The sequence below is a fragment of the Pristiophorus japonicus genome, chromosome 16 (assembly GCF_044704955.1).
Source record: "Pristiophorus japonicus isolate sPriJap1 chromosome 16, sPriJap1.hap1, whole genome shotgun sequence".
NCBI classification, from domain to species: Eukaryota; Metazoa; Chordata; class Chondrichthyes; family Pristiophoridae; genus Pristiophorus; species Pristiophorus japonicus.
In genome coordinates, this window is record NC_091992.1 from 28,809,229 (window position 1) to 28,881,317 (window position 72,089).

Consider the following 72,089-nt stretch of genomic DNA (forward strand, 5'->3'; position numbering starts at 1 on the left):
GGGAATGGAAAAAAAACAGATTAAAAAATTTGTCTTAGACGCCTCTGCTCCAGGTGAAAAGAGACCCAGTTTCTTTTGTCTGTTCTTATAACCTAGCCTCTCATCCCTTGTAAACCTTAGTAAATCTTTTCCGTGCCCTCTCCATGGCATTGACATTTTTCCCAAAGGTGCTCAAAACTTAAAACAACATTTTAATTGCAGTTCAACCAAAGTTTCTATACGTTCAACATTACTTCATTGCTTTTATATTCCATACCCATATTTATAAAATTTAGGATGCTGTTTGTTTTTAAAACTGCTATCCTCTCACTTTTAAGTGGGACCGAAGTTGCCTTAAAACCTGTTACCGCGGCCACGCTGTGGAGTGGAATGGCCACCATTTCAAAAATTCCACTTTTGCGGTATCCCGGCGGTGACCCGCTCTCCCCCCCTCCCCCCCCCAACGCTCCGCTACTGTTGATCCATCCTAAGTGCATCATCAGAGCACGCACCACCGATGTGCCCCCCCGAACGCAAAAATCCGTGCAGAGAATGTTGCTCCTGCCGCTCGGTGCCACCGACAGCTTTTTCTTCCGGTGCACTGTGCTTGGAGTACTTGTAAGATGACGGTGAGGCTGCCATTAAAGGGGAGGATGTACTGTCGCGGCCGCCATCTTATTTCTTTTTGTCAGCCGACTGCCAGGTCGGCCCGACAATTATGCCCCCGGGTTCAGCCGGGTCGACAACAGGCAGCCTGGCACCCCCTCTTGGGTGCCAGGCCACTGGCCCAGCCGAAACCCTCCCTGGTGGCTCATAAAGAATCGCAGCGTCTCCCCCCTTTAAGTGAAGGGGAGAGACATGGTGACGCGCCAGCGTAATGATGTCATCAGCGCTACACTGATGACTGACTGCGGCGGACACTCCGCCCGGCCCTCACTTTCGCTCCTCTACTTACCGAACTTCCGCTCACCGCCGTACTTCCGTCCCCATTATGACCGACTTCTGGGCCGCTTGGAAAAAAAGACCAAAGAGCGGAATTTCGCGTAAGAGGCCACCCCATCCACCGCTGCGGTCAAAACAGTCGAAACGCGGTAGGCGCGCTGCATTTCCGACGGGGGGCAATTTCGGCCCCATGCCCAAGTCTCTCTGCATTTCTACTCCTTTTAAAGTTTTACCAGTTAGTATTTACTGAGGTGTACGAAAGCATGGGCCTTATGCTAAACATCCGTAAGACAAAGGTCCTCCACCAGCCTGTCCTCGCTGCACAGCACTGCCCCCCAGTCATTAAGATCCACGGCCCGGCCCTGGACAACGTGGACCACTTCCCATATCTCGGGAGCCTCCTATCAACAAGAGCAGGCTTTGGCGACGAGATCCAACACCACCTCCAGTGCGCCATTGCAGCCTTCGGCCGCTTGAGGAAAAGAATATTTGAAGACCAGGCCCTCAAAACTGCCACCAAGCTCATGGTCTACAGGGCTGTAGTAATACCCACCCTCCTGTATGGCTCAGAGACATGGACCATGTACAGTAGACACCTCAAGTCGCTGGAGAAATATCACTAACGATGTCTCCGCAAGATCCTACAAATCCCCTAGGAGGACAGGCGCACCAACATCAGCATCCTGTCCAGACTAACATCCCCAGCATTGAAGCACTGACCACACTCGATCAGCTCCGCTGGGCAGGCCACACAGTTCGCATGCCAGACACGAGACTCCCAAAGCAAGTGCTCATCGCGGAGCTCCTTCATGGCAAACAAGCCAAAGGTGGGCAGCGGAAACGTTACAAGGACACCCTCAAAGCCTCCCTGATAAAGTGCGACATCCCCACCGACTCCTGGGAGTCCCTGACCCAAGACTGGCCTAAGTGGAGGAAGTGCATCCGGGTGGACGCTGAGCACCTTGAGTCTCAACCCCGAGAGCGTGCAAAAACCAAATGCGGGCAGCGGAAATAGCGTGCGGCAAACCAGTCCCACCCACCCCTTCCCTCAACGACTATCTGTTCCACCTGTGACAGAGTCTGTGGTTCTCGTATTGGACTGTTCAGCCACCAAAGAACTGACTTCAGGAGTGGAAGCAAGTCTTCCTCAATTCCGAGGGACTGTTGATGATAATGTTGATTTATTTTCCTTATTTTTCATCCCAAAATTAATCCTCTCAAGTGAATGTAAAAGATACCATGGCATGATTCATAGAAGAGCTGGGGAGTTCTCCTGGTATCCTAGCCAATACTTATCCCTCAACCAACATCACAGATTATCTGGTCATTATCTCCCTGTTGTTGGACCTTGCTGTGCGCAAATTGGCTCCACGCTCCCTACAGCAGTGACTACACTTCAAAAGGCATCTCATTGCCTGTAAAGCACTTTGGGCTGTCCTGAGGTTGTGAAACGTGATTTCATTTCATCACCAAGCTTCCTAGCTGACACTTTCTCAAAGGCCTTTTAAAAATCCATATACCCTGTCCACAATATCCACTACGTTTTCTTTGTTAACTCCTCAAAGAACTCTATTGCGTTTATCAGAAACAACTTGTCTTTCACATATCTGTGTTAGCTGTCCTTAATGTCCCTCTAAGTGAGTGCTAATTATTTTTCCTGTAGTATGACCTCTGGATGATTAGCCATTACCACTGTGAGGCAGACTGATCTATAGTTACATGGTTTATTCCTTCTTAAGTAGAGGTGTTACCACATAACCAAAGGATGAAAAAGAAATATTGAGAAATCAGGTGGAGGCTGCTTGGTTCTAATAAACAGGCTGTGAGTGACTATGATATAGCACAGCTAGAACAGAGGAACGATTGTTATTCAGCCCTACTTGAGCAGGGCATCAAAACACCATGAATTTCCTGATTTTACTCACAACTGCTGTGTAATTTGCTGCAGAATTTTTATGACAAATCATTGTCCTTAATTAGAGATGGTCAGTAGCTTTTCACAATGCTGTAATAATATAAGGGTTCATAGCTTACACAAAATAATCATACAGCTGGTTGTGATTCATATGTCACACCAAAAGTAGCAATCCCTAAGTCACTAACACAACATTAGTTTAGTCAAATGTAGATTCCACTGTAGTTTGACATTTAGTGCATTAACCTGCAAAGGGTTAGAACTTATTTTCCTCATTGCAGGATTTTGTGTAACAGTAAAATCCTGTCACTGGAGTTACACAGCCAAAATAAATCAAGCGGGGACAGAAGTGAAGAGGCATAGACCCGGTCCAAAAGTCATTCCTTCACCGCCATATTTAAATACTTCAATTCCTTTTCTTCATTATGTTTTAAAATGACTGACTTATCTTATCACTATTATTAGAGAGTCAGCTGTGACTCAGTGGGTAGCATTTGCCTGAGTCAGAAGGTTGAAGGTTCGAGCCCACTCCAGAGACTTAAGCACAAACATCTAGGCTGATGCTCCAGTGCAGTGCTGAGGGAGCGCTGCATTGTCGGAGGTGCATTATGCCACAATTGGCCTCAGTGCCCCTGAGCTATGTCGGGAGAAAGTTAGCTGTGCTCCCGATCGCTGGCTAGAGCTCTCTGCTGGAATACACGAACATTGGGCATTGGGCAAGGAAAAGAGCATTCATTCCTAAATTTGGAAGGTTCCACAAGGACGTCAAAATAATTGAAATGTTTTGAAAGTGACAGAGATATGAATTTCTGCCTGTTATAAGTTGTCTTCAGCTCTTCTAGATTATTTCAGATGTTTCCTTTCTAGCAATTTACTTTCACTTCAGATTTAAAAATAAATTGGCAACCTGGAAGCCAAGACCACGATGGATTACATGGGGAAGAAAAGGCAACTTCAATTGGATTGCCCTGTCACAGCTGGTCATAATAGGTACAACCCATAAATATTATGTTCTCATGACCCTAATTAGCCCCATCATTAGACGATGGTTGTACTGTACTTTGAGTAGTGAACAATTCTCATGTGTGCTGGAAGCAGCTGTGAAACAATAGCACAACTCAATAGCAAATGCCGTGTGTATCCGTAATTCAGAAGAGCTATTTACTTTCTCAGGAAATGAATTTAATCTCGAGTGTTAACCTGTACCTCATTTGGATAATTATATCAGATTAGCCTTTTTAAAAAAATACTAAAATATTTAACACGGAGCCAGAACGCATCAAAAAATGCACACCAATTCAAATTCCTATATAGTTATGCTTCTGAAGATTAAAAATATACTATAGGATGATGATATGACTTAACCTATCAGTTACAACAGAATTAATGTGTCAAGCTAACACATTTTCAAGGATTAAACCCTCTATGTTAATTAACCATAGGATATGAACAGAGACATGTAATAGTTCCTATAACTTCAATAAAAATAGTCAGATCAAAAGGTATTAATCAAACATACCATAACCATGTTCCTATTAACCAGTTATTATTGTTTTAAATCATCCAATTAACCTTTTCATGCATATTAATGATGTTATGGTAATTGTCTCCTACACACTTAAACGGGCACTCAAACCATAATAAGAGGTTTAGGGACAGTCAAATAAAAGCTGTAAAATCCAACATGTTAACTGCCGAGGCAGCTTATGCATACAAGAGTCTTTGGATTAGAAATTGCGGTCGGAGGCGTACCTCCTACCTCCATTCATCCAGGCTGCGGAGAGTTCCATTCTCAAGACTCCAGGAGGACCACAGCATAAAGGCCCATGGATCACAGGAGCATCCCTGGGATCACGTGGTCGGGTCCTCCAATCACAAAGGAGGATTCCATTGAAGTTTTTTACGAAGGGACTACCCTAATGAAATGTAATGGAATCCCCAAGTAATTAAATAATTTACACAATTCTAATAAATAGAAATGTACTAAATTTCAATTTTATTTGTAAGTCCCTTCATTGCACCAAATACAATAAAATTAAATGTTTTGATAAATCATTTTAAACATCTTAATCTGGGCCAATATTTTCATGAACAAATTTAAAGTATGTGCATTATTTTTGATTTTTAAATGTTTATTTTAAGCCTTACATATACCCTTACACTAATGAAAGCAGGTCCTATGCCTGCTTTTACTGGTGAAAAGAGTTTTGTGGGCAATTGCTGGCCAGTTGTGCAAATAGCCGAACTCTGTGCCAGCGATTTTTATTTATTCATTCGTGGATGTGGGCATCACTGGTAAGGCCAGCATTTATTGCCCATCACTAAATGTCCTTGAGAACATGGTGGTGAGTCACCTTCTTGAACCACTGCAGTCCGTGTGGTGAAGGTACTCCCACAGTGCTGTTAGGGAGGCAGTTCCAAGATTTTGGCCCAGCGACAATGAAGGAACGCCGATATATTTCAAAGTCAGGATGTGGAGGGGAACTTGCAGGTGATGGTGTTCCCATGCACTTGCTGCCCTTGTCCTTCTAGGTGGTAGAGGTTGTGGGTTTGGGAGGTGCTGCCGAAGAAGCCTTGGTAAGTTGCTGCAGTGCATCTTGTAGATGGTACACACTGCAACCACGTTGCATCGGTGGTGGAGGGAGTGAATGTTTAAGGTGGTGGATGGGGTGCCAATCAAGCGGTTGCTTTGTCCTGGATGGTGTCGAGCTTCTTGAGTGTTGTTGGAGCTGCACTCATCCAGGCAAGTGGAGAGTATTCCATCACACTCCTGACTTGTGCTTTGTAGATGGTGGAAAGGCTTTGGGGAGTCAGGAGGTGAGACTCTCACTGCAGAATACCCAACCTCTGACCTGCTCTTGGCGCCACAGTATTTATGTAGTATGCAATATTGATTTTACAGGCGGTTCAGATGATCTGTCAAGGCGTACCTTGAAAGGTCGCAAGTTCCGGGTTTCACGCAAGCGCATGCGGAAACCCGGGAGTTACAGGATCTTTCAGATGGATTACGATGGCATACGCTGTCACGGAGACCACAATTTCTGCCCATTGTGCCTACTGCGGTGAGAATTTCTGCAACATTGTATTCCTTTTGAGCATGTTCTTTTTTTTTCTCTCACCATTAAAATTTAAAACTTACACTGCATTACAATTGGTGACACGGCATAGAATAATGCATTTGTCTTCAAACTCAAGAGTAACTTGCAAGACAGTTTACCCATTGTAGTAACCCTTTGAAGATATTACTGGGAAATAAGCCCTCCTGTAGGAGACAGACTGCTTGATTTTTCTGAAGTCAGTCAACTAAAGTAAGATCCCATAGGGTGTATCCGAGGGTCAGGTTTGATTGACAGCTCTTTGCTGAAACAAAGATAGATTTGGCAGTTTTACGCTAGGTCTTCATGGTTCATTGAGATAACAGTATCAAAGCAACAACTTGTATTTACACAGCACATTTAATGTAGAAAAACATCCCCAAGTATTTATGTAGGTACACCTTGACAGATCATCCGAGCCGCCTGTAAAAGCAGTATTGCATACTATATAAATCCCAAGGCACATCACAGAGAGGTAATCAGTCAAAAACAGAGCCCGAGACAAGGAGTTGATATTAGGAGGAGTGAGCAAAAGTTTGGTCAAAGAATTGAGTTTAAGGGGGGAGGGGGTGGAGAAGCAGAAGGATTTCGGGAAGGATTTCCAGAGCGTGTGGCAAAGGGAAGGAGAAATGTATAAGAAGCCAGAGTTGGTGAAATGGAGAGTTCTGAGAAAGAGGGGTCAGGGGGGGAGGGGGGAGTTACAGAGATGGGGAGGGGCAAGGCCATGAAGGGATTTAAACAAGAGCATTAGAATTTAAAATTTGGAGCATTAAAGGACCAGGAGCTAATGTTGGTCAGCAAGAACAGGGGTAATAGGTAAGTGGGCATTGGTATGGGCATTTAGATGAGCTGAAGTAAATGAAGTGAAGGATGGGACGCTGGTCACGAGAACATTGGAATCGTCAAATCTGGAGGCGAGAAAGGCATGGATGAGAATTTTAGCAGCAGATTTGGCTGAGGCAGGAGTAGGGACGGGCGGCATATCAGAGGTGGTTCGATAAAGTCTTTGTGAAGGAGAGGGAATGGGATCTGAAGTTCAGCGCAGAGTTGAATGGGGCCAAGGTTGCAAAGGATTTGGTTCAACCTGAGGCAGTGGCTGGGGAAGGAGAATTGAATCAGTAATGAGGTAGAGACAAAGGGCTGTAAGTTCATCGGCACCCCGGTTATCAAACGAGAGACTCGTTGTCAGTCGGAAATTGGGCCTAAGGCGCCATCTAAATAACATGGGTGAGCTCTTGCACCGGTCACGCCTCCACAGGTAGCTCTCACTTTTCCAACAACTAATTTCAGGCCGCCTGCCTCAGGAGCAGCAACAAATGCCAAGTGGGCCAATCATGGCTGGCAGGAATGTGTTGGAGTTATGAGGAGCATTTTGTATCTCCTGGCACCACAGGAAGGTTTTGTAAGTTTATTTTTTTAAGAAAAACTTACCTTTAGTTGGCAGCTTCCCTGCTCATAGCAACCCAATTTCTGTGAGGGGATCTAAAACAAGCGTTAGGCCCCTCATTTGCATATGTAAGGCACCGAGCGCCTGCTTTAGGCAGGCACCAAGAACATTTTTCAGGCATCCTTGGTAGGCAAAACATTGGTTCCTGAAATTGGGCCTAGTTGCACCTGTTTTACGCCTGTGAAACGGGCAAAACAAGGTCCAATTTCTACTCCAAATGCCGAAAGACTTCATTGTAGTTTGACAAGATGCCACATATATGTTTTATATTATGGACACTGATCCAGGGTTAGCATTACTAAGAGAGTTTCAAAATGCTACATATTTTCTTATTTGTGTACCTGTATATCAGAGCAGTTGTAAGTTAATCAATCTATTATCAAGTAAAATCTACTGTAATTACTTTATGCTACTGTCAACCTGCTTAGGTTTATAGCACTAAGTCGCACACATGATAGAATGTTTATTCTTCTGCTATCTGAAGACTAGGAAACGCAGCCGTCTTATGCCAATCCCAGAAAGCTACTACAGAAACAAGGGTTTCTCTTCAACACCTGGGCAATGCCTTGTTACCAGATATTGTGCACCTAAAGTCACAATCTGGTTCATAGTGATCAAGGAGTCACATATGGCAGTGGTCTTTGGCATTATGCAGAAGAGCAATTTCTAAATAAAATCTAAATATGTAACAGAGGCCTGATTTTAGCGGGACGGGTGTGGGTGGAGGATTTGCGCTACATTCTCCACTTCTGAATACAGGCATGGTAAGGCCGTCCGCCCCAGAGAAGTGGGGGCATAATTTAAATAGCGAAGTCGCATCTCGATGATGTCGTCAGGACATGCACGCCATTTTAACTGTGGGTCCAACTAAGACCTGTGCAGTCTCAAACCCACCAGCAAAAGCTCACGGCAACCAAAACCTTGGCCCTAGGAGGTCCAAGTATTTTCATTTATTTTTCCTTTTTAAAGGTTCCTTGTGGGATAGGAGAATGCTTCCCCTGCCTCTGCCTTCCTCCCCATCTCTTATTTTAATTTCTCTGCCTATCAACTGCTCAGAAGGCTGTGCTTGACACCAGAGCCAACTGAAGAGTTGTGGCAGATGCTGGATGAAGGCTACAGCCCACTTTCACCAGGAGAACATCATTGTCTGTAGTGGTGAAAGTAGCCACTTCCTTGAATTCTTTTGCCATTGGATCTTTCCAGGCAGCCTCAAGTGACTGCTTGACACATTATCCCGGCAGTAGCACACACTATATAAAGATGATCACTGATACTCTAATTAGGTGGGTCTCATAGTTTATTACCTTCTCCATCAAACCTGGGAAACAGTAAGCAGTCCAAGACTATTTGCAGGGTGCCCACATCTGCAGAAACTTATTGACAGTACACATGTGGCCCTGAAAGCCCCATACACAACCCACTCAATTTGATGAACAGGAAAGACTTTCCTTCTGTCAACAGTCCAGCTTGTGTATAATGACAATTGCCTTAGCATGCATGTTAATGCTTGATATCCAGGAGCAGTCATGGTGCTTTTATCATGCAACAATCCAACATACATACCTTCAAAGCTCAGAACCATTGATTAGGATGGTGTTTGGTGACGAGGGATATCTTCAGCCATCATAGGATCATAGAATGGTTACAGCATTAAATACATCTTTGAGGATGTAAAGAACAGGATGGATAAAGGGGAACCAGTGGATGTGGTGTATTTGGACTTCCAGAAGGCATTTGACAAGGTGTCACATAAAAGGTTACTGCACAAGATAAAAGTTCACGGGGTTGGGGGTAATATATTAGCATGGATAGAGGATTGGCTAACTAACAGAGAACAGAGAGCTGGGATAAATGATTAATTCTCTGGTTGGCAATCAGTAACTAGTGGGGTGCCGCAGGGAACAGTGCTGGGACCCCAACTATTTACAATCTATATTAACGACTTGAAAGAAGGGACTGACTGTAACGTAGCCAAGTTTGCCGATGATACAAAGATGGGAGAAAAAGCAATGTGTGAGGAGGACACAAAAAATCTGCAAAAGAACATAGACAGGCTAAGTGAGTGGGCAAAAATTTGGCAGATGGAGTATAATGTTGGAAAGTGTGAGGTCATGCACTTTGGCAGAAAAAAATCAAAGAGCAAGTTATTATTTCAATGGCGAAAGTGCCACGGTACAGCGGGACCTGGGAGTACTTGTGCATGAAACACAAAAGGATAGTATGCAGGTACAGCGAGTGATCAGGAATCCAATGGTAACTTGGCCTTTATTGCAAAGGGGTGGAGTATAAAAGCAGGAAAGTCTTGATACAGCTATATAAGGTATTGGTGAGGCCACACCTGGAATACTGCGTGTAGTTTTGGTTTCCATATTTACAAAAAGATATACTTGCTTTGGAGGCAGTTCAGAGAAGGTTCACTAGGTTGATTCTGGGAATGAGGGGGTTCACTTATGAGGAAAGGTTGAGTAGGTTGGGCCTCTACTCATTGGAATTTAGAAGAATGAGAGGTGATCTTATTGAAACATATAAGATTATGAGGGGGCTTGACAAGGTGGATGCAGAGAAGATGTTTCCACTGATGGGGGAGACTAGAACTAGAGGGCATGATCTTAGAATAAGGGGACGCCCATTTAAAACAGATGAGAAGAAATTTCTTCTCTCAGAGGATTGTAAATCTGTGGGATTCACTGCCTCAGAGAGCTGTGGAAGCTGGGACATTGAATAAATTTAAGGCAGAAATAAACAGTTTCTTAAACGATAAGGGGTTATGGGGAGCAGGCAGGGAAGTGGAGCTGAGTCCATGATCAAATTAACCATGATTTTATTGAATGGCGGAGCACGCTCGAGGGGCCGTATGGCCTACTCCTGCTCCTATTTCTTATGTTCTTATGGAAGGAGCCCGTGCCGACTCTCTGCAAGAACACCTCAGCTAGTCTCACTCCCCCGCCCCCTTTCCCTGTAACCCCTGCAAAATGTTTTTTTTCAGGTACTTATCCACTCCCATTTGAAAGCAATGATTGAGTCTGCCTCCAGCGACCTTTCAGGCCGTGCATTCCACATTCTAACCATTCGCTGCGTAAAAAAAAAAATTCTTATGGTTTTTTTGCCTTTGGTTCTTTTGCCAATCACCTTAAATCTGTGATCTCTAGTTCTCAACCCTTCTGCCAATGGGAACAGTTTATCTCTATCTACTCTGTCTGGACTCCTCACGATTTTGAAAACCTCTATCAAATCTCCTCTCAATCTTCTCTGCTCTAATGAGAACAACATAAGAATATAAGGACATAACATTTGGCCCCTCAAGCCTGCTCCGCCATTCAATAAGATCATGACTGATCTGATCTTAGCCTCAACTCCACTTCCCTGCACACTCCCCATAACCCTTGACTCTCTTAACATTCAAAAATCTGTCTATCTCCACCTTAAATATATTCAATGACCCAGTCTCCACAGCTCTCTGGGGAAAAGAATTCCAAAGATTCTCAACCCTCTGAGAGAAGAAATTCCTCCTCATCTCCGTTTTATATGGGTGACCCCTTATTCTGAAGTTATGACCCCTAGTTCTAGATTCCCCCACGAGTGGAAACATCCTCTCTGCATCTACCTTGTCAAGCCCCTTCAGAATCTTATATGTTTCAATAAGATCACCTCTCAATCTTCTAAACTCCAATGAGTATAGGCCCAACCTGACCAACCTTTCTTCATAAGACAATCCCTTCATCTCAGGAATCAACCTCATGAATCTTCTCTGAACTGCCTCCAACGCAAGTATATCCCTCCTTAAATAAGGCCAAAATTGTACATAGTACTCAAGGTGTGGTCTCACTGTTAGCGTGAATGTTTTCTCAGAAGAATCACTCAACACTCAGAGTCGGTTCCAACACCAATGCGGCCTTTATTAAGGCTCAGCGGGGAGGAAGTCTCAGGATTGAATCCAGGCTTCTCTCCACTGAACAAAGGGTTTCATGGATCTTTATATGTTTTACAACAGTTTACTACAGTTACATTAGACCAATAGCGTTAGTCTCTAAACGTAAAGTGGCTCATGTGTTGCCAAGAGATGTGTTGCTAAGGGGTGTGTTGCTAGGGATGACTCATGTGTCTTGTAGCATGGCCTGGGCCTCTCTTATCTTACTGTCCTTGGATGCTGGCATTGGGTAGCCTCCTTATTAGAGTTACATATTCGGTTCTTATCAGCTCGGGCTGATTCATGCCCTCGTTATGTGATGTAGGCCCCTCTTATCTCTATTTCTCGGGGCTCTGCTGTGTGGAGTTATAATGGTTTGTTATAGTTATCTTGTATCCAAGGCATTCCTGGCAGTGGGCCTCACAGGGTTATTGCTCGGTCAGTCTCAGTCAATAGTTCACAGCTTGACTACCTGATTTCCCATCATGCCTGGGCAGCCATTTTATGTGTGGCCACTTTAAACTTATATGAGTTTAGATATATTCAGCAGGTGCCTAATGCCTACAACAATTCCTTCCTTTCGGTAAAGGGACTAGTCCTAGTCGCCTTTTAACCTACCTTTATTAGATCTTGTGCACGGCCTGGTACTCCCTGCCTCAACGTGCTGGCCAGTCACGCGGTTTCAGGAGTCCCGGTTGCTTAAACCAAATTGACAAAGGCCAAATCCTTCTGCCCCTTCATTAGACAGGCTTGTTTAGTATTTGGGGACCGGTCATGGGTCCCTCTTCATTGTGCGTGGTGCCTGCATGCCTGGCAGGCCATTATGCCCCATGTTATCGCTAAGATCAATTGTATCCCGACCAGTATGTGTGAAATTATTCGAATCCAAGGATGGATGCTCACATTTATTCCCCAGTCCCAGACCTTTCTCCACCAAATCTGACTTTGTAAGTCTACATCGATATCTTCTTCCAGTACTTTGATTTTAGTTTGCAGTTGGTGGTAGAGCTTTACGGATTGACCCACTCTGAGCCTCAACTCTCGTAATAGTTCGGTTAGATGTGGGATAGGGACCTGATCTGGCTTGTCATCATCCTGTAAATGATCATGGAGCTGATCGGTTACATCAATAACTTCGGATTTCCGGCACCTAACCTGGGTGATATGCGCTTGCCCGATCGTGACAGGTTGTAGCGGCGCAAAGCAAAAGTTTGGCTGTGGTATCGGGCACTGCAGGTCATTATACTGGTATGAACGCTCTGTGGTAGAGACGCAGTATCTTCCTTTTCCTCCACAACCTGACCTCGCGAAGTGCCTGTGTGCGGGCACTATTTCTAGTGCACACCCGTCGGTTCGGTTAAACCCGCACTCGTCTAGCTCACCTCGGCCTACCGGGTGAGGGCATACTGTGATCCCCCCCTTTGCTTGCAATCTGTTAGAGAAATCCCGATAAGTATGTTGTTTCGACGAACGGCGGAGGTGGTGGTCAGATAGTAACGGATGAAGACATTTTCCCGTATTACTCCGATATTCTCTAGTTGGTACAGGGGGAATGGCCCTGAGTCCGGCGTGGCTATAGGGATCATCAGGACTATCCCTATCCCAGTATTCCTCCCCATCTGGCAATCTGGAATTGCTGGGGATACTCGGGTCAGTCCCTTCAGAGTACAATTATCCAGTGTCCCCCTCTGGTTAGCCAACTGAGCCAGATGTGAACTGTCTATCCAATCGGGTACTTCCCCGCGTTGGATCTGGTCGAGATTGTGGCGGATCTGTCCCACCATCCACAGACCATAAGCGTGACAGAGTTGCCCCTGTCTTTGCTTTCCTGTATCTTCTTTTTCTCTATCAATGAGGTGATTGATGGTTTTGGCGTGAGCTTCCAGGACTGAGATGCCATCCAACTGGATTTCAGCACCCTCCTTTCCTTGGTCTTCCTGGTTTTGCTCCACCCTCTCTAATAATCCCTTCATCACGCCTCTAAGCTGTTCCACCCTCTCATTTAACCTTTGTATGTCTATCGAGTTTATTACGGAGGTCCCTGTATTGAAAACGGTGGCAATATCATTTCCCTCTTGACCCTGGGGGCTGACCCCTGTCCCCGGAATCTTCTGGCACCCATTGCATCGGCAGCCTGCTGCATTACAACTTTACTTAATACATTGTACATTTTCCTTGACTGTTCTGTACAGTATTCCTGCATCTGGATGCCTGAAATATTGATCAGGACAGGCACAATTTCATGTTTAACATTATCATACAATAATTCCCCTTCGTTGTACATTACAATCCCATTTTCTGGTCCCTTAGTAGTTATGGGACAAGGCAGTTCCTCGGGCAATGTAGTGGTTCTTATGGGGCGCGGTGTCGGAGGGGGTGAGAAGCATACATACAATGATATTGCAGCCACCCCTACCTCCTCGTAGTACCCACACAGCCCCACTCCCTTTTTGCAGATGACTGATTGCTGGGATTGTCCCGGAGGCGCGCAAATTATGCCGAAAGTACATTCATCAGGCCCTTTGACATCCCTCCGTTTAATGCAGCTGCTCCTTATACCCGTGGAGCACTGTACACATACTCTTATTCTTATTAGGATTCTTATTAGGATTCACTTGTAACCATGCATTAAAATAAGTCCTGTCCTTGCTCCAGTCCTTGACTGCTGGGATACACATTCCATCCGTTAAATTAAACAAGACTCCATAGTTCATGTAGTTGTTTATTTCCTGAGTGCGCTGCAATCCGTCGGTGTCGTCCAGGGTACGTGCCTGTCGCAGGGCTATCCATATTACGAGAAGTGCCATTTGTATTCCCATTCTGGTAGGTATTATCTGTAATTTTAAACAGACGGCCTGGTCATCACCAGGGGTTAGGTTTTGCTCTACGAGTATCCCTGTCACCCTGCGAAATCAGAAGCACAAGGTTATAATCGAACCATTTCGAGTTGAATCTGTGGGTCGTGCGCCCGTGTCTTTACCCACTTAAATATTCCCCAAACTCCTATAATGACCAAGGCCAAAGCTATTCCTCCGAATATCGTTGTCTGCTTTACCGTTAGGTTGGGTTTGTGGACTACACCTACCCACCGTGGGGTACATTGGTTCTATTGCCATAGGTGATGGTGCTATGGCTGCGCACTGCACTATCCGTCTAGTCCCGTTATCTCTTCCAGCCTGTTTATCTTAGCTTTTAACTCTTCAATTTGTTTTATTGAGTATCTATTTCTTTATTGTATCAGGCAAGTATTATTACATAAGCTAGTTCTGTTTTTATTTTTGTTTCCTCTGTTAGGTGAGTCTTTTTTTTTCTGTTAAGAAATCCAAACTAATTAATGTTCAGTATCTTAAACGGCTGTCAATGGAAAGGGTTAACTCCTTTCCAGGTTTGTAAGAAGACCTGATGTCATTACGTGACTTCACGTAATCATCTGAAAAAAAAGTCTTTGTGCCTTCAAAACTTACTTAGAAATTAAGAATCCGTTAAACAGCATAAATAATAAAAAATCTTCTCATCAGGGAAGACGGCATTTTAGAGTAAACTCCAATGTTTTCTTAACTTCTAATTCAAGTACTTGCCAAATAATTTTTTTTTTAATTGATATAAAACGAGACCACACATTTTTAATAGCAATTTTGTTTACTGAAATTCAATTTTTTTTTTTAAATTTCTCTCTCAGCACAAAATCTAAACTTCTGTGCCAGTTCCATTTTCTATAAGAATTTAAGAATTCAGTAAGATTCTCTAATTCCCAGTTTTTTTTTTCTGTGCTGAGTTCGCATAGCTTAGATCTTCAAAACCCTCCTGCTTGTTTAGACTGTTCGGGACTTTTTTTGATAAACACTGTCCATTTTGGAAATATTTTCAAACTGCATTGAAACTTTCTCATAATTTAAAATCATTATCAATGTTGAGTGTTTTTTTAACTCTTCCAAATTTTTTTTTCTTTTTCTAATTAAACCAATATCTTTTTCACAGCAAACATCAACTAGTATTTAGTAAGTATGTCCTTTTCCATCACAAACACATTTTGTTTACTTTCAAAGTGGCGGCTTTATCTTTTTCTTTTCATAACTGGAATGGAGTCCAGCTTTGAGGGTTTGAGGGCTGCTTTTCGTTATCTTCAAAATGCTCCAGTTTCAAAGTCGTTACTAAAGCTTGATGTTTTTAACATTTTCCAAAAGTCCCTTTTACACCTTCGCAGATAGCTCGCCACTCGCCCAGGACTTTGACCTGATCAGATTTAATTTAATCTTTTTCTTTTTTTGAATCCACCTCAGTATTTTCTGTGCCTTCTCTGAATATCTCAAAATCCCAATTCAAACTTTGTAATTTCAATCTTTATTTAAAACCTTTTTTTTGCTAGAAGCTCTTTTTTTTAAAAAAGCATTCTTTATCTCTTTCCGAGACTAAATTTATGTCTTTCAACCCAATCAATCATTGCATGTTTTCTTTCGACAAGTAAATTCTTTTTTTTAACCACCGGGACCATGTATATTTTATCTTTTGCTCAACAAACCTATCCTTTGTACATTTCCTAGCTCCGTAACTTATCATCCGAATCATTCGAATAAATCCACACCTGCGTTTCCAACTTAAAATGTCATAAAACTTCCCACATACAGGACAACACTACAAAGGGTTAGCTAAAATAAACAGTCACTTGCATTCCTCTTCCAACCAGGCTTTCAGAAACATGACAACATAAAAATTAATTCCGCAGTCACAAAATCACACAGGCACTTCTCATTTAAAACAGACGTTCACAAAAGTCTCTCTTCTTTCCTATTGTTTTGGCCGGCTCTATTTCTCTTCCATACTTCACTTAAGACAATCACCGTCAGTTTCTTTTATTGATTAACTTCCTATGCTAATTTACATGGGCTCGCAGTATCAAGACCACAGCCTTTTTTTTTTCTTTTTGGCTTTCCGTTCCTTCTCCCACCATTCCCTTTGCTTTGCTGGTAGTTCCTGAGGATTCCACCCTGAGCTAATCATTTTTTCGATTAGCTTCTTTTGTTTTTCCGCCAGGTGGCGGGTAAGTGACCCTTCTGGTCCCCACTCGAGGTTAGTTGTTTTCATGGCCATTCTGGGTAGGACTAGTACCGTTAGGAATCTACTCTCAGAGGTCTGCTTCCTTCCTTAGCGCAACTTGGAGTAGACCGTCTCCTAGCTACTGTCAGGTCACAAGTTCTGCTGTTACACAAACTTATACAATTCTTAAAACGCGTTTAAGCAATTTCTCGCAGTGCTCTACGCCTCCTTAACGACTACCTACCACCGCTCGGCCCGTTGGTCCGACCCTGTTCACAGGTTTGGATTCCGTTAGCCGCTGTACACCGCTTGGTTCTACCCCGGGGTATTTCAAATTACACTACTGGGTCCGGAATCTCGGTATCACGATCCCACGGTCTAAGTGTGTTCCCTACGCCTACTTGGTTCCTGGCCGTCACGTGGGACAAAAGTCCTCTTAATTCAGGCTCAGGCTAGGCGTTTGAGATATTAGACCGTCTCCTCGTGTCGATCAACCAGCTTCCACCTTCCGCACCCTTTATACTTAAAAATCGTTTTTTTATACTCACCCGGGTTTTTTCCAAGGGCGTCCAGCGACTCCGGGGAATCCTGCCGACTACGCCATTGTTAGCGTGAATGTTTTCTCAGAAGAATCACTCAACACTCAGAGTCGGTTCCAACGCCAATGCGGCCTTTATTAACGCTCTGCGGGGAGGAAGTCTCAGGATTGTATCCAGGCTTCCCTCCACTGAACAAAGGGTTTCATGGATCTTTATATGTTTTACAACAGTTTACTACAGTTACATACAACAGTTTACTACAGTTACATTAGACCAATAGCATTAGTCTCTAAACGTAAAGTGGCTCATGTGTTGCCAAGAGATGTGTTGCTAAGGGGTGTGTTGCTAGGGATGACTCATGTGTCTTGTAACATGGCCTGGGCTTGGATGCTGGCATTGGGTAGCCTCCTTATTAGAGTTACATATTCGGTTCTTGTCAGCTCGGGCTGATTCATGCCCTCGTTATGTGATGTAGGCCCCTCTTATCTCTATTTCTCGGGGCTCTGCTGTGTGGAGTTATAATGGTTTGTTATAGTTATCTTGTATCCAAGTCATTCCTGGCAGTGGGCCTCACAGGGTTATTGCTCGGTCAGCCTCAGTCAATAGTTCACAGCTTGACTACCTGATTTCCCATCATGCCTGGGCAGCCATTTTATGTGTGGCCACTTTAAACTTATATGAGTTTAGATATATTCAGCAGGTGCCTAATGCCTACAACACTCACCAACACCCTATACAGTTGTAGCAGGACTTCCCTACTTTTATACTCCATCCCCCTTGCAATAAATGCCAACATTCCATTTGCCTTCCTAATTACTTGTTGTACCTGCATGCTAACTTTTTGTGTTTCATGTACAAGGACCTCCAGATCACTCTGTACCTCAGCATGTTGTAATCTCTCCCCATTAAATAATAATTTCCTTTTTTATTTTTCCTACCAAATCGGATAATCTTACATGTTCCCACATTATACTCCAGCTGCCAGATTTTTGCCCACTCACTTAGCCTGTCTATATCCCTTTGCAGACGCTTTGCGTCCCCACACATATTGCGTATCCATCTATCTTTGTATCATCAGCAAATCTGACATTACACTCGGTGCCTTCATCCAAGTCATTAATATAGATTGTAAATAGTTGAGGCCCCAGCACTGATCCCTGTGGCACCCCACGAGTTAGTTTGCCAACCTGAAAATGACCCATTTATCCTGACTCTCTGTTTTCTGTTAGTTAGCCAATCCTCTATCCATGCTAATATATTACCCCCAACCCCGTGAGCTCTTATCTTGTGCAGTAACCTTTTATGTGGCACCTTATCAAATATCTTCTGGAAATCTAAATACATGCCATCTACTGGCTCCCCTTTATCCACCCTGCTTGTTACATCCTCAAAGAACTCCAGCAAATTTGTCAAACGTGATTTCCCTTTCATAAAACCATGCTGACTCTGGCTGTATTATGATTTTTTAAATGTCCTGCTACTACTTCCTTAATAATGGATTCCAGCATTTTCCCAATGACAGATGTTAGGCTAACTGGTCTATAATTGTCTGCTTTCTTTCTTGCTCCTTTCTTAAATAGGGACATTACATTTGCGGTTTTCCAATCCGCTGGGACCTCTCCAGAATCCAGGGAATTTTGGTAGATTACAACCAATGCATCCACTATCTCTGCAGCCACTTCTTTTAAGACCCTACGATGCAGGCCATCAGGTCCAGGGGACTTGTCCACCTTTTATCCCATTAGTTTACCTAGTACTTTTTTTCTAGTGAGAGTGATTGTTTCCAGCTTATCCAGTCTCCCCAGGTAACTGAAGTCCCTTTTCCCTGGAATCATTCTCGTACATCTTTTCTGCACACTCTCTAAGGCCTTCACATCATTCCTAAAGTGCGGTGCCCAGAATTGGACACAATACTCCAGTTGGGACCGAACCAGGTTTTATACAGGTTCATCATCATTTCCACGCTTTTGTACTGATGGCTTATGTAAGGTAACCACAGACAGAAGAAGAAAACAAATATAATGAAGCCCAAAGGACTACAAGAATCTTAAAAGAACAAATGAGAGAACAAAAGAACAACTCAGGGATTTTGAAGTCTTATCTTGGATATCTGAATAAATCTGGTGGAGCCCTGTCATAAAATCCAGCAATAGTCTCCAAATCATTGTTGCTTGTCGTGTCCTGCATAATATTGCCATAAAGGATTAGTACATCCTGAAGCTAAAGTGGATGAAGCTGATGATGATAAAGAAGGAGAAAGTCCTTCCTCCCCAGACCACGAGTAGTGTGCACAGCAAGGAGAGGAGGTGGAGCAGGATAAGCATGAACTTATAACTGAGTGGTTTGAGTAAATAAAAAGTTGTGAAGCCAAATAAAATTCCTTTCTGTTTGTACCTCCTCCCATCCCAAGTGCCTCACAAAGAAATGCATTTCCTATGGTTCTGTATCTTGCCTCCATAGCACAAAATTAACACGCTCATGTCATCAGCTAAGTGCACTACGTTGCAAACATCCACAGAAATGGTCCAAAATCTAAGTGGTCAAATTGCTTCTACCTTTTACAACAAAATGCACCCAAGCTTCCAAAAAATTCATACATTCTAACTGTAACTATTTTTTAAGCACTGTGTCTAACCTTTGTGCCAACTACCTTACTTGGTCCAGCTCCCAATGTTGGGTGGTGGATAGTTGGGAAGATTCCTCTGGAGCCTTGCTGGCCTACAATTCACCCAATGCCCAAAATTTAAAATTCTCTTCCTCGTGTTTAAATTCTTTCACAGCCTCACCCTTCCCCATCTCCATAGCCTCCTCCAGCAGGGCAACATCCCCTAAATTTTCTGTTCCTCCGACTCCAACCTCTTTTGCATATCACCAACCTTCCCTTTATAAGAACATAAGAATTAGGAACAGGAGTAGGCCATCTAGCCCCTCGAGCCTGCTCCGCCACTCAACAAAATCATGGCTGATCTGGCCGTGGACTCAGCTCCACTTACCCGTCCGCTCCCCATAACCCTTAATTCCCTTATTGGTTAAAAATCTATCGATCTGTGATTTGAATACATTCAATGAGCTAGCCTCAGTTGCTTCCCTGGGCAGAGAATTCCACAGATTCACAACCCTCTGGGAGAAGAAATTCCTTCTCAACTCGGTTTTAAATTGTCTCCCCCATATTTTGAGGCTGTGCCCCCTAGTTCTAGTCTCCCCGACCAGTGGAAACAACCTCTCTGCCTCTATCTTGTCTATCCCTTTCATTATTTTAAATGTTTCTATAAGATCACCCCTCATCCTTCTGAACTCCAACAAGTAAAGATCCAGTCTACTCAATCTATCATCATAAGGTAACCCCCTCATCTCCGGAATCAGCCGAGTGAATCATCTCTGTACCCCCTCCAAAGCTAGTATATCCTTCCTTAAGTAAGGTGACCAAAACTGCACGCAGTACTCCAGGTGCGGCCTCACCAATACCCTGTACAGTTGCAGCAGGACCTCCCTGCTTTTGTCCTCCATCCCTCTCGCAATGAAGGCCAACATTATCCTTCCTCTGATGGCCATGCTTCCATGTGCTCTGGAATTTCCTACCCAAGTCCCTCCGCCTCTCCACCTCCCTCTCCTGTACTGCGTAACGGTTCTTGGGATGCTGGAGACTTCACTGATTGCTACAGCACTCTCGCTCTATAATGTTTCCACCACGCTCTTATGTGTCTTGCTGTTCTCAGTCCGCAAAAGTCTGTCTCTCTGGCCCTTACTTCTGGCAGTAACACCTTAACAGAAGTCCTCGCTTACTTACTCCTCTCCACATAATGTAGGTCCTTCCTCAATTATTGTTGCTCTTTGCAGCTCTTCCATGCACAAAAGAGCGTGTGCCCCTTTAATCAGCTGCAACGTTTGCATCACAGCACTAGAGCTCAATTTGCCTTCCTCTCAGTGATGACAAACCTCTGAACAGCAGTTTTACCCACTGCCGTCCGGCTCCACTTAATTAGCGAGGCCATTCTTGAGGGGCTGGCGGCAAAGTCATGTGGGTGGGTGGGTGGAAGCCCTGCCTTGCCAAAAAACCATCAACGTGAGGAGAATCCAGCCCCATGCACTCTGGAGATGGGCATCTTAAATGGCAGTGCTCTGCACTGATCAGCCCATTTCTCATCAGGATAAAACACTGAGTCATAACAAATGGATGTTTGGCGCATCACACCTATGCAAGTGTCCCTCTAGAAACCATGTTTGCCTCTACTCGGTGCTTTCTTCACTTGTGGTGGCACTCACTAGATAATTGATGTTGCGCCTTGATTAATGGCACTACCCTCTGTTCAGTAGTTAAACAATGTAGCAATGATGGGGTTAACCACGTCCTGGGTATCTGAGAGAATAAAATCTTTGCAGTCACGACTCACTGAAATATAATCGCAGCAAGAGCTTGAAAAGTACTGAGATAATAAGATTTGATCTGGATGGTAAATATGTATAATCAGCGTCTTTAGTAACGGACTGGCGAAGCACATATTACGCTAGAAATCTATCAAATAAAAAAAATGGAGAAACTTGAAGCGAACAATTCTATTTCCTGAATATAAGCATAAGCTGCTCCAAGGCATAATCTTATAGATTAATAATAGAACATATATAACAATTACACTTAACATTTCTTTATATGCGTAATGGGAGTCCATAGATTAAATCAGGTTATCTCATTTGAAAAATTCTATCTCTATTATGAATAGCCATCTCTGAAATTCATCCATTTCCTTTTGCACCTAACTCACTTTCAATAACACACGCAATTTATTTGATTCACTGAAAGTAAAAATGGTGCATTTTTTTTAAATCAGAGAATAGGTTGGTATTATTTCAAAAGACATTTTTAGAATACTTTCCAGATATTTTTCTAATTCAAAACACAAAGTTGTAACCATACAAACCAGAACAATAAAAGGAAACTAATTATACTTCAACAATTCTTAGAGGTGACACCAGCCATAGAAAGGAATATCAAAACCTTCAGTATGGCCGATGCCATTAGAACCTATAAAATGTAAAAAGAACAAATCCAAAAATCAGGAGAACTCAAAGATCTCTCTCTGTCAAGAGCATAGGAAGAAACGAAATAAAATGGGCCAGATTGACTGGAATATATCTGGCTGAGGACCAGAACATGCAATGGAATAAAGAATAGAACCAAGCCTCAAATGCCTTCAATGAGTTCTGAATAATCAGTACACATCCAACAAGATAATTGGCAAAAGAACCAGAGGGTAGATAAGGAGATTTTTTACACAGAGTTGTTATGATCTGTAATGCACTATCTGAAGGGTGGTGGAAGTAGATTCAATAGTAACTTTCAAAAGGGAATTGGATATATACCATGCCTTCTGTTGCCTAGGCCCTAAGCACTGGAACTCCCTGTCTAAACCTCTCCGCCTCGCTTTCCTCCTTTAAGACGCTCCTTAAAACCTACCTCTTTGACAAAGCTTTTGGTCACCTGCCCTAATTGCACCCTATGCAGCTTGGTGTTAAATTTTTTATCTCATAATACTCCTGTGAAGCGCCTTGGACATTTCACTATGTTAAAGGCGCTATATAAATAGAAGTTGTTGTTGTTGTTGGAAAGGAAAGATTTGCAGGGCTGTGGGGGAAAAAGGTGGGAAGAGGGACTAATTGGATAGCTCTTTCAAAAAGCCGGCACAGACGTAATGGGCCAAATGTTCTCCTTCTGTGCTGTAAGATTTTATGGGGGAGAAATTCGGTAGAGCCCCGATTTACCAATATGGTGTCAGGCGCACTTTGCGTCAGAAGTGTGCACGTGTGCCATGGACGCCATTTTGGAACCTTAAGCACCCAAAAGATGGATGGCGCCGAGCCCAATTTCGCCCCCACAGAGTCTAAACTAGGAAGTATAAACTAGCTTTAATTCATGTACAAAAAGCAAAATAAAGAGAGAGAAAGAAAGATGGGATTAAGAGAGAGATAAAAGATTGAGGGCTAGAAATTGCATTGGCTCACCACCCGGTTTCTGGGCGGTATTGGCCGTTTTGGGGAAAACCGGGTTGGTGAGAAATTCCCCAGCTGAGTTATGCCGACAATTTTGAAGTACCGCGGGGAGTGGACCACCAACGTGCACCATCCTCAGATCGCCCTGGCGCGATATTTGGCTCAGCGGTGACCCGTAGGTAAATATTTTTAAAACCGCCCACGACAATCAGCAGAGCTGGGCGGTAGGTGAGTAGCCCAGCAAAAAAAAGGTAAGTAATTGTTTTTTTACGAATTATTTTAAAATTCTGTTGTGGTGATTTAAGTTAAAAGGATCCTGAGAATGTTTTTATGATTTTTTTATGTTCTGTTTTTTGAAAAAATATTTTTAGTGTTTTTCTCCTCTTAGACCCAACCCGCAGCCTCGGGGTAAATTTTTAGTGAATTTGTAAATTATCGCCCATTTTCTTTAGAAACCGCACTAATTGGCCCTAAATTCCAATTTTTCACCGAGAATCAGGGTGCAACGCCCAATTTTTAACTGGGTGTATTTGTTTCTTTTTTGGGGGGAAGTTTTCGCCGGCGGTAATCTTGGGAATCTTAGCGGTCTTTTGGGCGGCAATCGGGCACTAGTGGGTTGTTAGGAAATTCTAGCCCACAGGAAGAAAAAGTAAAAAAAAATGTTTTTTAATTTGCCAACACTAATTACATTGTGAATGAATGAGACTCCACACTTGTAATATTAAATTTTCAGTGCCAGAGAGGTTGTTTGGCAATAATTAAGACTTATCACGCTGTTAAAATGTTAATTACACCTAAATGACCTAACTTTTCCTGACTTGTTTAGTGGGTAACTAGTGGTAAGCACCATAACTTCAGACCCTTACATGTATTTTAATGCCGAGTCTATCAGCGAGGTATCACTATTGAGCAACCTCTGAGGAGCAGGGCAACTCGGACAGTAACTTCCGACCTCCGGAAGTTGCTGTCCAATTTACTCCAAAATAACAGTAAGTGTCGTTAACCTCACCATTACTCTCAATGCAAAATCCAGGCCAATATCTCTATGTTAGGTACAGAAGAATCATAAACAAAGTTAGAAAGAACAATTCCATAACCTCTGATGCACAGAGGAGATTGTCACCCATGATGAGGTCATATTCTGGTTCGTCACTTTTTTGCGCATTGTCTGGCAACAGAATAATTTAAATAGATCTGACATCAGTATGTATGCATGATAAGGGGCCGTAACTTGCGGCCCCAACGGGCACGTACAAGGTGCGCATGCGCCTGGAGGGGCCACACAAGTTCCGGGATTGGGCACGCTTGAAAACCCAGAACTTACGATCTGTCAAGAATTCTCTCGACAGATCATTTGCATCCCTGGGAAAAGGGCCTCCATGGGCGGAGAGTAGGACTATTTGCCCAACTTCTGCCCAGCGAATGCCAGTGAAATTCTTATGCTTACGGGATGCCTCCAACCGCAAATTCAGCCCCAATATTAAGGCATTCTTTTAAGAAGTCGAATTGTCATTTATGGGAAGCATGACACAGCTAGGGCTAGAATTTCCCCAGCCTGTCGTTTTTTGATAAATAACGTAATTTTTGTGAAGAAATATGAATAAAAATGTCGCCATTTTTTAACAGGGTAAATTTGGCAACAAAATACGTGTCGTTAAAAAATGGCATTGCACGAGGATTCGCGGTGGAAACAGCGATCTCGCCAACTTTAGCCCGAGGCCTATCAATGTCAGAAATACAGGCCCTGAGAGGGGAGAAAAAAATTGCAAAAAACAAAGAATCAAAAATCACAAAACATTTACAAGACCCTTAACTAAGTAATCGCTGCAAAAGAATGAAAAAATAAAAACTTTTAACTTACCTTTTTTGCAGGTCTTCATACTTACCGACGTTTCTGAGGCTGCAGCGCCTGCTTTTTTCGTGCGTTTTTTTTCACCCGAGAACAGGTTCGCCGAACGGCTAAATTTAGGCAGTGCAATATTTTTTCATGTTGGAACTTGGCGATCCGCTTTTTGGAAATATTTTGAAAATGCGATTCTTAAAATTTTGTGTACTTCCTTTTAAGAACAAAAAAGCAGTTTTAACGTGAAAAAATTGCATTAAAACGTTGGTTAAGCTAGCCCTAGATGTGTACTTGGAGCACCAAACAGGAATATCCATCTATCTCATCCCTGCTGTTATTAACTTCACAAAGCTCCCTAACATAGACAAGTGAACACAGACCAAAATCTAATACAAACCGATTTCATTACCACCCACTCCAATTCCACACGAAAAGGAAGCTTCTAAGTGCCACAATTTTTAGTGAAAAAGATTACAAGTGAACTGAAAAAAATAAATAATTCTTAACAAGATTAACATGAGCAGTCTATCCCACTCAATGATTTATTTTCAATTACTCAATGCTTTCCCATGCCTATCCTGCATTTAGCCTCTTGTTAACTGCATGTCACAGATAAGAACATAAGAAGTAGGAGCAGGAGTAGGCCATATGGCCCCTCGAGCCTGCTCCACCATTCAATAAGATCATGGCTGATTATCAACCTCAACTCCACTTTCCCATCCGATCACCATATCCCTTGATTCCCCTAGAGTCGAAAAATCTATCTGTCTCAGCCTTGAATATACTCAAAGACTCAACATCCACAGCCCTCTGGGGTAGAGAATTCCAAAGATTCACAACCCTCTGATTGAAGAAATTCCTCCTCATCTCAGTCTTAAATGGCGTATCCCTTATCCTGAGACTATGCTCCCTAGTTCTAGACTCCCCAGCCAGGGGAATCAACGTCTTAGCATCTACCCTGTCAATCCCCTTCAGAATCTTGTATGTTTCAATGAGATCACCTCTCATTCTTCTAAACTCCAGAGAGTATATGGCCATTCTACACAATCTCGCATCATAGGACAGCCCTCTCATCCCAGGAATTAATCTAGTGGACTGTCGTTGCACCACCTCCAAGGCAAGTATATTCTTCATTAGATAAGGAGACCAACACTGTGCACAGTTCCCCAGGTGTGGTCTTACCAAGGCCCTGTACAATTGTAGAAAGCTTCTTTACTCTTATACTTCAACCCCCCTGCAATAAAGGCTAACGTGCCATTTGCCTTCCTTATTGCTTGTTGTACCTGCATGCTAGCTTTCTGCATCTCTTGCACAAGGACACCCAAATTTCTCTGAACACCAACATTTAAAAGTTTAGCACCATTTAAAAAATATTCAGTTTTTCTATCTTCCTACCAAAGTGAATAACCTCACATTTCCCTAAATTATACTCCATCTGCCACCTTACTGCCCACTCACTTAGTCTATCTATATCCCTTTGCAGACTCTGTGTTCTCCTCACTGCTTACTGTCCCACCTAGCTTTGTATCGTCAGAAAACTTGGATACATTACCACTCAGTCCTTTCATCTCGATCATTAATATAGATTGTAAATAGCTGGGCCGCCCCGACCTGTGAGAGAACACCACCGCAGGTCGGGAGTATAAAGAGCTGGAGCATGCCACTGCAGCTTCCAGCACGAACTAACACAAGTGTGTGACGACTTTGAGGTGGGCGACTGGGTGACGTCATCATGACCCAGGTCGCCATTTGGAGCATGGGCAGGAACATCGGCGAGGCCCTGGTAAAGCAGAGGAGCGGGAAGGTCGTGGCGGACTTGCGACGAGTGATCGGCGGAGGAGTGATGGGGGATCGTGGCGGAGGTGCAGCGAATGTTTGTGGCAGAGGGGCGGCGAGAGATCGTGGTGGAGGTGCGGCGAGAGATCGTGGCGGAGGTGCGGCGAATGCTTGTGGTGGAGGAGCGGCGAGAGATCGTGGCGAAGGTGCGGCGAATGAGGGTGCGGGGCCCAGAAGAGCCGAGGCCCAGGGGCAGCACGGGCCAGCCCACACTGCGACATGTGTGCACACTAGGTCCGTGCAGCAGAGCAGGTCTCCAGTCGTCCTGGTCAACCCTTGCCATTGCATAAAGGCCTAGCTCTGTCAAACCCATGTGGTGGCTGATGTGCAACGGTCACCACACGTTAAAAAACTCCACACACAGGCATCTTCCACCCCTGGAGTTCAGGACTGGAACATCGGGTCCTTCATTGAAATATCTGTGAACTCATGTGGAAGCAAGTCATCCTCGTTCGAGGGACCGCCCATGATGTAATAGCTGAGGCCCCAGCACTGTTCCTTGTGGTACCCCACTAGTTACAGCCTGCCAACCTGAAAAAGACCTGTTTATCCCTACTCTCTGTTTTCTGTCCATTAACCAATCCTCTGTCCATGCCTCCAATCCAGTGATCCCTTACCTTGTGTAATAACCTTTTATGTGGCATCTTAGCGAATGCCTTCTGGAAATCCAAATATACTATATCCACTGGTTCCCCTTTATCTACCTTGCTGGATACATCCTCAAAAAACTCTAATAAATTTGTCAATCATGATTTCCCTTTCATAAAACCATGCTGACACTGCCTAATCATGTTATGATATTCTAAGTATCCTGATACCTTAACAATGGATTCCAGTATTTTCCCGACGACTAATGTCAGGCTAACTGGCCTGTAGTTCCGTTTTCTCTCTCCCTCCTTTCTTGAATGATGATTCATATGTAAAGCAAATTGGCTTCTATTTACTGTGGATCAATGAGTATAATTTAGTGGGTTGTACTAACAATTTGAACATTATTCTTTCTTCTGATGTCAATCACATTTACTGCAGTTGTTTCGGTTATAAAAACATGATGAAGATAACCCTCCCACAAATGTGAACACAAATATAATCCTACTCTAGTTATAGGGACATTTAGTTACAGTATTAGTAATATCTTGCTCATCCTCCAATTATATGTTCATACATATGGCTATATATCTAGCCACCCCCATTCTTTCAAATAACATTTCGTAATTCTATAATTATTAATTACCAATCTGCCTCAGGTGTAATGTGAAATGTTGCCTTCTACGAAACAGTCACTAACATGTTGGATACAAGTGATTGTAAACAAATAGTAAAACAGTACAACTTTTCCAGCTAACAGCACTGACATTGAATATCGACATGAATTGTGCAGTGTACCTGCATCAAAACCCAGTCTTCAACATTCCAGCATTTTGTGTGTCAAAATGAGTTCGGTAATACAGTGTAGGTCCTAAACAATACATAATGGAACATGAAAAGCCATGAGCCAAGGTCCAGTGATCATGCAACAGAGGTACCACACCAACAGACCCAATGTGTCGAAACGGCACATTTCCTCTCATGTGAATGATCATTTTGAAAATCAGTATAAATCAACACATAAGTTTAAATCTTGGAAATCATAACTAAAGACAAGAAAGAGGAAAAAAGTCAAAGTGGATTTGTTGAGTTTTTATAGGTTGCTCACTGGATGACATTCATTGTGCAACTGTTCAGATTATTATATTTGGTCTTTGATACCATTCAGTACTCTTGGTGCTTTAGTTGTAATCAGTATTTTGAGAAGACAAAAAACAGTCTTGTAAAGGTTTATTTTCTGTTCATGCAAATGAAGTCCGATCACATCCAATATATGTCACCACAATCTGAACGAACAGCAAACTAATCTCTTTTTCATAATAGAGTGCCAGAAAAAGGTTACACACAAAAACATGAACTGGTCTTTTTTCTCTACAGATGGTGGCAGACCTGCTGATTCCCAGCATTTTACTTATTTTATCTTTTCATCTAGTTACTTTTGGGTCATATTGCTCCCAATTTAAGACTTATTTGTGTGGTTGTTGAGAACACATTTAATCGGTGTTTATCCCCCTCCTTCTCACCTTATTAAGCAATAGTGTAGCCAATGTTCTGTATTGAATGCACTAGCCTCCGTGCAGTTCATATTAATGTGCTTGTCGGTTGCTGATAGATCTAGGTTTCTCATTAAAAAATTGCTTCCGATCCCATACAAATGCAATGCATTTTGGCCCCGAGTGACCATTTATAGCAGCTGTTAATTAGATCTGAAATGTACAACAGCAGCAAAAGCACAATAGGCCAACATTCTGCTTGGGAGTGACATCTCCCACTGTTGCATTAAAGTTGGAGTGGTGACCTTCTCTTACAAATAAAGCTCATCTCACATCCAGATAACATCTTGACAACCCACGTGTAGAAATGTCTGCAAGTGCCTGGGTGAATCCATTGGTACACATTACTACCTGACAGAATATCCAAGTGCTCAAAAGAACCTTCCACTTGTACAATGTGTTGCAACTCCATTTCCAGTCAGTAACTGGAACATCATTGTTCAGTATAAACAAAAAGACAGGGGAGAAAACTGCAAATGCTGGAAATATGAAACAGAAAATGGCGGAAACACACAGATCAGTCAATATCTGTGTAGAGTAAAGACAGGGTTGCAATTTTGGACAAAAAACTAACCCTCTAAACTTTAACTTGTCTTTTACAGACGCTGACTAATTTACAGTCTATTCCCAACATTTTCTGTTTTGTTTCCATCATTGTCCTGCACATCGATTTAGAAAACAGGAGTATAGGTCATATATTCAGAATTTCCTTTATGCCCTCTGTGGGTGGGAGTAAATAACTAAGCAAATAGGTCAGCACGTGCAGCTTCAAAATGAAAAACAAAACTTCTTAAAAGTATTTAAATGCCAATTTCATCCTTTTCTTTCCCTCAATTTTCTAGTTGTGTAGTAAACCATATTTTGGATGATGTGGTGTTATCTTGCTCACGGAGTTGATTTTAGTGATGGAGGTTTAGTTTGGTCAATGTACTAACAGGCAGTTTCTAGCACAGCTCCAAATGGCCATCTTTACAGCAAGCACTGCCCAGACATTCATATCATCACTCATCACTTACTCATCACAACACCCACACAAGCAGTCATCAGGGTCGGTTGTTGTCAGTTAAGATTTTCCTCATTGTAAATTGATTGGGCTGGGTTTGTGGTAAGAAAATACAGTCTTCATTTTTCACCACAGTACCCATTAAGCTGAAACCATTATACTAGTGGCTTATCTGAATAAGATAGTAGTTCAAAACTTTAGACCGGTAGGACATAATATAGTGCAATCAATCTAATATGGAAGGAAAACTCTTCCCAGCCCAAACAGAGGCGCCGAAATTGGCTATCGTTTCAGTTGGGGGCGGTAACCTTTCTGAGACCGGATATTCTGTGCACGGTGCAGAAGTCACACCTTGGAAATGAAATTGGGGTTATCGCCCCTCACAGGAAGTGAGGGGCGATATTGAGGTGTTTGTCTTTTTCCGGCTACCGAATTTATTCCAATCGATTTTATTCAACCTGCCCTGATTCATTCACTTTCACTACTTCAGCTTGTTCCGCTTACTTTGTTCTATTGCCTGGGGGGGGGGGGGTTGGAAGATGGTTGTTGTGTGTGTGTGTCTCTGTGTGAGGAGGCTGCCGCTACCACCAGTCAGGCTCTGCTCGCGGCTTACACATGGACTGGCGCCGGGAGTAGGATCGTGGGTAAGGGTCGGTGTCTCGCCTTGACTTTATCCTCCACTTTATCTCCGATTGCTAGTTTTTTTTGTGAGTATGTATGTGGTTTTATGAGGTGTTGGTGTTCGTTGAGGTAAGCGGGCCAGGCAAGGAAAGGGAAGTGGAGGGCAGGCGGCTGACTGAGGTCCAAAGGTGGGCCTGAGGATTTAAAAAAACGGAGCGGGTCTGGATGACTAAATACTACGCTGTAGGCTTCAGCGGAGCACATGCGCAGAAAATGTCCGGGTCGTTGTCAGTAGCATTGTCACCAGTTGACCTCCCGTGGTTCGGGAAATTCTCTGGTCCGGCACTGGTCAGGTCCCAAGTGTGCCAGACCAGAGAGGTCCAACCTGTACATCAGTGAATCTCTCATGCTACTGATCACAGGAAGAAAACATAAAAACAAATTTTAAGAGTCTGCATTAGAAATGTCCTTTGTTTTAAATTTTTATCTCAGTCTCTCCCTTTGTTTCTTATCTTCTGCTTCCTTGGTTCTGTCTTTTTCTATTGCTCCATTGAGGTGTTTGTCTTTTACCGGCTACCGAATTTATTCCAATCGATTTTATTCAACCCGCCCTGATTCATTCACTTTCACTACTTCAGCTTGTTCTGCTTACTTTGTTCTATTGCCTGTTTCAATTCTAGAATTGCTCAATTTTAAAATATAGGATGTTTGATTCACTGTCATCACAGAGGACTGGTATAATATGATACCCCTCAGGACAGTGATCACACTTTTCCCTTCCCTCCCTCCGCAGTTCACGTTGGCCGACTTCTTCCTCCTCCCCCTGCCCCCCCCCACCCCATATGCCAACCCCTAACCCCCCCCGCCCATCCCCCACCCCCCCCCCCCCCCCCGCCGCAAACATCACATCATGCTGGGCTCTGACCTACTGGGTGCCCAAGGGACTAAATACCACTGAATGCTGTGGCAGGAATTGCTGATCTTGAAAAACTATCATGACAATTCCCATCGACAACATACAACAACTTTCGGTCTCTTGGAGCAAGAGCAGCAAGAAAAAGCGGCATCAAGAGATGGCACCAGGAGTGGTGTTGATTTTCATCACTGAACACAAACAGTGACCTGAGAAAAATGACTGTCCTTCTGAAGTGCAGACAGTTGGCATGTACGAGGCAAGGCCCAGCTGAAAGATGAGGGCCCAAAATTCAGTACCACTGGAAAGCTGGTGCTCCCCCCCACCTTTTTGTGGCCATTAACACCAAAATTATTTTATGGCTGGGCCTCCCCATATTCAGCTCCAAAAGTGAACAAGTGGGTTCCAGCGCTAATGAACCCTTCCAAAGTGGATTTTTCAGCAATGTGGTTGTCTTAATTTGAGCGTTATCACCACTGAGAAATTCAGCATGCAGGTAAGGGTTTCTAATGAGCCAGCTGCTTCCTGGCCTTTTTAAAGGCCTGGGTTTGCAGCAAGGTCCTGAGGTTGGAAGGAGGTTGAAAGGATGGCTGGTGTAAGAGGTGCAAGGAGAGCCAACAGGTTTACCGATATGGAGCTGGAGACACTGATGGACGGTGTGGAGGACAGAAGAAGAATACTGTTTCCTGACGTGGGGAGACCTGGCAGACCGCCAGTACATAATGCATGGAGGGAGATTGCAGGGGAGGTGTCAGGCACCTCCATATATGTGAGGACGCACCTCCCAGGAGGGTGCTGGGAAGTCTGCACCCGGTACTTCCAGAGTGGCGATGGGTCGACGCCACCTAGCTCTGGGGCGACTGGGATCCTCTTCTTCCTCCTGCGCCTCCTCCTCCTCCTGAGGTGGTACTGTTGGCTTGACCTCCTGTGGCTGTCCCCTCATGATGGCCAGGTTGTGCAGCATGCAGCAGACCACGACGATTATGGAGACCTGTTGAGGAGAGTACTGCAAGGTGCCACCAGAGCAGTCCAGGCACCGGAATCTTTGCTTAAGGATGCCTATGCACTGCACGATGATGCACCTGGTGGCACAATGAGCGTCATTGTATGCATGCTCTGGCGCTGTCCTGGGGTTCCGCAGTGGAGTGAGCAGCCAAGTGGACACGGGATCCCTAGCAGTCAACCACAATCTGATTCGGGCCGGTGAAGACGGCGGGCACACTGGTCTGGCGCAGAATGAACGAATCATGGCTGCTGCCTCCCTTGCCCGCTGCCTGTCTGCACAGTGCTGATGGCAACGCCTTCTCCTGCGTGCTGCCCTGCTTCTGAGCAGGTGTACCAGGTGTCACCCTCCCAACACTCCTCCCATCCTCAGGGTGGACCCTGCCAAGCAGGTCTCTGCAGCCCACAGGACTCCACTAAAGAGTCAGACCTGAAAGTTGTACAAAAGTATAGGGGTATGTGCAAACCTCTGAGCAGCACTCAGCAGGTTTACTGGAGCCAAAACAATTAATAAAACTATATGAAAAGATAAATACTGCGGATGCTGGAAAATGAAATAAAAACAATAATAAGCAATTAAATTATATCAAAAAATAAACACTGCGGATGCTGGAAAATGAAATAAAACCAATAATAATTAATAAAACTATTTACCTACCAAAGGGCCCCACGATGTCGCGTTCGAGCACCGCATCGAAAACCTTGCGGGGGCACTGCCGGGAAAAGTCCTACCTTTTCCTCGGTGAATTTCACTGTGATAGTCCCTTTCCAGCGGCCCGCACGCTGCAAAGCTCACCGCTGAAAACCTCCATTTACAGCGGCTTCACCGCGCCGTTTCCAGTGGAATTGAACACCACTGAAATCCCCCACAAGCTGAATATGGCTCGTGGAGGGAAAAGTACCCGACCACAGCAGCCTGAGACCTGTCCTTATATACCTATCTGGGACAGGTATCCAGTGTCTCCTGCAAGTGCACCCCTGGTGCTAAGGTAAGCTTGTAGGATTTTGTCGATCGACCGCCCAAACTCCGAGGTAGGCGTCCCTTCGGGATGGTGAATTTCGGGCCCGCGATCTTTGGGAAGGAAGCGAAAAGGCAAGCACAGGCCCTGAGAATCAGGCCCTTAACAGGAAAGCACAGAATAATGACACCTGACAACTAAATAGGAAAGGAGGAGGTTGGGGAATCAACAGTGAAGAACCAAAGTCCTTTATTTCCCCAGGAAAAGAATTAAATGAAAGCAGACAAACTTCCTCATATTTTTGTTAACATACATGATTGGTACATACTTTGAGAATGAGGATTTTTTTAAAAACAGCAAAATTCATTATGTATTTGAGATGTGTTTAAAAGTACTTGATTGGATGCATTTTAATGAGTCTATAATCTTCACTTTATGCAATGAACAAGTCAGTTCATAGCATAAAGTTCTATGCCTATCGATGCTCATCAAGCGGGAAATAAATTCATAGAATCACAGAAATTTACAGCACAGAAGAATGCCATTCAGCCCATCATGTCCAAAAAAGCACTATCCAGCCTTATCCCACTTTCCTGTTCTTGGTCCATAGTCCTGTAGGATACTACACTTCAAGTGCATATCAAGTACTTTTTAAATGTGGTGAGGTTTCTGCCTCTACCACCATTTTGGGCAGTGAGTTCCAAACCCCCACCACCCTCTGGGTAACAATATTTCTCCTCAGCTCCTCTCTAATCCTTTTACCAATTATGTCATGTATCTCACACTACTGTACATAACTGTATCTTACCATGCTATACATGACTGTAACTAGAGATGACCTGTAACTACAAGCTTACCTTACCACCAGGGGTGCACTTGCAGGAGACACTGGATACCTGTCTCAGATAGGTATATAAGGACAGGTCTCAGGCAAGTGTGGCATTCGAGAGCTGTGTAATAAAGGTACAGGTCCTGAGTGACCTTGACTTCAGCATGTGCCTCGTGTGAGTCTGTACTGCAGAGACAGGACTTTACAAATTACTTTAAATCTATGTCCCCCTGGTTATTGATCTCTCTGCTAAAGGAAATAGGTCATTGCTATCCACTCTTTCTAGGCCCCTCATAATTTTATACATCTCAATTAAATCTCCCCTCAGATTCTTCTGTTCGAAAGAAAACAACCTCAGCCTATCAAATCTTTCCTCATAGCTAAAATTCTCCAATCTTGGCAACATCTTCGTAAATCTTCTCTGTACCCTCTCTAGTCCAATCACATCCTTCCAGTAATGTGATGACCAGAACTGCACACAGTACTCTAGCTGTGGCCTAACTAGTGTTTTATACAGTTCTAGCATAAATTCTATGCCTCGGTTAACCAAGGAAAGTATCCCATATGCCTCTTAACCGCCTTATCTACCTGTCCTGCTATTTTTAAGGATCTGTGGACATGCACTCTACATTTCTCAGTATCCTACCATTTATTGTGTACTCCCTTGTCTTGTTTGTCCTCCCCAAATGCATTACCTCATACTTTCTGGATTGAATTCCATTTGTCACTTTTCTGCCTACCTGACCAGTCCATAGATATCTTCCTGCAGTCTACAGCTTTCTTCCTCACTATTAACCATGCGGCAAATTCTTGTATCATTTGCAAACCTCTTAATCATATCCTCATAGGTCTAAATCACTTGATATATACCACAAAAAGCGTTATACAAATAGATTGAAACAACACGAATTACTGTTTGACAAATTAGACCTTGCAGATCTTTACATGCATCCTCAAGAAAATATATTGGGGTAAGTAGAAATGGAGAGAAAATCATGGACTGGCAAGGTCCAATTTCACAATATCCATGTCCAATCTCTTCGCTTCTCATGTGCATTTACTGCAAAAAACGACACCAATTGCAAAATGGGTTAAACTTAAACTCTATTGCAGTTTGCCTCATCATCAGCACCCTGATTTACCAACCCTGATTGTTATCAGTAAACCATACTTGAAAGTAATTTTATGTAGACAGTGGGTTGGAGCAGGGTTATGTTCAGTTGTGATGCCCTCCACACTTGAATGGCCTGTCTAGGCTTACATGTGACTGGCCAGGAATAAGAGAGGAAGCATACTCCAGCAAGAGCCAGTGCCTTTGGTGGGAGGATGAGGATTAGAATATTTATCAATTACATTTCCACAGCACACTGTGCAATGCACTGTATAACGCTAAATTATTCATCACCACATGGAGACTTATTAGGAGTCCAAGAGCAATTATATCCAAGTATATGCTAGCATTAGTCTGAATCTTTCTCGACAAATCAGCTTATCTGAGCACAATCAATTAGGAAAGAGATCTGGGTATACTTATAATAGGCCACATTAACAAAAAAACCTGCATGGACGGGGAGCTGAAAAGGTTATTCATTTTCTTTTCTATTATCTGTTCATTCCTAAGCACATCTTTACTATATATTATTTCAAAACTGAATAGAAATGCATTGAAAAAACTTGCAGCAGGTAGCATGATGATATTCTTGAGTGACACCCCTTCTAGATAATTGTGACTCTCCGAAACAATCACCATTTGTGTCTTCAGTCTTCCACTTGCTGGCTTCCACTTGATAGCAACATAGGAACAGGAGAGGGCCATTCAGCCCCTCGAGCCTGTTCCACCATTCCATGAGATCATGGCTGATCTGCGACCTAACTCCATAATTCTGCCTTTGGCCCATATCCATTAATACCTTTGGTTAACAAAATGCTATCAATCTCCGATTTAAAATTAACAATTGATTTAACATCAATTGCCGTTTGCGGAAGAGAGTTCCAAACTTCTATCACCCTTTGTGTGTAGAAGTGTTTCTAATCTCACTCCTGAAAATCTGGCTCTAATTTTTAGACGATGCCCCCTAGTCCTAGAATCCCCAACCAGCAGAAATAGTTTCTCTCTATCTATCCTATTGGTTCCCCTTAATAGTCTGAAAACTCTTATCAGATCACCCCTTAACCTTCTAAATCTTAGGGAATACAACCCTAATTTGTGCCATCTCTCCTCGTAACTTAACCCTTGAAGTCCCTTGAAGATGTTTCCTTATCTCAAATATATCTTCACTTTTAGTTAATGTTTTGTTCTTTTTTTCTCCTTTGAACAATTTCCTTGCACCGTTCATCTTTCCCAGCCAAGAGTAAAATTATTTTCAAACAGATTGGAGATAGGGAAGCAGCTGCATATATTAGAAAGATTGGTTACAACTCAGGAAGATTCTGGGATGCACCAATGATTTTTCCTACATGTAGGTGAGTGACCCACTTCAGGTTCGACTCAGGTCAATAGATTGGTAAACGTGAAATTATTACAAAGGTATGCTAAAGCCACTGATATTTTTGTGTTCTTGACTATTATTTCATATTTCAATATGTCCGGGTGGCTAAATGAAATAATACTTTCCTAAATGGAGTCTGAAAAATTATCATATGATTAAGCAAACTCAGGACTAAGGCTGGAAGGGAGTCACACACTTTAAAGCCACACAGATCACAACATCATAGATTGAATTCCTGGTGTAAAGAATGTCCCTGTGACAGTGGCTTAGCCAGTCACGTGATGTTCACAAGACTCAATAAAACCCCAGTCATTTGGGTCTAGGTCATCCACAATGAACATGTGGTTGTGAGTCTAGTGGATGAGCTGGTAATGTGTAGTGTGATTGTTAAACCTTTGTTAATAAACCAACTAGTTCTTAATAGCAATGTGTTGCTATGAATGCTCAAACAAAGAACCCATGAAGCAAATACATTACACCTGGTTTGCACTAAATTAACCGATCACATATTCTAATAGTTCTACACTGATCCTAGGTTTCTTTGTTTCCAGTAAAAGACACAAGAAAGCATCCAGTCCAATCCTTGCACAGACTGTGTACAATTTACTTCCTGATGGACACTATCCCATCCATCAGTCTATATGCAAAATAATTCATCTAGCTTTTCTCTTTTATGGCTACTGATAGAAAGTGTTGGAAATAGACAGCAAGTCCATTTTAACTTGGAAGCTACAGATCGGTTAACACTATAGGGACCGCTCCACCTGGCGTTAAAGGGTTCGCCTATCTACCAGAGAGGTCTGAGGAAAGGTCATCGACCTTAAACGGTAACTCTGTTTCTCACTCCACAGATGCTGCCACGCCAGCTGAGTATTTCCAATATTTTCTGCTTTATCCTAAATTGACATTATGTGCCCATGTGCTGCCCAAGGCCTGCTCCACCTCCATCAACCATCTGCTTAACAGGAAATGAACCAGGACCAACAAGCACTGTGCTCACTGCAGGCTCGGCTTGTGCCTGTTCGATTGGACAGACTAAAATTCCAGGTCCACGTCCACCATTTCGGAAACAGAACTTCCCTCTTATTTCGATACCAAGCCCCGACACGGCAGTGAAAGCCAGCATCTTGAATTAACCAGGCATGGTGGAGAAATGAAAGAAGTGGAGAAATAAACAGGGCCCAGAGCGGCTTTACCCACCCGACCTCATCGCCATAATTCCTTTAGCGATAAAAGCAGCCCTCCTCTTTCATCCTCCCCAAATTGCTCGCAAATACCCATCGGTGTCTCACAGGACACGAGCACTCAGACTAGGCCTATCTGCCCGTCAGATGAAGCACTTGAATATAAAGCTCCAAGTCTGAGGTACAACGAAAATTGTGATAACGCCTTAAGCTATTTTATTAACTCAGACTGAAGATATTGAAGGAGAGAGTCACACGAGATCACGATTATTACGGCTTCTGCCCTTAAAACATTTGTTGAACTCTTTTTTAAAAAGCCACTTTATTCTACTGGTCATAAAAAGGTAATAGATGGCTTCAGTGCATGTGAAACAGTTCAAATCTCCCCCAGAAGAGAAGTTATAACTCCCATTATTTTATTTAATACTTAAAAGCGGCGAGTGGTTTACAAACGTGGAAACGATTAGGGCTGGATCAAAAATAAAGCTTACTGAGGTAAATACTGCTGGAAAAGTCAATGATACACAAAGGGACTTGTCTAAGCATTCATATGGTGTCCAATAGTGAGAATCTGAATTGACTGTACATGCACAGATTTTGTATAGCTGAGACTATTCCATTCATCTCAATATATAGGGGAAACTACCGATGATTACCATAAACATCAGGTAGTGTCCCCTGTATATTGATGGACCCCCTGAAATCTTCCCACGGAGCCCCAGTTGAGAACCCCTATTCTAGGGTACATATAATCTGGCCTAGACACCTTTAGAAGATGAACATTATATTCCTACCTACTTAAATACAACACAACAGAAAGATTAAAAATTAATAATATAATCAATAATTCAGTGAACGTTACGAGCTGCAGTCATCTTAATAATGTTTTCTCCCTCAATTAAAACTAGAACTAATTATATTCTCCGAAGCCTGCCTCTACTTTTGCTGCAGACAGCAATATTTAGAAAAACATAATAGGCCTGATCCTGCTGGAGCAGAGCATCTCATGGGAGAGTTAGCCTTTTTCTGCACCCCTCAGCTGAAAAAACCTTTGCACTGTAACTTGCTGGAAGTGCAAGTGGTGAGAGCAATGGAGAATCTGGCACCTACAATCTATCTCTTTAACCAATGCGATTACAGGATTGAGAAAGAAACAGCAACAGCAGAGAAGGAGGGTGAATTAGAATCAAATCAGGTACAGAAAAAAAATAAAGATATGGAAAGGAAGATTGGCATTTTTAAAATCTCTAAGAACATTTGACTAAATACAGGAATCCGAGTCAGCAGTTTAAATTGTATGCTTTCTGGGCCAAGGAGGTTGATAGGCTGATTGCTGATGCAATCAGCCAGTCGTTAAAAGGGTACTTGCTCTCTTAATTACCAGACTTAACTTTCTGTGGCGACTTTAATGGACAATTAATGTGCAAATCCAGCAATTTCTTAAAACTAATGGCGAGGCTAAGGGTGAGATACCATTTGTGCAAAGCAAACGGCGGAGCGACGAAAACCAACCAGCAAATATTGGAGATTCAGGAATGATGCGGCATTTGGGGGGAGTGGAAGTAGAGGAGTAGGAGTGGCTCCCTAATATGCTCCGGTGGCTTGGGCCTTCATGCTGCTGTGAGCTCTTCCTCCCCTAAATTCACTTCACTGCTGGCTCTCTCACAATAGGCCTTTTTCATTTTCGCTGGTATACCAGCACCCCATTGAAATGTTTACCACTGAAGGTGAAAGAGGCCCACCATGGGAGAGTTAGCAGTGGAGGTGGGGGGGGGGGGGGGGTAGACAGGTAGGGGAAGAGCTCCTTGTAACAAGGCCTCAGCCATCAGAACACAATGATGGGCTCATAAGAAAAAAGGTTGCCATGGGGCATAAGAGAGCCCTGGGCAAGGGAGTGGGAAGCAGCAAGTGGAGCTACACAGGGGTGGGGGGGGAAGAGAGGAGAAGAGGACATTTTTTAAATGTATTAATTTGCAGCTCTGTACTGCGAACAGGGTTAGATTAGAGTGAGAGGGGTCGAGAATGCGGTAGAGCAGTGATGGGACTGAGCCATACAGGAGGGCGGATATTACTACAGCCCTGTAGACCATGAGCTTGGTGGTGGATTTGAGGGCCTGGTCATCAAACACTCTTTTCCTCAGGCGGCCGAAGGCTGCTGTGGCGCATTGGAGGCGGTGTTGAATCTCGTTGTCAATATCTGCTCTTGTTGATAAGCGACTCCCGAGGTATGGGAAATGGTCCACGTTGTCCAGGGCCATGCCTTGGGGGGGTGTGGGGGTGGGGGGGGGGGGCCGCGGAGAGTGCTGTGCGGTGAGGACTGGCTGATGGAGGACCTTTGTCTTACGGATGTTTAATGTAAGGCCTATGCTTTCGTACGCCTCAGAAAATACGTTGACTATGACTTGGAGTTGAGCCTCTGTATGTGCGCAGACGCAGGTGTCGTCCGCATAATGTAGCTCGACGACAGACATTGGGGTGGTCTTGGACCTGGCCTGGAGTCGATGAAGGTTGAACAGGTTCCCACTGGTTCTGTAGTTTAGTTCCACTCCAGCGGGGAGCTTGTTGACTGTGAAATGGAGAATGGCAGCGAGGAAGATTGAGAAAAGGGTTGGGGCGATGACACAGCCCATGTTTGACCCCGGTCCGGATGTAGATTGGGTCTGTAATGGATCCATTGGTAAGGATCATGGCCTGCATGTCGACGTGGAGCAGGCGGAGGATGGTGATGAACTTTTGGGGGCATCCGAAACGGAGGAGGATGCTCCATAGACCCTCTTAGTTGACAGTGTCAAAAGCCTTTGTAAGGTCGAAGAAGGCCATGTATAAGGGCTGGTGCTGTTCCCTGCATTTTTCCTGCAGCATGTGCGCACCCTCTGGCGCCGGCGCTACCTGATTCGACTCTGCAAGGTGGGGCCTCCAATGTGCGCTGAAACGGCACAGCGCATGCGAGAAAAAAAATCTAATGAACTGTGCATGCGTGTTGCGCATGCGCACAAATGTAAAACAAAAATTTTGTGATTGCACTGCCAATGGTTCCATTACAGATATGCGCGGTGTGCATGCGCAGAAAAAAAAGCTCCCATTTGCACATGCGCAGCGCAAAGTATAAAAAGAAACAGCATGGGGACTGTGTGGGTCACCATTGAGAATCTATTGGTGGCAGAGGTGGATTTGCAGGTAGAAAATACAGTTTCGATCATGAGATGGCTTCAATGGAAGGACGCAGAGAAGGCGAAAGTGCCAGGGGCGGAGAAGGGGAAACCGTAAGGGCGAAGAGATTTCGTGCAGATGAAATTGAATGCCTGGTAGACTTAGTTGAGAGTAGCTGGGGAGTTGTTGAGAACAAGGGGAGCTTCAGTAAAAATAAGCTTAAACCGTCTACACTCGCAAAAGTTTGGGACTAGGTCACAGTCGAGTTTAATGGAATGTCCATGACCCCGAGAACCGGTGCACAGCTGAAAAAGAAGTGGCAGGACCTCAGACTTGCAGTGACTGTAAGTAATACGATAAACTTACATTTATTTGCCCATTAAAATATATGCATATTTATGCACAGCAATAACATCTGTAAATGTGATCCGTGTGTGTGTGCGCGTGTGTGTTCACAAGGACCCTCTCTTTAAAAAGTTGCATTTGCATCTTTGCAGAAGATGGTGTCACAGATCAACCGAGAATGGGCACAAACTGAAGGAGGTCCGCCAAGTAGGCTCCAACTTACAGCCCTGGAGCAGAGGATAGCGTCAATGATTAAATGCCACAGGAGAAGACCAACAATTAATCGGAAACTGGGCCCAGTTTTCCATTGGAGCGTAAGCCTTGCAAATTGCACAATCTGGGTTAGCTGAATGTTACACACTGCACATGTTTCTTATGCTTCTCCTTCCTCAATGCTGCTAACCAAGCATCTATCTTTTGTTTCGCAGAGGGTGAACATCAGGAGGAGACCGAAGTTGCACCTGAAGCTGAAGGCGAGAATGTTCATGTAAACGGCACGCCAGATATTCCAACTCAGGACAATGATGGGCAGCAAGAAGTCATGGACGACAAGGTGATTACCCTGTGTTTGGAGGTGCTGAACCTCTCGAGGATTCCAGGCCCTTTCATGAGCGAATCAAATGAGAGGACTTTTCCAGATGTGATGTCTGAGGCTGCGGGTACAAGTGTGTCGCAGCAGCCACACCTGGCGAGACATCGCAGGGGTCGAACTCCATACCTGATCCAGAAACAATGGACTCTGAGAACTGAGGACATCTTGTGGGGATGAGCGGGGAGAACATTGAGCAATCTTGATTGCTCCTGGAAGCCGTTGGTGGGGTGAGGGCAAAGTTGGGGAGACTTTCGGGACGGTTGGACGTGGTTGCATTGGCAATAGGGGGGCTCACCCCGGCTGTCCTTAATGTGAGGAACACTTTCCACTCTACACCAAATGCAAGGGTTGATCCTGAGGATGAGTTTGACGATGAAGAGGTACCCAGGCATTCCGCCATTACACATTTTGGCTCTATCCCTGTTGTAGCCCAGCATCAAGAAACGCCGCGCTGGAAATGGAACAGACTACACCTGGGGGTATGGGGGGCAAGGAAGCAGAAGTCTGCAACTACGGGCACACGCAGGGGTGGCGGCATCTACTGGGGCAGAATTAGTGCACAGCGCTAATGAAGAGGATAGAATAATTGTTTTTGGGTTGATTTTGTTGATTGTTTGTAAAGTTTGCCATGGCTCAGAATAAAGTTTTGAAGATTAAAACATAAGTAAAGTCACACTAATCACAACTGTGCTGTACAAATGTTTAACAAACATTTTAATTTTGGACTTTTAACCTGACTCCTGCACTTAATTTTTTAATGCTGCACTAATAAATAATGCAGGATAACTGGGTAGTAAATATACAAAATGCATCATCACCCTTGCAACCTACTGGTTTAAATGATACAGGGGCAGATTCCAGTACTAAGGTGTTCATGGAGCCTGTCTTGTTCTGGGTCACTGATACATGTAACGAAGGACCATGGGGCATGTATCAGTGACCCTCACCCAGTCTGGATCCATCAACAACTTAGTATTACTGTTCACCTAAGCACTCCAACACACCCAGACTGTTATGTTGATTGACCAGGACTTGTTCTTATGACACCGGGGATAACTCCCCTGCTCTTCGAAATAGTTCCATAGGATCTTTTACATCCACCTGAGAGAGCAGGCCTCGATTTAACGTCTCATCCGAAAGATGGCACCTCCGACAGTGCAACGGAGGCTCCCTCAGTACTGCACTGGAGTGTCAGCCTAGATTTCTGTGCTACCCACTGAGCCACAGCTGGAGTGGTGGGGAGAAGTGCTGCTGTTTAATGACATTGTCGGCACTTTGTCACTGTGATTAGCAATTCCCTCTTGTCCTTTATCGTTGCACCCTCACAATTCATCCCAGAAGAGCATGACATGATCTAAGCAAGAGTACAGTATTTGCTATTAAACACACCATTGGTACTGGGAACATATTTCTATCCACATATATATCAGAATAATGTAGTATGATCTGGAATGCACTGTCTGAATGGGTGGTGGAAGCTCATTTCATCATAACTATCAAAAGGGAATTGGATCTCGACTTAAGAAAAGATTTGCAGAGCTATGGGGAAAAAGCAGGAGAGTGAGACTAATTGGTAGCTCTTTCAGAGAGCTGGCACAGGCACAATGGGCCGACTGGCCTTCCTCTGCTATGTGATTCTATGATTTAGTAATATTTTTTACAGTAGGTTGTAATCCCTTTTCAAGTATGCGATATATAAAGTTACATTTATTTTGGAAAGTGGAACTGAAGGAAATTGATATAAATGTAAGATTGTAACGTCTCCCTAATGTATTGGAAAACCTTCCTGAAATCCTGAACTTAACCGCATCTTTTAAAAGTTGGGAGGTATAGAACAGCAATGCACAAGTACACTGCTGCTTCATTGCCTTCAGCATCCTGAAATTTTACAACCGCTCAGCCCATTTCTGTGCTGGGTCCTTGGGGAGTTTGTGTGTTTGGAGAGAAAGTAGGAAAGGGGTGAAGGATCAGCCATGATCTTATTGAATGGTGGTGCAGGCTTGAAGGGCCGAATGGCCTACTTTCTGGTTTTCTATACTGCCCCATTTCTGGTTGAACAGTCCTGTTGATTTCTTTCATTAACTTACTTTTTCTGAAAATTATATCAGCAGGTATAGGAACAAAAGGGAGGTGGGTAGTTGTTGAATTATTATCTTGCCCTTTTCTTCTTTACCAAATATCTTTGCAGCTATACTTACTCAAGGGTACACAAGGGGATGCTACTCAAGGGTTCTGCTTGAATAAAAATATGATGCTGTTGGCTCGTACTTGACTTGCTGTTTCCACTCATTCTAAGTGATAGTTTTTCTACATCCCCAACTGCAGTTGTGATTTGTTGCTGTTTTAGGAATAAAAGCAAGTGCTCTAAGCGGAGCTCCTTCACAGCAAACGAGCCGAAGGTGGGCAGCAGAAACCTTACAAGGACACTCTCAAAGCCTCTCTGATAAAGTGCGACATCCCCACTGACACCTGGGAGTCCCTGGCCAAAGACCGCCCTAAGTGGAGGAAGTGCATCCGTGAGAGCGCTGAGCACCTCGCGTCTCAACGCCGAGAGCATGCAGAAATTAAGCGTAGGCAGCGGAAAGAGCGTGTGGCAAACCAGTCCCACCCCGCCCCCCCGCCTTCCTCAATGACGATTTGTCCCATCTGTGACTCTCGTATTGGACTGTCCAGCCACCAAAGAACTCACTTCAGGAGTGGAAGCAAGTCTTCCTCGATTCTGAGGGACTGCCTATGATGATGATGAGGAATATAAAATTTGAGCCACTCGGGTGTGATGTGTGATGCTTGAAGTGTGACACAGAAAGAACTATGGGAAAACATGAAATCAAGAAATAAATATATATATTTAGATATAATGTCAGACGTTTTTTTAACAATCGGGATATTGGCAAATATGATGGGAAACTGTTACTGAAAGTAAAAGTGACACTGACTGGGAGGTTATGCTCTAGGCAAGATATATTTTTGTTCGATGCATAAAATACTATTCTCAGAAAAATACTATTCTATAGAAAATTAACCCAAAAGGGCTATGGTTTTTGGATTGCAACATTAGAAGGCAATATTATTTTCTTCTAATACCCTTACACGTCTTTCAGCAAGGCATTTTGAAGTGATCTAACAGGCACTGGTGAAAATGTTGCATTGAGAACATAGCCAAAGACCCTTATACACAATCAACATTAGATCAATGCACACCTGAGCAAAGCTCAAGTACCAAGCCAAGAACAGAGTAGAACCTGTTCATTCCCACTTTGGAGAACTCTTGAATGATTGGACTCTTGATCAAAGCACAGGCTCTCCCCAGTTCATGTTTCAGTGCTCGGCACACTGCTCATGGAGCATCGTGTTAGGAATTAATAAAAAAACAATTCTACATTTATTTTTAGAAATACATTTTTTCAGTCCTTTGTGATCCGTTTTTCGCCCCGGAGGGGCGGCAATGAGGTCTTCTGGGCAGGCAGTCAATCTCCAGCACCCCACGGGGGTTTTCGGGTCAGTTTTGCAGCAGTGCGGAACAACACCATCTAAAAGAGCTGTGCATCGTCCCTGGTTGCGACACCAGTGCACTTTTTGACCCATACACCCGCAATGCGTCCCGCAGTGACTGCCTATCAATATGGGCGGTCCAACTACACCGAGTGCAGAGAGGTAAGTAAGGTCATTGTGATTGTTTATTCTTTTTGCGATTTATGTTGTGGTGCCGTGGTCTATGTTTTCAAGGTTTTCTTTCTCCCCAGGCTTCTTCGGGAGCGTTCCCAGGCCGGCTCTTTAGCTCGGGATTTTCCCATGCTAACACCCTAAGGTGTACAACGCCTCCCTTAGCGCTGCGCCCCACACTCAGGGCCCAGCTGCCCCAATTTTGATGACTGAGGTGCAAACTGTTCCCGAGCGCAAACTCGACCATCTCACCGTCATTACCGCCCCAAAATCATCAAAGCCGAAAATCCAGCCCTTTATCTACTGAAATTCCTATTCACCCTTATTTTCATTGGTAAACGGAATCCAATTTTCTGCATGATGTTACATCTTGGATTGAGTGGATCTGCCCCATTTCTGGTTGAACAGTCCTAATGATTTCTTTCATTAAACTTATTTTTTCAGTAAATTATATTAGCATATAGGAACAAAGGGAAGGTGGGTAGTTGGTGAATGAAATGACTGATCATGTAGACTCTGCTAGGAAGAATACTGCAGCTGCTGCTGCCGCCAAGAATACATCTGCTGGTATGGAGAGGCTATAATTCAATTAGGAGTCCACCGACAATTTTTATTGGCTCACGTCTCACCTGGTACTAGCTAGAGATCGATGCCTGAGGTGGTCTGGGCGACACCGTCACCAGTTCACAACCTGCCTCTCAGATGGTGCATTGTCAAACAGATTGCATTTTGTCTCATTTCAGCCAGAGTCTGATGGCCATTTGCCATTATAAGCAAGGTTTTGTTACATGCATTTTAATAAGACTATAGTCCGACAGAGTTTATACTTGACTAGGAAACAGCAAGCTAATTAAATAATGAAACAAAAGCTAAGCACTTTAATTACCTCACATTTAACCATTGCAGCAGCGAACCCACCAGCTCACTATACAGAGCTCAAAGAACACTTTTTACATAACCGAAAACAAAAATTTCTTCAAAATACAATACTTGCATTTTTAAATAAAAACTTAGCATGGTGAATAATTTTGAATTTATTCTTCCATCGAATTGTCTTTACTACAAAATGAAGATTGCTTGCTGACCATCCCGATTGCTAATTTTACTGCAGGGTTTGCAGACTTGACCAGCTACTAAGTTAAGTTGTGAAATGTGAGGTATACACAGTTGCATTTAAGTAGAGTTACTTCTCAAGGGTCCATCACTCCGAAGGTTTTTGTGTGGCAGACAACCTGCGATTCATTTAGAGCATCAAAACAATTTTTTGGAACAAGGTTGGCAAATGCGAATTCCCACACAACATTGGTTTGATTAAAGCATTCTTTGCAACACCCACAGAAAGTCTAAAACGTTTAGCATGGAGTGATTTCATTTGTAAAACGACAATTCAGGATATTCAAATATTATGAGTAAAATACATTGTAATTGTACTGAGGTCTCATGAAGTTTGACAATACAGGCAAAAACAAAGTGTTAATGGACTCAAAATTGGCCCCTGCCGATTTTTGCCACACTCACTCGAGGTGTGCCGACTTCCTAGGATAAAAACGGCGGCAAAAAGTTGTCCCCGGATTCTGGCCGCTCTTTCCCATGGCTTGGCGCGGCATGGCAATTCAATTAGGGGGCGGAGCTAGGGCCCTGCGCTCAAAAGAGTGCCGGCAGCTCAACGCATGCGCACTGGAGGTTTCGCGCATGCGCAGTAGCTCCTCTGCAGCATGGGACCCGATGCCCCGCCCCATCCCAGGCCGTGTAGCATCACGACGCGTGCCAAGCTGCTGCACACCATAGAGTCCCGCACCTATCCCCGGCTGAGTGGTCTCCCGCGCCAGCTGGTCGGCCCGCTGACTTCCCAGGCCAAGGTAAGACTTGAGTTTTATTTTTTATTTGTTGATGGTTGTGCTTTGTTTAGTGAAAAGAGTTTTGATGGGGTGGGGGTGAGGGAGGAGGAGAGTTTTGATGGTGGATGGGGGGGGAAGAGTTTTGATCGGGGCAGGAGAGTGTTTTGATCAGGAGGAGAGTTTTGATGCGGGGGGGTGAGTTTTGATGGGGGGGAGGAGTTTTGATGGGGGGGGTGTCTTGGTATGGGGTGGGGGAGTTTTGATGGGGGGGAGGAGGAGAGTTTTGATGAGGGGGGGAGGGGGGAAAGAGTTTGGATCCGGGCATGGGGAAGGTGTGATAACTGTTATTATATGGATATTTTGAAAAAATTATGTAAATATGGTTTGTCTCTTTACTTCTTTTATTTTTGTAGTTTAAGCTTCCATGAATGTGTCTGTTGTATAGTAAATTCACTTTGCGAAGTTTGTCATATGTCCTGTATAGCTGTTTGATTCTATTCACATTCTTTAGTCAAGTCATTAAGTACCTACCTGCACTGATTTCTTAACTCTCCGCAAGGGTTTTCTGTGCGGCCACAAGTGGCCACGTACGCTAGCCTAAGTTAGTTTAGAGCAACTATTAGCTGTGCAAAGTGGCTTAAATGGCCAAAACGGGCATAGGTGGCTGGTAACGCCCCCTTTTGAAAAAAAAAACTAAACTAAAAAAAATCCTAACTAACTCACTTACACTGGCGCAAATTGAATGTGCAGAATGGGGATTTTTAAGATACGTCAGTAAAATCAAGTTGCTCAAAAAAAAATGGAGCAACTCCTGGGCAAATTTGGGCCCGTAGAAAGTAAATGTTAGTGAACACATACATATCATGGCTCTATTTGAAGAACAGGGGCGTTGTCCTGACATCGTAGGTAACATTTATCCCTCAACCAGCATCACTAAAACAGATTATCTTGTCATTTATCTCAATGCCGTCTGTGGGATCTTGCTGCATACAAATTGGCTGCTGAGTTTCCCTAGGTAACAACAGTGAACACACGTTCATTATCTGGGAAGTGCTTTGGGATGTCCTGAGAATATGAATATGATAAGTGCCAGCTCTGGGGAAAACAACAGTAAGCTGAAACTTTGGAAAGAGACTGTGGTTTTCAAGCAGAAAAACGTAATGAAGATACTCAAAGATTACTTTAGGTATAAAGTCTAGGGCCTAGAAATTGGCCTCATTAGCGGCTCCCGGAGGTGCTAGCCGGGTTGTGACCAGGCACAGCAATAACATCAACTCCTGCCATATTCGGTGGGAGCTTTGCGGCGGCGGTATGGAGTTGCACCCCCGATCTCCTACGCCCCGAGATCGTGATCCCATCGCCGCGCGCATCGCCCCGGACCCGAACTTGGGTTCCGCCCCTTGCAGCATCGCCGGGCGAAAACACCGACAGCTGCAGGAGGCGTCCATCGGAAAGCCGGGCGCTTCGGGGGCGATGCTTAAAGGCGAGGTGGCCAAGCTAAGTAAAAGAAAAAAATTACCTTCTCTTTTGCAGGTCTTTTTTGCCCGCGATCGATCAGTCCACCACTGCTTGAGTGCCGGGCTAATTGGGCGGGATCGCGGCTGCCGTCGTGGAGAAGGCAAGTTGTTTTTCCTTTGCAGCGCCTGCAGCGATGGCCCTTCCCTTTAAGGGAAAGGAGGAGCCGTTCTAAGCGGCAGGGCTGCATGACCCAGTGTGCACGCAGCTCCATTCACCGCCCCGCCTGCCACTGATTGTGCCCCAGGGCAGAAGTGGAGTGCCTGATTTAGCGCACCACTTCCTTCCTGGAGTGCAAACGATGAATTTTTTTTTAAGGTAGAAAAAGATTAGCGCCTGGCAAACGGGGCGCTCCAAATTTCTCCTCTACATATGTTTAATAGTATTACAGTCAAATATGTAATGCTTAATATTATCAACCTTATTTTGAGCTTTAGTCAACAAACTGAGGTGGGGAATAATGGATGAAAATGCTTTCTATTGACAGGGTCTCATGTTAACATTCAGGATTGGCTGTTTTAGTACACCATTTGTAGTTTCTGACTGGGCTGTTTTCCACAATCCTGCTCCTTGCCCATCCACATCATGTGAGTCAGCAAGTGTGATGCCTGAAGTGTGACGTTACAGAAAGTGTAGGAAGTTGTACCTGTTTTATAAAATTAGCAACAATTTTGTTTACAGTAAGTCAGAGAATGCGTTGCTTCTTTAAGGTCAGAAACATTATAATATGTAAAATGTAGTTATGTGCATGCCTGTTTTAATGTTACATCTAATTGCTTTTAATTAAGCACGAGGTTCATTGAGAGCTCAATTAAAATATTGCTGTCTTGAATAGCAACCAGGAGTTCACACACAAATCAATTAAGAGACTGCAGAATCCTGACTTTGATATTTTATTTTGTATATTGTTTTTTTTCCCCCTTAAACGCTTCTTTAAGTGTGACACAGAAATTTGAAGATGATACTGAACTATAAATGAACAGAAAATACACACCAGATATACAATTTTCAATATTAGTTGATCTCCTGTGGCATTGCTCATGGGAAGTAGGAGGAAATGGATCTTCTGCAATGTTGCTCATGGGAAACGGCTATAGTTTGGGAGAGGTTACTAGTTTGTAAGGATTTAGGAGTAATATTGGAACAATTGAGCAGCCTGGGAAGTGAGCAGTAATGTGAGTATTAAGTCAATTGGGGGAGGACAATAGTGCCGTTTTGGAGAGGTAGTGCACACTTGGAGTAGAGGAGTGAGTAATGAAGGAGCAAGGATTATCAGTAGATACTCAAGTGGACAGTGATTATGAAGCAATAAATATGTGAGATGGAGTAATGAGAATTGGTTTGGGATGTGGATGGTAAGAATTTTGGTTGGTGACTAGGGCAAGTGAACATTTGACAGGGCTAGTGAGTGATTGGGGAAGGGATCATTAAAAAAATCCACGCCCAGGCATCTTCCACCCTTCAACATATAGTTCGGGACCCGGAATATTAGGTCCTTCATTGAAACGCCTGCAAACTCATCCCTTTTAGGCGTGGAAGCAAGTCATCCTCAATACGAGGGACCACCTATGATGATGATGAGTTTGGGAGTAGTGAGTAGTTGAAGAGTTGGGTGATGGCTATTGGGTCAGTTGAGTAAGAAGGTCGAGCAGTGGGCACTTGGTGAAATGATTAGTTAGAAGCTCGGCAAGTTTGCCAACATAACAACAATGATTACACTTCAAAGATCATTCATTAGCTGTGAAGTGGTTTGGGGTGTCCGGAGTCATGAAAAGGTGCTGTATAGAGAAGTTCTGTCTTTTTTATTTGCACCCTAAGCAATGTTTTGTAAAATGATTAACAAATAATACTGCACATATTGCATTTGTGAGGACTTTACCCTTCAGTATCGGCAAGGTGCATAATATTTTTACCTCAAGTCAATTATGTGATATATTGCTTCAGTACATTAAGCTTCGGTATCAGAACTGCATTCCATGTCCTGGTCTAACTATGAACAATGCCAGGGGTGATCTATTAGTTATATCTAAATATTTAGAATGATATATTTCGGTGAGCTGAATAAAACAAGTCAGTAATACGGTCATTAAATATAATAACTGTAGAATCTGAATCATTTCATTGGGAAAATATTTAATTTTCATGAATGCTGAACCCAATATTCTAACCTAAAGCTGATTAATAATCAAAGAGGCACAGTCAACATTAGGATGCATTAAAGGCACAATGACTTGAATAATAGTGACTTCCTCTGTAGTTTGGTTAAAAATAATGAGGGGAATTTTAATGTCAAGGAGCGCGTGGGGGGGTTAAAACCGGAAAAATGTGAGCGCCGTCTCCAACACGTTGACTTCCCCGTTTAACTCAAGTAGTTAGGCTGCTTGCGGCAACCCCTTCAGGTGAGGTGGGTTGCCTATTAACATATGCTAACCACTCAATTGGAGTAAAATTTCAACAGACTTTAAAATTTCAACAGACTTTAAAATTTGACGGTGCATCCATGAATTTCCCAGGCTTCTTGAAACTCGCCAGTGAAAGCAAGGCGAGAACACAACGGCAATTGAGTGGGTCAATCCATCTCATGGAAATACTGCAATAAATACTCGATACTCACAGGTGCGATCATACCTGCTAGTGGGAAAGGGTTTGTTCACAGGGTTTGCTGAGAGTTTACTTTCTATAATTTGGAGGTTTTCTCAATCGCATCAGGATGGGTAGCTCTTTGGGTGCCTTAGATTGGACCTCAGACCCGCACCAGCAGGCTTTTTGTTATTTATTCGTTTTGCAGGATGTGGCCATCGCTGGCAAGGCCAGCATTAATTGCCCACCCCTAATTACTTCAAGAAGGTGGTGGTGAGCTGCCTTCTTGAACTGTTGTTCTTTTTGTAGCGGTTTGGTACAACTGAGTGACTTGTTAGGCCATTGAGGGCAGTTAAGAGTCAACCACATTGCTGTGGGCCTGGAGGTCTGGAGTCACATATCGGCCAGACCAGGTAAGGATGGCAGTTTCCTTCCCTAAAGGACATTAGAGAACCAGAGGGTTTTTGTGACAATCCGGTAGTATCATGGTCATCATACATGCTTTTTAACTCCAGATTTTTTGTTTTAATTAACTGAATTTAAATCCTCCAGCTGCCAATGAACTCATATCTCCAGATTACTAGCCCAGTAACATAACTACGATGCTACCATAGCCCTGCTGTTCAGAGACCTGTAGCTGTACAGCAGCGAGGGAAGCAGCAGCAAAGAGGCAGCAACAGGGGTGGGTGCACCTCGCAGGCAACACTATCTGTGACACAGGGTGTACAGGCAGAGACCACGTTTCCTTGATATGTGTGAACAGCAGTGCCTCAGGAGGCTCAGGTTGTCACGTCAGGTGGTGGCAGACATCTGCAGCCTCCTAGAGGAAGACCTGTTGCTTGCTGGTCCTGATGGCCACGCTGTGCCAGTGGCCGTCAAAGTCACCACCGTCCTTAACTTTTTTGCTTTGGGATCCTTCCAGGGCTGTACTGGAGACATACCCAGGATCTCCCAGCCAGCGGCCCACAAATGCATAAGGCAGGTGACTGATGGCTTGTTTGCCAGGGCCGGCAAGTATGTGAACTTCTCCTGCGATGACGCCAGTCAGAATGAGCGGGCGCTCGGGTTTGCGTTTCTGGCTGGCTTCGCACAGGTGCAGGGCATCATCAACCACGCACACGTGGCAATCCTGGCACCCCCAGATCACCCAGGAGTATTCGTCAACCGCAAGAGTTTCCACTCCATCAACGCGCAGCTGGTGTGCAACCACAAAAAGATATTCCTGGGGAATTGCCATGGTGCTTTCATCCTGCGGCAGGTCAAGCTGCCTGACGTCTTTGGACTTGCAAGCAGACTTAAAGGGTGGCTGCTAGGAGAGAAGGGATACCAGCTTCTTACTTGATTGATGAAACCAGTCAGAAACCCCACCAATGAAGCCCAGCAGCACTACAATGAATGCCATATGACCACCAGATAGGTGATCGAACAAGCCATCGGCATGCTGAAGATGTGCTTCCTGTGCCGAGACAGATCATGAGGTGCCCTTCAGTACATACCAGCCAGCGTGTCCAGAATGGTTGTGATGTAATGCAGCAAAATTTGGACCTGCAAGAAGAACAGGGTGCTGAGCTCAGATCCTCTTTGGACGCTTCTGAGGACATGCCAAGGATATCCTTATTAATGCAAGGCTCATTTATGTTGCACCAGTGGACCCAGGTCAGAAGGAAATGCAATGACCACTCTTCCCGCACCCCCACAAAGCCACTGACACAAAGCAGTCCGACTAACAACCAACCACCCTTTGCACATCCGCTCATTGGTCCCCATCATTTCATGTTTTTCAAGAAGGGAACGCAAGAATGGAAAAGACGGGAAAGAGATGCAAAATAATACAATTTATGTGATTTGAAGTGAACAAGAAAAACTTCACAACATAATGGCCAAGAAATTTGTTTCGGGCGGTGGCGTAAAACAGGCGATACCTGAGTGGCCACCCATTATACCCAGCACCTGATATCCAGCTCCATCAATGGAACCAAATATCGGGCGCTGTGTATAACGGGCAGCCGATCTGACATTGCCCATTTTGCGCCACCGCGCGGATTTCTAGGCCATCATTTTGCACAAACAGCCAGGTGCATATCCTTGTGCAACTTCAAAGCCTTACTCTTGCTTTTCCTTCCGCTCCTACATGGTGCAATCCCTGTGGCTAGAGCAGAGGTAGAGGCTGGCTTCTCAGATCCCTCCTCCAACTGCTGGGGTGCTCTTGACAGAGATTCTCTCTGGTTTTGAAGCCTGTGAGGGCCCCGCCAAAGACTGCTCCAACTGTGCTGGGGCAGACAAGGCAAGTTGATATTGATATGGGATTTCAAAGCTCAAGTGGCAGTTACGTAACTGATGTGCATGGAACTAGAAGTAGCAGGGAAAATGAACATTGCGGACAGATTGGAGCACAGGATAAAAGATTTAAAACAGAAATGGTGATATAAAAGAGCAGCGCATGTCAAGGGGAAAAAGTAAAGAATACAGAGGACTGAAGGAAGGCACTGAGGGATCTCAGAACATGATGCAATCTAGAGAAAGGGAATTCAAAGAAAGCAAAAGAGAACAGAGACTCGCTGAGTTCATGTCGCCAGATCATTGTGCAAGATGATTGTTCAAGAAAATAAATAACGCATAACATGTTAAAAAGCAATCAAATGCTATTTATCTTTTTATCCAACGAATATATTCAACTGCTTCTGAATAGATAAAAAATTGTTTAATATTTGCACTATGAGCAGGTTTATTAGTAGTGCTGGAACTTGGATTTATTATAAAGTTTTGGCAAACGCTGCTTTTTGAACATATAAACCATCCAACTTGCTTGGGAGATTTAGCCTTGGAAAGTTAGGAGATAGCCTCAGTTTGTATATGCCGTCACAAAATAGTTCAGTAAATGAGAATAAAAGCAAGGAAGTCTTGCTACAGTTATACAGAGTATTGGTGAGGCCACACCTAGAATACTGCATACAGTTTTGGTTTCCATATTTAAGAAAGGATGTATTTGCATTGGAGGCAGTTCAGAAAGGTTCACTAGGTTGATTCCGGAGGTGAAGGGGTTGACTTATGAGGAAAGGTTGAGTAGGTTGGGCCTCTACTCATTGGAATTCAGAAGAATGAGAGGTGATCTTATCGGAACGTATAAGATTATGAGAGGGCTTGACAAGGTGGATGTAGAGAGGATGTTTCCACTGATAGGGGAGACTAGAACTAGGGGGCATAATCTTAGAATAAGGGGCCGCACATTTAAAACTGAGATGAGGTGAAATTTCTTCCCTCAGAGGGTTGCAAATCTGTGGAATTCGCTGCCTCAGAGAGCTGTGGAAGTTGAATAAATTTAAGACAGAAATAGATAGTTTCTTAAACAATAAGGGAATAAGGGGTTATAGGGAGCGGGCAGGGAAGTGGACCTGAGTCCATGATCGGATCAGCCATGATCTTATTGAATGGCAGAGCAGGCTCGAGGGGCTGTATGGTCTACTCCTGCTCCTATTTCGTATGTTCTTGTGTTCTTATGTTCTAATACAAGGTGTTAGCTCTTGCCCCTTTTTTGGTGTTGATTGATGGTGTAGTCACCTCAGACACAGCAGGTGCACATGGGTTTCGGAGACCCATGCCCGAACCAAAAAATAGCAACCCTCCATCCAAGGATCGGTTGGATGAACTCAGCTTCAGTAAAACACTGCTCCTTTAAACGACGAGCCCAGAATTTTCAATCGGGACATCCAAAGTGACTGGTCTATGAAGTGAGTCAAGAGGCTCAATTCCTGTTTAAGTAAGGTCGTCAATCGTGATAATTTATCGGAACAAACCTGAGATTATACAACTTTTTTGCCCTTTTGTAGTCTTCAACTAACACAACTGATGTCCCAATTCTGGAGTCTAGGCGCCAACAGCCAGAATCTGACTTCATTTCCGCGCAGTTGCCGAGTCGTGAGATTAGTTTACATGTAAAAATAAAGATCTTTAAACAAACAGAACAATAATGATGGATTAATTAATATTCATTCTGAGGCCCAAGTAATTTCCAGAGTAGTAAATATATTGGTGTGTAAAACTGGGTGGGGTTATTGCCATCTGGTGGCTGGAAAGCGATAGCAGTTTGTTATCTGGGAAGGAAGTGTCATGTAACCTGGAATGGCCAGGAGGTAGGTACTGGTAGAAACGATTGTATTATTATTAATAAAAGCATGCTGTTGTTGCTCAGAGCTGCTGCCTTGTGTTAGATTGAAGTAGCCCATGCAATCATTGCTGGTATATTACAGGAATATTGTAATGTAAAGCTTTTCAGTACAAAATGACTTAATAACCATAATTTTATGTAAGAGTAGATGAAATGACAAAGTTGAATGGAGGTAATGATTGAATAACATGTGAATAACCTGATCTTCCTGGCATTCTTTAGTAATCCTGCCTTATGATAACAGGTATGTGGCAAAAGCGTACCTGTGAAGCTTATAGACAATTTTATTACTCATGGGCTTTGTAGTTTGTGTTGAGCTGTACATTTTTGCACTGCACAGCAAGTTGCCTATTTTATAAATGTTAGATGGTGCTCCATTAATGCAACATTGCTGCTCAGTTTGCAAAATGCCTATTGCAGTGCATACCAGAATACACAAGTCCTTCACTGGAATCCTCTTAGCTTATACGAATGCCCTTTTTATGGGAACAAAACTACACAAGTAATCTGTGTTCTAATAGTGAAAGTATAACACCCTCCCTTCAACAGAGCCTACTTGAAATCTTTTAATAGAATTTCCAAAGATAGTCTTGTTGATGGATGATGGGTGAACAGTTATGAAAAATAAACTAATGACACATTCAGACTGGGAAAGATTCCACAGGAGAACTTACTTTCTTTCAATCTCTGGCAAAATAACAAAGAACTGGGAAGTGTTCTTATGAACTGAAAAGGCTTCTTCTTGGCTAATTCCAATTCTAATTTTGGGGGTTAAAATGACCCAATATCTTTTAATTCTCGCTATGCTCAGATAACAAATGATCTCACTTGCTATCTATGGAAAGGGAGGGGCAGGAAGAAGAGAGTGTATATGGGGGTGGGGAGAAATCTTACCTTTCACATAATTCATAATATAATTTCTAAAACTGCCTACCAATCACTTGCAAAATGGCTGCATTCACGATAGAGCTGGTTTCTGGGGATGGAAAAAAATGTCTGTTTTCTATATTTGGGCAGTACTTAATAATGCAGGTTCTAGGAATTTTCACTCAATTGCTGCTGATGGTCAAGGAGAAATTTCAAAGATTTTCAGATGGGTAAGAACATAAGAAAACATGGAATGAATACAGGCCAATCAGCCCATCATGTGGGTTAGCGGCAGGAAGAATGTTCCCGATGTTGGGGAAGTCCAGAACCAGGGGTCACAGTCTAAGGATAAGGGGTAAGCCATTTAGGACCGAGATGAGGAGAAACTTCTTCACTCAGAGAATTGTGAACCTGTGGAATTCTCTACCGCAGAGAGTTGTTGATGCCAGTTCGTTAGATATATTCAAGAGTGAGTTAGATATGGCCCTTATGGCTAAAGGGATCAAGGGGTATGGAGAGAAAGCAGGAAAGGGGTACTGAGGTGAATAATCAGCCGTGATATTGAATGGTGGTGCAGGCTCGAAGGGCCGAATGACCTACTCTTGCACCTATTTTCTATGTTTTTATGTTTCTATGTTCCTTGCACAAGTCTTACCTTAAAATCAACTCTATGATAGATTCGACTCAACCCACTTAATAGCGTGAACAAACGTTCTCCCAACTCACAGATAAATCAAGCAAAGCTTCAAATCATCTATCTGATCTATGATACTACATTATATATAGTAGGACAAGTTGTCTTTCATAGCAGGACATTTCCATAGTTCTGGCAGTTATATTCCATTGGGTATCTCATTATTTCTAGATTATTTAGGGGAACTTTCATGACAAGCAAATTGTGCATGGTCTACTAGGAAGAGTGAACTCAATGGGTGAAATAGATTTCCCTCATGCCTTTTTTTTTATAAGAACATAAGAAATAGCAGGAGTAGGCCATTCAGCCCTTCGAGCCTGGCAGTTCATATCAGATTTTCTAGCTCAACTCCACCCTCCCGCACTATCCCCATATCCCTTGGTTCCCCTAGTATCCAAAAATCTAGCCATCTCTGACTTGAATATACTCAAAACGACTGAGCTCTCTGGGGTAGAGAATTCCAAAGATTCACAACCCTCAGAGTGAAGAAATTTCTCCCCATTTCAATCATAAATGGTTAGCCCCTTATTCTGAGACTGTGACCCCATTAATTAAAACAATAAGTGATGCGCAAACAATTGCAGATAAATATTATTTGGTTCATTTTCCAGGAGTTTCTCTTAAGCTATTTTAAACAAAAATCCAATCAGGAAATTGCTACAAGCTCCAATGAGCACAACTAGTTAGAAAATAAATCCCTTCCCCAGTGACAAATCATTACACTCCCCAAGTGAATTAGCCAAAAGCCTGAATCACAGCGTATACAATGCAAATTCAAGAAATCAAGCCAAAATCAACAAACTTTAATGGTACTCAGAGACTTTTTTACATAGTTTCAGAGCGGCCAAATTGAAATGGTTCCTGCCCTGTATTTCAATGCTAGTGATCAATGGCCTAACTCTCTGAAATAAGAATTAATTTCACAAGTGTATAGAGTGGTGTGCCTAAAAACATAACTTTGAATTGTCTGGCTCAGTACATCACTGAAATCTCAACTCCCAGTCAGTCAGTAGGTACAGGTTCCAACTCCACCGATCACGCAAACTCCCTTCCCTGGCTGGATGTGGTTCAGAGCTTTTAGTCAAGTCCCTGTATGGAGCCTTCTGCAGGAATAAGTCCTTCAGTCCAGGGCCATTGAAAAATTAGCAGCCTCCACACTGGCACTCCTGAAAATGCAAAACAGAACCCTGAGATGTGAAGAGATGGAGAATGGATCCTTGCGGATAACTTCAAATCTTCCTGCTTGAAAAAGGGTGGAGGGAGAGGTGTAAGGGCAAAGGCCTGCAAACACCCATAGAAAGAAAAGTACAAATTCCACTGATTAGTTTCTTTATTTTTGTATTCAATATATATAAAAATAATGGATGACTTTAAGCCCTGTTGATTGATATTTCAAATATCTGAATTACTAGACTTTTAGCACAGGCCCCTTGTGTTTATGAAGAACCACCCCTTGGCCTGCCAACTATAGCACTGAATATTGCGCCAGTCTGCAGGGACAATTTTGAAGCTCCCCCTATCAAAATGATCAACAGAGAGATAACTGTCTGAAAGCCAGCAGTGCAGAATGTAGCATATGCCATGAATAACAAGCAGGTAAAGACCAAGAAAGACCACATTATTAAATTCATATATGGGGAATTTAGTGCCCCTTCAGATGTTTCCTGAGTTCTTGTGCTACTTGTGGCAGCAAGAATAAAAAGAAAAATTGTCACAGGATTATAGGAGAATATGTAGCATCATAAGATTAAAATAAAAGTAAAGATTTGAAAGATCAAACTATGACATTCATTCTTTTCGGCACAGAATAACTTGGTCCTAAATCTTGCTCTGCAGAAACATGTAATACTATTAAATGGTCTATGCAAGACCTATTAGATAATAGCTGCAATTTTGGTACTTAGTGTACATTGGGCAGGCAGTGGGACGAGTGGCAACATTGCTCAATGTTGTCGGCAAGTGGCCTGAGCCACTTGGATAGTCGGGTGTCATGTAAATGCAGTTGGCGAGCTGCCCATGTGATTCAAGCTCGCCATTTTGGAGGAGTGGAGTGAGGCGGAGGTGGGGCAGCGGGTGGGAATGGAAATCCAGCAGGGCAGCCACTGAGCATGTTCTGGCGGCAGCACCTTTATCGGGGAGGGTGGGGGAAGTGATAGAGAGTGTAATTTCAAAATCAATAATAATGAAACTGCCAGGGATCCCTTTAAGACGCTGAACCTGGCTGCATTCCGTCCAGGACCGCTCATGGAGAGTGGGCATGATTGCCATTCACTGGGCGCCTCGCCACTGATGAAACTAGCACTGGGGTCCTAAAGACATCACAGGGCTCCAGTTTTCATGGAATGTGAGCTTCTTGCTCGAATATTTCTTGCGAGGATTCTTTGTTCGCACGGCCTGGAGAGAGGCCGAGGTGCTGCCAATATTCAAAAAGAGCAACATCAAAGCCCAGGAAATTATAGGCACATGAGCTTGACTTTGGTTACAGACATGTTGCTAGAAGGTATTGTTTGAGATACTCTGTATGACCATCTTGAAAAGAAAGGGGTTAAGAGAGAATCTCAACATGGCTTCTGGAAAAGGACATCTCTTACCAACATTTGAGGAAGTTACTAGGCTGGTGGATGTAGGTTGCCCAGTTAGTATCATATGTCTGAATTTTCAGTTTAATAGGAGAGTTCAAGGAGTTAAAATTCTCCCTCTTGACTTCCGGTTTTAGTGGATTTTTTTCGATCCAATAATGAGTGAAATGTTGAATATACCTAGGGCCTAAGTTACAAGATTGCCTCCCACTGCACTCTCAATGTAAATTGCTTGTTATTACAAGTTGTAAACTTTTAATTTGGGATTATTTTTTATGTTAGTAGCTGTTTGGGGCCAGTGTCTGTTTCCTTGAAGCTGTTGGTCATCTTTGGTTAGCTTTCTAGGTTAACATATAAGACTATGGCACATATAACATGCAATAATCATCATTTAAAATTTAAAATGTTTAAAAATCATGAAGGATTTAAGTAGAATAAATAAAGAGAAACGTTTTCCAATGGCTGAAGGGTTGATAACCAGAGAGCACGGATTTAAGGTGATTGGCAAAAGAACCAGAGATGACATGAGGGAAAACTTTTTTATGCAATGAGTGGTTAGGATTTAGAATGCACTGCCAGATAGAGTGGTGGTAGTGGAAACAAATTCAATAGTAACTTTCAAAGGGGAATGGGATAAATATTTGAAGGAGAAAAAATTGCAGGGCTATGAGGAAAGAGTGGGAGAGTGAGACAAACTGGATTACTCGTCGAAAGAGCTGGCACAGACCCGATGGACCAAATGGCCTCCTTCTGTGCTGTACTATTGTATGATTCTATGATATAGTGTAATGTATATACAATGTGATGTGACACACCATAACTGTACATTTGCAAAACAAAAATCAAGATATATGTATTCTTTGTATTTATCAAAGTGCAACAAAATCATTTTCCTACCCTCTGTTGCAGCTCCAACACACACCCCCTCTCCCCCCTTTCCCCCCCCAAGAAATTATTCAACCCTTTAAATAACAAGGGATTGTGCCAACAATGATCACGGTGTTTGGTGGCAGTTTACGTGAGTAATTTTCCAAATTCACCCTCCTCACTCATTGGCAATGCATACTGGAAGTTCAGGACCTGGAATATTAGGTCCTTCATTGAAACACCTGTGAACTCAACCCTTTTTGGCGTGGAAGCAAGTCATCGATACAAGGGACCGCCTACGCTGATACTGGAAATTCCGGTGCACAGTGTGTGCTTCAATTTCTGATACGCACGGCCAGCAGTTGAAAGTCTCATAATCATTGCGTTGGAAAATTACCCCCATCCAAGTCGACAATTCTGGATGATGGCAGCTCCTTTTACACCTTCACATTACTTGAAATTTCCTCCTTCTGATGTCTTCTAGCCTTACATGACAAGCTCACTTCAGTGAATTTTCTACATTCTTATTTTATCAACTCCCATCATGAATTTAAAATCCCAACACTAACGTCCTCTTAATCTTTTTTCTAATGTGATCAATCACATAACAGAGTGCCCAAAGCCTTCATTACCGAGAATCATCTCTGTCGCTCTCTTCTGCAGCCTCTTGAATGCTTCAGTGTCCTTTTGGAGGTCTTCATCTGGCCCATATTTTAACAGAATGCCATGTCTAATGAGACAGTGTTACTCATCAAAGTTGCATGAAATGCAATTAAATGCCTTTGAGTTATCGTGGTGACAAGTTAAACTTGTAAATTTATGCGAAGATATTAATCTTTTGAGGACTGCAGTGGCATTTTTGCACCAAAGCACAATGTAATTTAAAAAATGATTATTCCAAGTATAGTCAGAAAATGTTTTAAATTTGCCTAATTCTACATGTTAGCTTTTCTGAGACAATTATTTCTACAGGCAGATTTTTTTTTTAATAAGTTTTTTGAGGATGTAACTAGCAGGGTATATAAAGGGGAACCAGTGGATGTAGTATATTTGGATTTCCAAAAGGCATTGGATAAGGTGCCACATAAGATAAGGGATCATGGGGTTGGCGGTAATGTATTAGCATGGATAGCGGCTTGGTTAATGGACAGAAAAAAAGAGAGTAGGGCTAAACAGGTCATTTTCAGATTGGCAGGCTGTAACTAATGAGGTGCTGCAAGGATCAGTGCTGGGGCCTCAGCTATTTACAATAATATTAATGACTTAGATGAAGGTACTGAGTGCAATGTATCCAAGTTTGTTGACGATACAAAACTAGGTAGGAAAGCAAGCTGTGGAGGACACAAAGAGCCTGCAAAGGGATATAAACAGGTTAAGTGAGGTGGCAGATGGAGTATAATGTAGGGAAATGTGAGGTTATTCACTTTGGTAGGAAGAATAGAAAAACAGCATTTTTTTAAATGGTGAGAAATTATTAAATGTTGTTGATCAGAGAGATTTTATGTGCCCTCATACAGGAAACACAGAGTTAGCATGCAGGTACAGCAAGCAATTAGGAAGGCAAATGGCATGTTGGCCTTTATTGCAAGGCGATTGGGAGGAAGTCTTGCTGCAATTGTAAAGGGCTTTAGTGAGACCACATCTGGAGTACTGTGCACAGTTTTGGTCTCCTTATCTGAGGAAGGATATACTTGCCTTTAGAGGCTGTGAAACGTAGGTTCACTAGATTAATTCCTGGGATGAGAGGGTTACCCCGTAAAGAGAGATTGAGTAGATTGGGCCTATACTCTCTAGAGTTTAGAAGAATGAGAGGTGATCTCATTTGAAACATGTAAGATTCTGAGGGGGATTGACAGGGTGGATGCTGAGGGATTGATTTCCCTGGCTGGAGCATCTAGAACTAGGGGGCACAGTCTCAGGATAAAGGGTCAGCCATTTAAGACTGAGGTGAGAAGAAATGTCTTCACTCAGAGGGTTGCAAATCTTTGGAATTCTCTACCCCAAAGGACTGTGGATGCTGAATCAAGTATGAGATAGATAGGGGAATCAAGGGATATGGAGATCGGGTGGGAAAGTGGAGTTGAGGTCAAACATCAGCCATGATCTTATCAAATGGCGGAGTAGGCTCGAGGGGCTGTATGGCCTATTCCTGCTCCTAATTCTTATGTTCTTAAAAGTTATTTTGAAATAACCAAAAATGTTGGACTATTATTATGGATTATTTTAAATATTAGATTTTATTTCCCAACCTTTATTCTGAAATCCTAGCCTCTTATTGCTTTATATTTTTTGTTCACGTGGTGAGAGTGGGGGAGGAGAGAAAAATACCCTCAGTTGAAGATTTCCCTCGGTTATCAGCAACATTCCTTAAAATCTTCCACCAGATGCAGCATTTAGGTGCAATGTGATGTTTCCTATCTTCCTCAAGCACTAAGTGTGGCAGACAATCCAATGCACTCCTACTTAGAGCAGAGACTGGAGTTTGAACTCTCAACCATGCACTCTGTAATGTCGTTTACAACTTGGAACAGCTCGTGGTGTTATCTTAGCAACAGGATTAGTTCAAGACACTCAAACACAATAGTGAAAATCTAATATTGGAATGTTTGTTACTTGCAATCAGGAATCTTTGACAGATTCAACATTGCATCCCTCATACAAAGGCCGATACAAAAGTTTCACAAATAATCCCCTTTGTTTTTTCCTCCTTCACATTCAAGCTAGTCTCCAGCATCTACCAATCTATTTTACTCAAGACTTTAGGAAATGGTCCATGGACACTTTTCTTTTGCAATCCTCATTCCTTCTTTCCCTCTCCTCAAATCAGGAATCCAAGTTTGAATTTCAAGACTCCCAACTAAAAGTCTGACCGTCTGGCACGAAAGACCGATGTGTGAAACCAATAGGGTGGAGAAACCAATAAGGTGGAGAAACAAGTGTTTCTACTTCTGTTGCTGTCAACAGTGCAATGTAATCAGTCCAATTGTATTAGCTAAATGTCCTGCTTTAAAATTTGATAAATGGCTTTTAATCTCTTACAGCAATAACACTTCCCATGTGTAAAAGAGCTCCCCCAAGTGGACTACTGCTCTACCTAGTGGACTACTAATGTACTGCAACTGCTGATGTAAATAATAGAGGGCGTGTGGCAAAGTCACATGATGACTGGTTTCTGTGTTAAGAGTGTTAAGAGCCATCTTGTGTAGTGTGCTTCACAGCTAAAAATCCAAGGTAAATTACAAGCACACTTGGCTGAACTGTCGACATTGCCAGAGTCTAGATGGCTGCGCCTATGGGAATAATAGGTCACCAGGGTGAGTTCCATCGCGACCGAGAGAAATTTGGAGCATATGTGGAGCGGCTAGAAATGTTTTTCACTGCAAATAGTATCTTTGAAGTCCCCGATGATGAAAACCGTAACCGGGTGGTTTTAGAAAGGAAACGGGCTATTTTCTTGACTGAAGCAGGCCCTGAGGTGTATGAAAGCCTGAAAAATGTGCTTGTTTCCGTCAAGCCAAAGGAAATGCCATTGAAGGAGAAGTTAGAACAGTACTACAAACCTGAGCCCCTGGAAATTGCTGAAAGTTATCATGTTGGAATACGAGATCAATTACATGACGGGAGTATCAGTGAGTACATTGTAACTTTAAAAAAGCTATCCATTCACTGTCATTTTGGAAACTTTCAGGACCGAACATTGTGTGACCGCTTTGTTTGTGGGTTAAAAAATGAAGCAATCAGAAGAAAGTTGTTGCCAACCCTTAACTTGACTTTTAATTTAGCTTGTCAGACAGCTATGTTGATGGATATGGTTGACCAATACTCCCAAGAATTTTGCGCCAATTCCAGTCATCAGACAACCGAGGTGAATCACCTGCAGCTTAAAAATAAAAGACAGTTGGGCCCCAAGATCTCAGGAACTGGCCAAGGTAACAGTAAATTGAATCATGCTATCGGTGCCTGGGACATCATCATCAACATCATCATCATAGGCAGCCCCTTGGAATCGAGGAAGACTTGCTTCCACTCTTAGCATGAGTTCTTAGATGGCTGTATAGTCCAATACGAGAACCACAGTCTCTATCACAGGTGGGACAGACAGTGCTGGAAGGAAAGGGTGGGCGGGGAGCCTGGTTTGCCGCACGCTCCTTCCGCTACCTGCGCTTGATTTTTGTATGCTCTTGGTGACAAGACTCGAGGAGCTCAGCGCCCTCCCGGATGCACTTCCTCCACTTAGGGCGGTCTTTGGTCAAGGATTCCCAGGTATCAGTGGGGATGTCACACTTTATCAGGGAGGCTTTGAGGGTGTCCTTGTAAAATTTCCGTTGCCCACCTTTGGCTCGTTTGCCATGGACGAGTTCAGAATAGAGCGCTTGCTTTGGGAGTCTCATGTCTGGCATGCGAATTATGTGGCCTGCCCAGCGGAGCTGATCAAGTGTGGTCAGTGCTTCAATGCTGGGGATGTTGGCCTGGACAAGGAAGCTAGTATTGGTGCGTCTGTCCTCCCAGGGGATTTGTAGGATCTTGCAGAGACATCGTTGGTGGTATTTCTCCAGCGACTTGAGGTGTCAACTGTACATGGTCCACGTCTCTGAGCCTTACAGGAGGGCGGGTATTACTACAGCCCTGTTGACCATGAGCTTGGTGACAGTTTTGAGGGCATGGTCTTCAAACACTCTTTTCCTCAGGCGGCCGAAGGCTGCACTGGCGCACTGGAGGCGGTGTTGGATCTCGTCATCAATGCCTGCTCTTGTTGATAGGAGGCTCCCAAGATAAGGGAAGTGGTCCACGTTGTCGAGGGCCGTGCCATGGATCTTGATGTCTGGGGGGGCAGTGCTGTGCGGCGAGGACAGGCTGTTTGGAGGACCTTTGTCTTACTGATGCTTAGCGTAAGGCCCATGCTTTCGTACGCCTCAGTAAATACGTTGACTATGTCATGGAGTTCAGCCTCTGTGTATGTACAGACGTAGGCATCATTCACGTACTGTAGATCGACGACAGAGGTTGGGGTGGTCTTGGACCTGGCCTGGAGATGGCGAAGGTTGAACAGCTTCCCACTGGTTCGGTAGTTTAGTTCCACTCAGGCAGGGAGCTAGTCAACTGTGAGGTGGAGCATGGCTGCGAGGAAGATTGAGAAGAGGGTTGGGGCGATGACGCAGCCCTGCTTGACCCCGGTCCGGATGTGGATTGGGACATTGCTCAAAGCAGTCCATATATATTTCTTCTGCAAGAAAATTAGGCATCTTGCAAAGGCATGCCGACTGAAAAGTAAACCGAATTTCATTGCTAGACGTAGAAATCGCCAGACACTACATAGCATTGAAGAGAAGCAACAGGACGAGGAGGTTCTGGAGATACACATGAGCACGAGGGTATCCAACAGCGATTCGTGAAGTATCATCATCTAAGTGGACAGTGCAGTAACCAAGACACCCATGGAAATCGACACTGGTGCATCCGTGAGCAGAGTACCAGAATCGCTATAATGCGACAAGTTGAGTGATTTTCAACTGGAAAAATCGAAGAAAGAGCTGCGAGGCTACTCAGGAAAGCAAATTCCTGTTGTAGGACGTATCACCATGCCGGTGAAATACAAGGATCATTTTCAGAGTTTGCCTCGCATAGTAGTGGCAGGAGATCAGCCTGCCTTGATAGGTAGAAATTGGTTGGGATCACTGAAGCTGGATTGGAATGAGAATTTGTGTGTGGAAATGAAATTTGCATCAAAAGATGACGTCATCAAGCAGTATCCGAAGGTGTTTGGTGAAATAGACTGTCCAATCCAAGACTTCAAGGTGAGTGTCAGAGTGCAGAAGGACAATAGACCAGTTTACTGCAAGCCATGTCCCGTACCATACGCACTCAAGGAAAAAGTTGAGCAAGAACTCAAAAGACTAGAAACTGAGAAAATTATCTCTAAAGTAGATCTAAGTAATAGGGCTACACCCATTGTTGTTGTACCTAAGTCAGATGGTAATGCTGATGCTATATCCAGGTTGCCATTCCCATCACAAGTTACACCCAATCGGGAAGAACTGTTCTATTTCTCATGCATTGTCTCAGCTGAAGAGATTGGTAGAGCAACCAAATGTGAACCAGTTATGTCAAAGGTATATGATTACATAACAAATGGCTGGCCAAACCAGGTATGAGAGAAAGCTAGTCATCCATACTTCATTCGTAGGAATGAAATGTCAGTGGATAAAGATTGTATCGTGTGGGATGCAAGAGTGCTTATTCCAAATAAGGTCAGGTCCAAATTGTGAGGAGATCTTCATGACCAGCACTTGGGAATGTGCTTGACTTAGAATTACTTATGGTGGCCAGCTTTAGATAAAGATATAGCATACATCATTAGTCAGTGGACAACATGTCAATCAGTAAGCAAGGAACCACCATCAGCACCATTATAGCCATGGAAATGGCCTCCTAGGGTGTGGCAAAGGTTATATATAGATTTTGCTGAACTAGAAGGACAACAATTGTTCATAGTGATTGATAGTCATTCGACGTGGGTAGAGATGTTTTCGATGCGGAAAATAACAAGTAAAACACTCGTCAATTTGTGAAGATTGTTTTCTTCATATGGCCTCCCAGAAGAAATTGTGTCTGATAATGGGCCGCAATTTTATTCAGAATAATTTGCGCAGTTCACGAGCGGAAACAGTGAAACATACCAAAGTTCCACCATACCACCCTGCTTCAAATGGTGCAGCAGAGCGCACAATACAAATTGTAAAACGTGCCCTCATCAAACAAATGTTGGATCCAAATCCAAAGAAACGGCAGTTGTCATTGGAGCACAAATTGGCAAATTTTCTAATTACTTATCATAATACTCATCATACAACTACTGGTAGAACACCAGTGGAGTTATTTCTCAAACAACAGCCACGAACCAAGTTCTCGTTGTTAAAGCCAAACCTGGCACAGTCAGTAGAAAAGAAACAATCAAGACAGAAAGAGAGTCATGATAGATGTAGAGTAACAGAGAGAAGTGTGAAATTGAATCAGAAGGTTCGAGTGAAGAACCATCACCACCAATGGTTGAAGTGGTTACCAGGAAGATCAGTGAAGATATGTGGTCCTCGCACATATTTGGTCAAGATGTTTGATCTTGGAAAGACATTGATCATATTTTACCTACAGATGTGGAAGGAGTTGAAAGTTGGAATGATTCGATTCATTCTAATGAGTGAGATAGCAGAGTACCAGTAGACAATCCTACATCAGATGTACTAGAAACAAATCCAAGGGAATGTCAGAATTTAAATCTGAGCCCGAGTCAGGCAGACAAACAGTCTGAAGTTGCAGAGAGTCCAAATGTAGATCAAGGGTTGCTCTTGGAGAAAAATTCTCCTCAGGATCAGTCAAGAATGAATCTAGGTTCGACACCAGGTTTGGAAAGTTCTGTTCGAGAGCGAACGTATCCTCTTCGAAACAGAAATCCAATGGTTAAGTTTGATTTGTAAATATGGAAAAATAAGTCCATGTGGCCAAAATTCAGCCTCCCAATAAGGCCAGTCACCGCCGGGACGTGGCGGCCACGGGGCGGTGTCAATGGCCGCCAATTTATAGTCAAATGGACGCCACTTGTGAAATTCTCCCCGATGGTTTTTCCCGGCGGTCCCCCACTTCTGCACCGCTTCAGCTGAACCCTCCTAAGTGCATCATCAAAGCACACACCACCGATGTCCCACCCTGCAAGCAGAATTTACCCGAGAAAATCTTCCGGCCGCCCACCGGTGCCCCTGACAGTTTTTTCTGTCGGTGCACTGTTTTTCAGTCTGTGTAAAATGATGGCGCAGCCCCTATTAAAGGGGAGGGAGCACTGCCGCGGCCGCCATGTAATTTTTTTGTCGGCCCGACAATTATGCCCCGGGTTCGGCTGGGCCGGCGACAGGCAGCCTGGCACCCCCTCTTGGGTGCCAGGCCGCGGGCCCAGCCGAAACCCTCCCTGGTGGCCCAGTGGACCTAACTTAAAGAACTGCAGAAATCGCAGTGGCTCTTCCCTTTAACTGAAGGGGAGAGACGTATTGACGCGCCAGCGCGATGACGTCACCAGCCCAGCGCTGATGACTGACAGCAGCGGACATGCCGCCTGCCTCCACTTCCGCCCCCATTATGACGGTTTCTCCGATCCCGCCCCCACATCCACCCCCATTATATCCGACTTACACCCCGCTCGAAAAAAAATGACAAAGACCTGAATTCCGCGAGATGGGCCAAAACACACCAAAAACGGTCGGTATAACCCGTTTCCGGCAGGGGTGAATTTCGGCCCCCATATCTTTTGTTGTGTCTACATGCAAGTTATGTATGAGGATTATTTTGTTATAATTACTTCTTCAATAAGAAGGGAGATGTGTAATAGAGCTCCCCCTAGTGGACTAATGCTCCACCTAGTGGACTACTGATGTACTGCAACTACCGATGTAAATAATAAAGGGATCATGTGGCAAAGTCGTATGTTTAAGTTTCTGTGTGAAGAGTCATCTTGTGAAGTGTGCTTCTGAGTGATTTCGTAAGGATGTATCACACCATGCTCATTTAAGAAATCACAAATTAACTTGTTTCCTTTTCTGTTGTCAATGTAGCCTCAAAATAATTCATTTGATACTCTCCAAAGATCCCTTTGGTTAGGGTGAAAGCATAAATACAAATAGATTTGAATTCAATTCAAACTGAACCAATGGTCACCAATCGGGGGACTGAAGGGGGAGGTTGTAGATCAGGAGAGCTGAATGAGGTGGCTGGCAATCAGGACATCTGGAGGAGGTCGCTGAAGATCAGTACGGCTGTGCGAGGTCAGTGATTAGGAGACGAGGCTGGAAACCAGGGCTCGGGGGGGGGTGGGGGAAAGGCTTCCTTGAGGGGCCTGGGAAAAGCACACCAGCTCCTCCTGGCCCACAGGGATTGCTAAAAGAGCCACTTAACTTGGGGAGTTGGCAGCTCCTGCCTCGAATCAGCTGCCGGGAATCCCACAGTTCGGGCATTGCCCTCACTTACTGTCAAATTTAAGTCGCAGCACCGATGATGTCAGCAGGCCACAACTTTGGAATGTTCATTAGGCCCCCATCTGCCTTTTGCGGGAGCCACACCCGTGACTTGATTCCTGTACTTTAAAATTTAAAGTGGCGGGTCATGCTGCTCCTTTAATTCCCCCTGACCCTCCCCCACCCGTTGGGGTGGGGTTAAAATCGAGGTCATAGTGCGCATATATTGTACCATGACAGTATGGGACAGGCGTGATAGACCAACCGATCTTTCCTGTCCGTTGTTTCACATGTTCGTATTTCTGCAATCTGCTCAGGCAGCTGTTACTGTGATGGCTGCCCCATTCACATTGCAAGGGAAATCTCCACTGCACCAGCAGTAATAGAGAAATCAATGACATGATGTCTTTCTCATGTCTGGTTACTCGCAAATTGCATTTGTGGCCACTGGACCTTCCCTAATTATTGTACAGCAGACCGAGCACTCGACACATTCTAGAGCGAGAAAAATAAAATGGTGGACAGCAGCACTGCAACCATTTACACACTCGGCACAGTCAGGATATTGCAACTTACAGTCAATAAAGTTTCAATGGGTACACTGTAGCTGTTTACCAGCATCTCCATCCAGAAGCAGATAAACTTATCAACAGAACAGGGTTATAATAAGGCTATACTGCCAGTCATGTTGGTGGAAAATTTACTTAGGCCCTTTGCCGCTAAGCCCAAAATGTGCCAAATAAAATTTCCACTAATTGCTTTGAACACATCAGATTGTTCATTTCATCAATAAAGGTGAAACTTCCCAATCAGCAAAGTTTGCATATGAACATGTAACAATGGTCATTCTACACCCATACAGAATCCGAAATGTGTTCTTCATAAAACAGGTTTATGGTTTTGTTGCACATTGTGCACACAGGAAATTCCCCACCTACTTTAGATGAACATTTTCAAACCATATTACCTCAGAATGTGTCAGTAAACATAGAGATGGAGAAATTCGCTTGGTTTGCACCTCCCGTTAGTGCCTACTGGGGGCGGTAATGGGGTGTTAAGGGGTTACCGACCGGGCGCAGTGAATTCTCCAGCGCCCATGAACTTCCCTGGCAGTTTTGCGCTAGTGCTAACACTTACCGCCTCGCTCTTTTGCGCCCCATAGATCGTGACGTCACCCGGTGCGCAGCGCCCCATTATGTGACATTCACTCCCGCCTCCTGCAGCATTGCCGGTCGTCAATAATGGCAGCTGCAGGAGGTGTTGTCACCTCGGCTGGCCGCTTGGGGAGCGATATTTAAAGGCAGTGGTGGTCAGGTAGGGCAACATTTATTTCTCTATCCATTCTGGTGCCTCCTGATTGATCTGCTATGCACGTAGCGCAGGTCCCGAGGCCCAACAGACAGAGCTTGAGGAGTGATTGAACCCATCATTGCCCCTTCCCTTTAAACGAAGGAAGGAGCCTCTAAAGACGGCAGTGCTGCACTTAACATTGTTCAGCGCTCTGCCGCTACGGTCCCTCTCACACACTTTAGCTCTCTAAGGGAAGTGATAGCACTTGATTTAGCGCTCCGCTTCCCTCTTGGAATGCTAAAGCTGAACTTGCCGGCGGCAGCAAATCGTTTTCGGCTGGCGATAATTTTGCGCTCCTTCATAGGGCTCTACGCAATTTCTAGCCCATAGTTTTTTGAGATAGAACACCAGTATATTGCACACAAACTTCTATCCTTACATATTCTTCCAGAGATGTGAGTCAGTAATGAATCATCCACGCACTTTCCCATTTCTTAAAATCACTTGCTGTACTGCTGAATATAGGGAATTTTATTGATGTTCGCATAAATAATTTCCCATGGAACGAAAGCCTTTTAAATAACAGAAGCAAATCAGATTTAATCTCATTCTGATATTCATAGTCAGATACCGTAACAAAGCCTGTGTTGTAGGTATTATTATAGCTCTGGGGAGACCGACATTGAGTCACATCTAAGTAACTGGGGGTGAAAGTGGTCTATGGCGGTAGTCCGATATTCTTTCCAATTGAAGGCCATTGCAATGAGTTAACCACATTTTGGTAACCCCTCCCATTTATTTTTGCATATTTCTTTAAGTGGTGTAAAGTATTCCACAACAAAATAACTGCTAAAAAAACTGTCCGAGTCACTAACATGAAAGTACTTTCTATTATTTGCTACACCTTGGCTGAGATACATGGATTTCTCCATTTTCCTGGCTTAAATTTTTCTCCAAAAATTGAAACTTGAAAGAACAAATGCTTCAAACAGCAGGAATGCTTCCCCATAATGGAAAGTGCATTTCCACTAATGAGACTCACGATCACTGATGTCTGCACAAATCCAGTCATGCTGCTTCACTGGACATTAAAACGGGTGGAGTATCCTCCATTTATTCCATGCTTTTAGCAACCACTTTCAAAGACCAGCAACACTAGCCTTTATAGTGGGAAGAGCTATAGACAGAGCAGTAACTAACTGGTGCTACTGTAACCAAATATACAACACAAGTAATGCCTACAAAGACCCAACTGATGCTGTCTCAATTGATGAACGCAACTAAA